This window comes from Barbus barbus (genome assembly GCF_936440315.1).
Source record: "Barbus barbus genome assembly, chromosome: 2".
Lineage (NCBI taxonomy): Eukaryota > Metazoa > Chordata > Actinopteri > Cypriniformes > Cyprinidae > Barbus > Barbus barbus.
The window spans coordinates 15,797,662-15,866,215 of record NC_136730.1 but is presented as its reverse complement, the minus strand read 5'-3'; the positions used below and the strand labels follow the sequence as shown (position 1 = coordinate 15,866,215).

The 68,554-nt window shown below is 37.5% G+C and overlaps 9 protein-coding genes across 15 annotated transcripts in view; 6 read left to right on the top strand and 3 right to left on the bottom strand.

The window, feature by feature from the left end:
* LOC306878454 (heat shock factor-binding protein 1-like) overlaps positions 1-618 on the bottom strand; it is a 2,532-nt gene extending 1,914 nt beyond the window's left edge. The window contains exon 1 of the mRNA XM_079430826.1: positions 416-618. Within this exon, the coding sequence (XP_079286952.1) occupies positions 416-460 (45 nt within the window). The 5' untranslated portion in view covers positions 461-618. The remainder of the gene's footprint in view (positions 1-415) is intronic.
* A 1,157-nt stretch (positions 619-1,775) lies between these two features.
* Positions 1,776-9,688, top strand: phf23b (PHD finger protein 23b). Of its 2 annotated transcripts, none has more exons than XM_079443315.1 (5): positions 1,776-2,268; positions 3,417-3,448; positions 3,532-3,624; positions 4,601-5,204; positions 8,597-9,688. In XM_079443315.1, the coding sequence occupies exons 1-5, from the start codon at positions 2,241-2,243 to the stop codon at positions 8,599-8,601; spliced, it is 762 nt and encodes a 253-aa protein (XP_079299441.1). In that variant the 5' UTR covers positions 1,776-2,240; the 3' UTR covers positions 8,602-9,688. The 2 variants fall into 2 exon arrangements, with proteins under 2 accessions (XP_079299441.1, XP_079299440.1); XM_079443314.1 differs by lacking the exon at positions 8,597-9,688 and adding an exon at positions 5,884-6,208.
* On the bottom strand, positions 7,527-24,124 carry LOC306886375 (uncharacterized protein). Of its 2 annotated transcripts, none has more exons than XM_079443425.1 (6): positions 24,018-24,114; positions 8,857-8,995; positions 8,582-8,680; positions 8,247-8,450; positions 7,941-8,004; positions 7,527-7,842 (listed from the first exon to the last, which is right to left on the bottom strand). In XM_079443425.1, the coding sequence occupies exons 3-6, from the start codon at positions 8,678-8,680 to the stop codon at positions 7,832-7,834; spliced, it is 378 nt and encodes a 125-aa protein (XP_079299551.1). In that variant the 5' UTR covers positions 8,857-8,995; positions 24,018-24,114; the 3' UTR covers positions 7,527-7,831. The 2 variants fall into 2 exon arrangements, with proteins under 2 accessions (XP_079299551.1, XP_079299550.1); XM_079443424.1 differs by having other exon boundaries at positions 7,528-7,842; positions 8,251-8,450; positions 24,018-24,124.
* On the top strand, positions 12,265-23,519 carry LOC306886326 (phospholipid scramblase 2-like). The gene is made up of 9 exons (XM_079443349.1): positions 12,265-12,508; positions 13,087-13,156; positions 17,028-17,237; positions 17,476-17,540; positions 18,831-18,873; positions 19,094-19,314; positions 20,536-20,697; positions 20,841-21,005; positions 21,703-23,519. Exons 2-9 carry the CDS (start codon positions 13,144-13,146, stop codon positions 21,760-21,762), a joined length of 939 nt encoding a protein of 312 aa, XP_079299475.1. The 5' UTR covers positions 12,265-12,508; positions 13,087-13,143; the 3' UTR covers positions 21,763-23,519.
* Positions 24,125-24,337: 213 nt separating the features above from the next.
* On the top strand, positions 24,338-29,814 carry LOC306886363 (phospholipid scramblase 1-like). The gene is made up of 8 exons (XM_079443398.1): positions 24,338-24,807; positions 25,404-25,525; positions 25,749-25,910; positions 26,065-26,208; positions 26,790-26,854; positions 28,179-28,337; positions 28,436-28,597; positions 28,836-29,814. Exons 3-8 carry the CDS (start codon positions 25,865-25,867, stop codon positions 28,890-28,892), a joined length of 633 nt encoding a protein of 210 aa, XP_079299524.1. The 5' UTR covers positions 24,338-24,807; positions 25,404-25,525; positions 25,749-25,864; the 3' UTR covers positions 28,893-29,814.
* A 2,161-nt stretch (positions 29,815-31,975) lies between these two features.
* Positions 31,976-41,368, bottom strand: tnk1 (tyrosine kinase, non-receptor, 1). Of its 5 annotated transcripts, none has more exons than XM_079443242.1 (15): positions 41,102-41,334; positions 38,372-38,416; positions 38,043-38,225; positions 37,806-37,876; positions 37,534-37,722; positions 37,268-37,420; positions 36,735-37,012; positions 36,456-36,582; positions 36,207-36,353; positions 35,627-35,721; positions 34,822-34,971; positions 34,642-34,706; positions 33,688-34,187; positions 32,612-32,707; positions 31,976-32,514 (listed from the first exon to the last, which is right to left on the bottom strand). In XM_079443242.1, exons 3-15 carry the CDS (start codon positions 38,200-38,202, stop codon positions 32,368-32,370), a joined length of 2,178 nt encoding a protein of 725 aa, XP_079299368.1. In that variant the 5' UTR covers positions 38,203-38,225; positions 38,372-38,416; positions 41,102-41,334; the 3' UTR covers positions 31,976-32,367. The 5 variants fall into 5 exon arrangements, with proteins under 5 accessions (XP_079299368.1, XP_079299367.1, XP_079299369.1 ...); XM_079443241.1 differs by having other exon boundaries at positions 37,268-37,417; XM_079443243.1 differs by lacking the exon at positions 38,372-38,416 and having other exon boundaries at positions 37,268-37,417; positions 41,102-41,368.
* A 2,479-nt stretch (positions 41,369-43,847) lies between these two features.
* On the top strand, positions 43,848-53,211 carry senp3b (SUMO specific peptidase 3b). The gene is made up of 11 exons (XM_079443292.1): positions 43,848-44,018; positions 44,603-45,340; positions 47,251-47,403; positions 48,769-48,880; positions 48,993-49,140; positions 50,229-50,276; positions 50,538-50,615; positions 51,014-51,151; positions 51,328-51,411; positions 51,528-51,578; positions 52,500-53,211. Exons 2-11 carry the CDS (start codon positions 44,641-44,643, stop codon positions 52,608-52,610), a joined length of 1,623 nt encoding a protein of 540 aa, XP_079299418.1. The 5' UTR covers positions 43,848-44,018; positions 44,603-44,640; the 3' UTR covers positions 52,611-53,211.
* Positions 53,212-53,733: 522 nt separating this feature from the next.
* eif4a1a (eukaryotic translation initiation factor 4A1A) lies at positions 53,734-59,078 on the top strand. Its single transcript, XM_079443307.1, has 11 exons — positions 53,734-53,772; positions 55,054-55,102; positions 55,558-55,690; positions 55,983-56,122; positions 56,524-56,692; positions 56,846-56,955; positions 57,339-57,482; positions 57,785-57,922; positions 58,003-58,092; positions 58,365-58,444; positions 58,547-59,078. Exons 1-11 carry the CDS (start codon positions 53,747-53,749, stop codon positions 58,689-58,691), a joined length of 1,224 nt encoding a protein of 407 aa, XP_079299433.1. The 5' UTR covers positions 53,734-53,746; the 3' UTR covers positions 58,692-59,078.
* Positions 59,079-63,708: 4,630 nt separating this feature from the next.
* Positions 63,709-66,976, top strand: LOC306886328 (transcription factor Sox-19b-like). Its single transcript, XM_079443363.1, has 2 exons — positions 63,709-64,669; positions 65,266-66,976. The coding sequence occupies exons 1-2, from the start codon at positions 64,041-64,043 to the stop codon at positions 65,501-65,503; spliced, it is 867 nt and encodes a 288-aa protein (XP_079299489.1). The 5' UTR covers positions 63,709-64,040; the 3' UTR covers positions 65,504-66,976.
* The last annotated feature ends 1,578 nt before the right edge of the window (positions 66,977-68,554 follow it).

Below are 68,554 nucleotides of genomic sequence, written 5' to 3'. Positions count from 1 at the left end.
GCGTGGGCCTCCCACACAGGAGTAAAAACAGCAGTATAAGGGCATGCTCCCCGCCCATGTGGAACTGAAACCATAGTAACAAGGGAAACCTCTCACCATCACGTAATCACACAAGATACCTAACAGTGAAATAAAGAAATCTACGTTGTATAACCTTCTGAAAATAAATTCCATCTACATTTTAATGCAATTTAACTATAGACTGATGAAGAAAGAAACCATTTGAAAATGCACTGAGAGTGATCTTTCAATACAACTTCACGACAGAACTATTAATGAATGATGGCTTACAACAGGCAAATCACAGCACTTCTCATTATAATTCACTTTGGCTGGTGAAGTGAGCGTGACTGAATACTAGGCGACTGTAAGTGCACGACCCAGTATTGTATCTCGATAAAAATCAAATACTCACCACAACAGTCAGGTCCTGAGATGTTTTAGGGTCCTTCTCAGACATATCTTCCTCAAAAACCCCTGCGTGCCTTCGCGTGCTCTTTATGCTTGTGTGATTAAAAGCCCTGTCAAGGCTGTACAGTACTGTCTGATGTATTCAAGGTGGAAACTGCCGTGGAAGCAGTAGCTGATTTCGTTGTTAAGGGGTTTGGTCAGTGAACTGAAATCAACAGAGCAGCTTCTGCTGATTTGATTGTGATCACTCTTATGTCCTAAAGGGGGCGCTCGATGGCTCAGAAGGGCAAGCCCCAGAGATTCAGAATCCCTGCAAGTCTAGCTGGCATTTACAACTGTATCAATATATAGAATTAATACAAATAAATATAAAAAACTTTTAAGAAAAATATAGATTATTTACAACTGTATCAATATATAGAATTAATACAAATAAAAAACTTTTAAGAAAAATATAGATAAAAAATAAATACATGTGATTAATGAAAGATTAAGTGATAAAAGAGGGGAACTGGTTTTAAATGCCACATAAATCTCAAAAATCAGTGCATAAATAGTGATTTAGCCTGACAATATAGGTAAAAATAAAATCCTGTTTTTTGTCCTTTGATAATATTTTATATTAGATTTCTAGAATAAATTCGGTTTTTAATATTTCAATAAAATACATTAAAATGATTATTAAATTAACCAAGACTTTATAGTTTCCTTGGCATTTCAGTAAATTAAGAAGAAAATGTATTTATGATTATTAGAAGTGTCACTATTTCTCAGCATTTGAGTCTTTTTTTTATGCTATTTAAAATATTTAAGACCTTTTATAGCCTTTTGACATTGTCAAATTTTAAAAAGTTTCCATATATTCTATATATAGCTAACTTGTACTACATATTTTCCAGATTTGAATTATTTTATTTACCAGTGTCGTCTGTGAACCAAATCTTCCTGAGCCGGCAAGTGCCCCCTTTCGAAGGTAAATGTTTATTTCGTGAAAAACAGCTTTGCCTTTCCACGGGCTTAGCTTTAATGATAATACTTCATTGGCAACCGAAATGACCAGGAAAGCTGCCTGTTTAACTACTGATCTTACATATTGATTGAAATGTCCAACGATCTGCGTAGAAAAATGAACGTTTATAAAAGTACTGTTATTTAAACGCAAGCCATAGGAATTGGAACAGATAAACTCAATTTCCCATGAACATAGTAGAACTACGACCAGCGCAGTGAATTATGGGTATTGTTGTTTATTCGTTATTGGATTCCGTGCCGTCTGTCAGCAAATCTACCTGTTTTTGAACTACATGTCCCATGAATCCCCGGAGAGAAAATTTTTACATCGCAACAGCATTTTGACCGCCAGGGGTTTCTGGAGTCAGTTGACATCGTCGACTCTAGTGAGGCGCGCCGCAGACGTAATTTTTGGGGAACTTCGGTCCTTTCCCCCCACTTCGTCGAAAAGGGATAATAGCGCGAATGTAGAGTTTATGTTACTAACATTCGTTGCAAAAACATGCTGGATCCCTGGTTTTATCATTGGTTCTTTTTTACTTGGTGGCCCGTTAGGTAATTTAATTGCCAGCTGGATTATTTTTGCAACGCTGCTTGCTGGTCAAAATTAAGTTGATTAATCTTTCCAGGGATTTAAGATCCAGCGATATTTCATTGGACCAGTTTGGAAAACGAAGTAAAATCGTCGTTTGAATCGTTCCGATGCCCAGCTAACTAGACTATAGCTAGTCAGCCGGGGCTTGCTGCGCCCAAGCCGGGCGAAGATTGACACTGCACGGTGTCACCCAACTGAAGAGGATCGAGTTTATTAGGCGACAATGCTTGACATAATGTCCGAACACCAAGGTAAGGAAAACTTAAAACTTTCAAATATTCAAACTTTAACCATGTTGTGATAGGCAACACCCATCATCATCATCGTTCAGTTTTAGCAGAGTCAGTTAGCCTGTTAGCAGCTTTAATCCTGCAGTAACTTTGCATACCCTTTATTTTAGCAGACTGATTTCACAAGTAAACCTGATTCAATGCCAGACACTTTGTAACGTGTGATTGTGTTAATGAAGCAGAGGACATTTTACTGACGAGCTGGTTCATAGGGATTAGCCGAGTTGCTATCTTGTGCAATGGAGTGAAATTACTCAAGTTGATTGTAGCCATTTGTTAAGCAGTAAGTATCCCATAAATGATTTAAAACTTGCCTGATATCCAAGCACTTCTTTCCGTTCAAATGATTTAATGGGTAGGTTTACACAAGCGCAGTTACGCCGCGTTGCGCATTTTGTCTTCGCTTAGTAAAACAGCCCGGTTTCAAATTAGTTGCCGCTATTAATCCCTTTAACCAGGTGCCAGAGGAATAGTTTTTATTTTTACATAGTTCGGTTGTTTCTCTGATACTGTAATGTCCTTTAGGGCGAAAATGTTGCCTTTTTAAGACCGGTCACTGCTTAGCGTGGTAACTTAGCATTTCCCTGCCTGACTGGAAGTTAACTCTTTGTTATGACGGGGTAACGTTAAATGCATTGCCGATGGTGTCTGTTCCCTCTCAACACTGATAGGTTTGGTCGTTGTAACTATATTATGCGCAACTATATATGTTTTTATAACTTGGGGAGTTCCCAAACCAGAAAAGTTGTCTTGGCGTGTTTCGACGTCGAGAGCAAGGTTAACGTTAAGCCACAAGGTGCTGCGTCCTCTCGCCTTTTTCCACTGCTTTAGTTATAGAGTTTGTCACTACATTAGTTTTCTTCACAATTAAAGTCTCTTAAATCGTGTGGATGTTTGGGTGTAAAATGGTGCCTTGCGCACTTGAATTTTACGCCTCAATCAACAGGGTGTCGCGAGGAATAGCACAGTTAGCGCGTTAGCTTACCGCCGAAAACGCACTTTTAACCAGGTCTGTAAAGAGTCGATTCCAAATGCAACGTTTTCTCGGTTAAACCTGTTATTAAGCAACGAATTAATGTTCTTTTCTCGCCTTTCTTTTTGCTGCATAGATTCATTACTGAAGTGCAAAGCAGAGACTCTGGTAAGTCAAACAAGGAAATAAGATTTCCATCCTAGAGATGGCAGTGCTTGTCCAAATTGCTAAAATACGATTTTCATGTCCAGCCATCAGAGAGAAGAAAGAGGACAGTGGAGGACTTCAACAAGTTTTGCAGTTTTGTTCTTGCATATGCTGGTTACATCCCTTCTCCAAAGGAGGTAAGAGTGGAGAATTGTTTCACATTTAGGTGTGGTTTCATGTACTAAAGCCCTGATTAACTGATTAATTGGGCGGTAGTTTTTAAAACCAGTATAAAAAAAAGTGCTGATGTTTTATGCTTTAATATATTCATACTTTAATCATGTGAATTTTTTATAATTTTAAAATATATCAAGTTTATTAAAAAAAACTGTGCCTCATCACACAATTTTATCATACAAATGATCAACTATTGTGGAGATTACGAGTCAGTGTAACCGACTTTATCTCTTAAGACGAGAACAAAGAAAGCACTAGTTTGTCAAATTATCAAAATGTTAATGCAGCCTCCTTACTGTTTTTCCCTGACACATTCACAATCATTGCTTCTGTGGTGCTTAAAATGAACGACTACTAGTTGACCAGAAAAGTCCTTAGTTGAGGGCAGCCCTGAAGTGTACATTTCACCTTGCTTTTGTCTTTTTAGTATATAACTAGTTTGGACTGTTTAAAACAAAGCAGGTTGTTCTGTGCACTTTTTTAAAACATCCAATTATTGTTGCTGATTTGTCCCAATAATCGATAGTTCCAAGAATTAGCTGTTGGTGCCAATAAGTTAAATTAGGTTTGTCCAAATAGGGAGACATCCAAAACGTGCAGTGTTTGAGGAATTTCAGGTCTGGCCAGTCCTGCTGCTTGAAGGCCACTGTCCTGCAGAATTTTGCTCCAATCGCAATTAAACACCTGAACCAAGGTAATCAAGCTCTTCAGCATTACTAGAATCTTCCCGGCAGGTATTTTGGGACAAGTTGGAGTAAAAATCTGCAGGATATTGGACCTCAGACACCCAAGGTTTAGCCTGTGCTGTCAGTGTATCTTCTACACTGAACATCTTTAGCCCTGCACTGGTCTCTTTTTCAACCTGTATTTGTAGATGTCAGTTGTTTTATGACCAAATACCATTTGATCCATCCAGATGTTTGTCTCTGTCCACAGGAAAGGCCATGGTCGCCAGCATCCTCCAGTTCTCCAAACAGCTCTGGTGCTTCAGGTGAAGGCAGCGTTTTAGGTGGAGCGAGTTCTAACATTGCTCCCAACTGGAGTCACGGCACGTCGGACTTGCACACTATCCACACGTTTGTTCGCAAGGCTCGTGCCAATAAGAGCCACAAGAGTATGCGGCGGCTGTCGTCGGACAGCACCCTGATGGACAAAATGTGTTTAAAAGACTCTTTCTATGAGGGCCAGGTGGCCAGCAAAGCTGAGCGCAAAAAGGACAAGAAGCTGAAGCGTCTTTCTCTCGGTTCAGGTGCTGGTGACAGCAGCAGCAGCGGTGGCGAGAAGCGTGCAAGGATCAAGCGCAGTAAAAACCCCAAACAGTCCAAAGCCCTTAAGAAGCTTAAGAGCTCGGCCCACAGCGAGACAGAGTCAGAGAATGGTCTCGGGCATGGAGAGGAGCGTTTGGACCAGGGAGCAGCAGCTGAGGGCAGACTGCAGGCCCAGGTGAAAGAGGAAAAGGAGGAAGCCACCAGAGAAGCAGATATGAGTTCCAGTGAGGGAGAGACTTGGATAGCGGATGAAGACATAATGGTGGAGTCAGGTGAGTTTATTAGGGACTGAGGAAGATTTAAATGGTTTGGAGATGCTCATAAATCATTGAAGGATTTTAATAGTGTTTTGTGGTGAAATACAACATCTCCAGATGTATTTTCAGCAGCCATTACTCTCCAGTCTTTAGTGTCACATGATCCTTCAGAAATCATTTTAATATGCTGATTTGGTGCTCAAGAAACATTTATTATTTTTATCAATGTTGAAAACAGTTTTTGCTGCTTTGAAGCATTATACACCCAATTCAAAAGTTTGGAGTAAATAGGATTAAAAAAAAAAAAATTAATACTTTTGTTCAGCAAGGATACATTAAATTGGCCAGAAGTGACAGTAAAAACATTTATAATGTTACAAAAGATTTAAATTTTAAATAAATGGTGTTTTATTTTAAAGTTCCTATTTATCAAGAATTCTAAAAAATGTATCATGATTTCTAAAAAAAAAAAAAAAAAAGAAGACAATTAAGCAATTAAAAAAAACTGTTCTAAACATTGATAACCCTTAATAATAGAGTGCCAGCTAATTAATTAAATAAAAAAACAAGTGTATGTACGTGTTTTTTTTTTTTTATATTTTTTATTTTATTAATTAGTCCCTAAATAATTTCATTAATGACTTACAATTTAATACAACTTTTTTAAATAATTAGTTGCATCTTTTCATTACAGGGGATGATTCGTGGGATTTGATCACCTGTTACTGCGGTAAACCATTTGCAGGACGGCCCATGATTGAATGTAGTCAGTGCAGCGTGTGGGTGCACCTCTCTTGCGCCAAAATTAAGAAGTCTAACGTGCCCGACATATTTAACTGCCACAAATGTAGAGACTCTCGACGGTCAAGTCATAAAAAAGACACTTAGATGAGGGTGATCATTCTCTCAAAGCTCTGAATGTTCTCAGTTCTCCAGTTTTTGTATCCAAAACCATTTTCAGTTTCAAAATACATTTTACCTCTCTTTCTAGTTACTCCTTACATGTTTTACAGTCAATAGTCTCCTTTACAGAGTTCACTGAAAAATAATGTTTGAACTGATCTCTTACCTCCCGAGTTGGTAATTGATTTTGGCTCATTTGTAACTGTTTCAGTGATGCTTAAACTATCCTTTGTCACATTTAAATTGTAATTTGTTTAAAATAAGCATTGCATATTTAGTAGCGGCACTATTTTTCTTTGTTGGAAAAGTTGGAGAACACAGCCACACTACATTTTCACAGATATATACTATATTGGTTACTTTGGTACCACAAGAGTCTATTTAAAAGTAAACTTTTATATATATATATATATATATATATATATATATATATATATATATATATAACACACTATTCAAAATACAGAAAAATATTGTTCTGATTTTGCCAAAGAGCTGCTGTGAGAGATTGTGTTGACATCGTTGTTACTAAAAATGTTATTTCTTAGTGAACTGTCCAGTTGATCTCTTTTCATTGGGATAGATGCCTTTGTTTGAAGACTAATAGATGTAATGTGTTTGTCTGAATGCCATTTCCTGTTGATGATCTTAAGACCATTTGAATTACAACCTCTTAATTGGAAATTTATGTCAGAAATCACACCCAAATGGACTTAACCAGTCAGCTAACATGTATTAGATGGTCAGATATAAAGAGCTATACAAGTCATTTAAGCAGGGAATCCTTTCAGTTGCAATTATTGATATCAAACCTGTCTTCTAATTCTACTGGTAATGTACAGTATGTTAACCCATGTACTTTGTCAAAGAAGCTATCAAAACTGTTTGGTCTTTAATTACTTGCACAACATAGTGTTCTTTTTTTTTTCTCAATGTGTTAAATTTTTGGAAGATTTCAGTTTAAGATGTGAAGGCTAGATTTAGCTTTGCTGAAGCTTTCCTTGAGTAGAATGGATGTAATTATTGTTTTCAAGAAATGTTTGGGGGTTTTAAACTCTGGTAAAGATTACTCATTTATGCTACGAGCTCTTTCTTTTAAATTAGTTTGGAGACTATTGTTTAGATTATTTTTTTTCCCCTTTCTGGTTTATTTGTGAAGCAAGGGAGACTGGAAATCCCCAAAAGCCAGACCTCTCTTGCTTCACGTTTCACTCTGTAAATATCACAGATTTTGAGAAGTGTACATATGTGAAAGTGAAGAGAAAAGCAAAGCAAAATGGTATATTTTTTTGCATCTGATATTGTTTTCTTTAACTACCTGGAGAAATAAAACTTTTCTTTATTGGGCTTAAAATGGCTTATTTTTCTAATCTAATTCTTGTGTTGAGATGCATCATGTTTTTGTGATTTAAAATAAGTTGAAAGAACAAGATTCAATTGTTTATCCATATCCATTTTATTTTGTGGCAACACCAGTACAGCGTCTGTCAGTTTGCACCCCACTAGATGGAGCTGGTAAGCTAATATTGGAAAACATAAATACTATAAATAAGTCACAGTTTATAAACCTGAGATGCAATGACTTAATAGAAACCAAAAGTTCAATAAAACAGTTTTCCAAAAGAAGAAGAAACCAAAAAAAGTGAAAAAGGACCAAAATTAAACCACATAAGAAGTCCTTATTAACGGTATATGTCATCTGTCATGCAGTTCACTTAGCATTGTATTCCTTAAAATCTTCAGGTTCCTCCTGAGGGGGAAAAAATGGTTTTAGTAGTAATAGGATATGCAATCCGTTTAATTCAAAGATATGTAGCCAGACCACTGTGGTTCTCTCTATGAAAATACCTTTCTGTTCCTGGAAGACAAGTGGGAGCTGCCAATGGGGTCCAGAGGAACAGTGATCCTCCTCCTATTCTGGGTAAAAAAAAAAAGTGAACTTGGGCTTCTACAAAGACCTAAGAGATCCATATTGAAGAAAATGGGAAATCTCTTTACAAATTGTAAAATATAAAAAAAAGAATTGTATGTGGTTAAATATAGCAATTACAATAAATAAATAAAAATATTGTATGAATTACTTTTTATTTAATAACTTGTATTTGAATAAATATATTTTTAATACAACAACAAAATAACAGTAAATATTCCTACTTGCCTCTTATCTTTGTTTTTGCGACGGTTGCTGTTTGCTGGTTGCACATTGATGTGTTCCATTGGGGAAAAGAAATCAGGAGTCTTGGCTGGATTGGGGTCCCAGTCCTGAGTCACTTCCCCTTCATTTCCTGGGAACAAGTCTGCCAGATCAGAGAGCTCATAGATGTGTGGTGAAATCTCCTGATCCGACCTGAAATTGCCCTGCAGGGAATCAGATGCTTTTTAATGTGACATTAAAGTGTGTTTAATGCAATGCTATATTAAAACTGTATATAAATGTATATTCTCCTAAGAAGAGAATTAACTCCGCATATAATTAATGTGATATTTACTCTTTTCACTCGTAGTCTGACTGGTATCAGGAAAGCACAAAGTTCATCCATCAAGAAGTAGACTACCAGAATAAGTAGCAAGCACCTGGAGCACATCATCTGAGGGCACAACGTGACATGATATTTAGAAAAATGATGACACAATTTTTTCTATTTAAAACATTTGCATGTATAAAGATAAACTAACAGCAATCAACTGATTAGAAATTGTAAAAACTTTTAGAAAATGTAGTAAATTCAGAATTGAATTAAAGTATATTATTTTTAATATTTACCTTTTGTTGAATTAGTCTGTCCTTTAGAAGTTTCTTCAGGAGTTGTTTGACAGTCCTGCCTTTTCTCCTTCTTGTGTGTGTTGCCTTGCTGTCCTCTTTGTCAAGTGCATGTGTGTTGTGGGTATTTGTAGACCTGAAGCTGGGGTGGGTTTATATAAGATGACAGAGAGATCATGGATAAAGTAAGTGTGTGTGTCTAGCATGACTTCACCCACCCTTCAAAAAGATTAGAACATGATTAAAGCATCATTTTGTTTGTTGTTAGAATGTTCTAGTTCAAACTCAGGTTAACAGGTTGACAATTTCTACATTGAGAATCTTACAAGGGAAGGACAAATCTGTATTTATAAAGACATGTCTTGGATAAAAATGATGTAAAATGTATGTATTGTCATGAATGCTACAAGGCTAGATGTTGTCATTTCCTATTTAAACAATTATGGAAATATATTCGATTGAGTGATTTCTAGGGATTCACTGGTTTTAAAATTCTGGCCAGTTCTAATAATCAATATTATTTACATTTTATGATAAAAAATAAATAAAATAATGACTGTTATAAAAATTCTACACTATATTGTCACGAGGAAATTAAAAATTAAACACTAAAAGTTCATTTAGGCATCACAAAATTATAATACACAATGAAAAATTGATATTTTCATTTTATAAATTTGTCAGTCATTACATTTAAGTCTTATTAAATTAGTTGAAAGTGTTCAGAAAAGTCACGTATATAAGGACAAATGAGCATATACAGGTAAACATATATCAACCAATATGGATAAAATAATACAATTTCTAATATAGGCTAATAAATGTTATGGTTCCCAAATATTGTGTACCTCTTGTGATTTTATTTCTTATTTTATGAGACATTTGATGCAAGCCTGTGCATTGTAACTAGCTGATATTGCACTCTGTGAATGTTCTGTCATTTGGAGACTGTGTGTGGCCTGTTCAGGTATCAGATAATCTCGTCTCGCCCAATTTCATAGTTTCAAAACATTGGATTCCCATCCACGTACACCAAAACGGTCTTTCTCTCTTTCTCATTAGGGATGTTCATAGTATTATCAGAGGAAAAACACACACATATAAGCAAGTTGGAAAAAAGCCGGAGCGGCCTCTGCGGATCGCCTACCAGCAGGCTGACACGTTTTCTCTTTTCCTCTTTTCCCTCCCTATCCTAATTATTGCTATTTCTGGCAACTGGGGCCACCAGACATAGACTAGCTGTTGACAGACAACCTATGGTGAAAATAAACTAGCCACCTTTACTAAACAAGGCTGGTGCAATCCGCCCAGATGTCTGTCAACAGAGACTGAGAACAAATCGTTGCCGCTGATTACTCTAATTAGTCTAAAGTGTGTGTGTGTGTGTGTGTGCTCCTTTCTGACAATCCCGCCTTCTCATTTCTGCCCTATAAGTACCCAGAATCTTCCTGAGTTCCAAATTTAGAACAATGAAATTCTAAAGAGTGCATTGCCAGCACAAATATAAGCCTTTTTGTACAATTGATCTGTTTTTTATTATTGTGTGTTTTTACTGTGTATAACAATTCTTATACAGTACCATTTTATCCAGTGTCTTGTAATCTATAGATCACAAATTCACAATGTGATTCATTAAATTCCAAATATATTTGTCTGGTTTACAGACTGCACTCGGTTTTTTCTTATGAATGCTGAGCTAAGTGTATGTTATTTATTTTATTTCAGTAACTACTGAGTCAGTATAACATTGCAGTCAACTAGTTATTGTACTAGTCAAGTGCCAATTTAAAATGCATAACATTATATCTGAACCACAGACATTACAGATAAAGTAAAGTCGTGACGTATTGTCAAGTATGGTGACCCATACTTGAAATTCACACACACACACACAGTGGTGCCCTGGGCAGTTGGGGGTTCGGTGCCTTGGGCACCTCAGTCGTGGTATTGAGGGTGGAGAGAGCGCTGGACATTCACTCCCCCCACCTACAATCCCTGCCGGCCGGGGACTCGAACCCGCAACCTTTCGATTACGAGTCCAATTCTCTAACCATTAGGCCACGCCGGCCGGGGACTCGAACCCGCAACCTTTCGATTACGAGTCCAATTGTCTAACCATTAGGCCACGACTTCCCCTAGATAGAAACTATGTTGTAAATCTGAGAGCAAGATTTCAAGAATTTGAGTCAAGCTGTTTTACTGCACAATTAGCAGTTTTACTGTGTTTAGCACTTTCTGGTGAATTTCTGTTTTGTAAGTTATTTCTTTACGTTCTTTTAATCTGCATTGCAGTCATCCACTTTATAGGTTGAATAGCATGTTGTTGAAGTAGCTACTTTCACCATGAAAACAATTATTTTGACTTATAGCTAACTAAGGAAATAAGCGACATCCTATACAGGCTGAAGTTCTCAAAAAAAAGTCCACATTTCACAAAATGTAGACAAGCTCAAATTGAACTACATTCTCTACATTTTTCAGTGAACATTCTTCATTCTTGTGTTATTAGGGAAGCGGAAATTCGGCACGCTTTTTATTATCAATAGTCAAATATCACTTGCTAAAATCAGTTTTAAAGGTTGCAGTAATTTCAGTTGTAAAGAGCAGCTTTGGTATGTGAATAGAAGGGATTTTCAATTTTACAATAGGCCACAAGGTGGTGCTATAACAAGCTTTAGAATTAAATTATTTAGAATAATTAAATAAAAATATAGTGTTTAAATAATTATTTACCTTACCGGGAAATGTGACCAATCACATGCTATTCTTGAGTCTTGGCAGATGCTTCATATAAGACATACACTTTATTTTACCAATACCTTAATGCTATAATTAACATGGATAATGAATAACATATTTCAGAGTCTGCTCAGTTGTGCCTCCTGTCGGCGCAGATACATGTTAAACCAAATATTTGTTACCAAAACCTCAATTTTCCACTTCTTGCCATGAGGATCAAAATATTTAGTAACCATATTTTGACCAGTAAACCATGACTTTGAGGATAGTGACTTTGTTTAGTGAATCATTATATTTTTCTATCGACAAGCCAACCGCAACAACATTTTCCATTCACACAAAACCCCTGTGAACCTTCTGATATTTCAGAGCAGATGGGAGGTGTTGCAAATGGCTATTTATGATCTTTTGGGTGTTTGTGGTTTTCACGAGTGGGCCTGTCAGGAAGTTTAAGCTATAGAGTAAAACATAGTGTTTTATCAAAGTTTGACACCCCTGCTATGGCTTAGGCTAAAAACAAATTACCAGTAAATAAATAATTTCCCCAAACTTCCCATTACTTTGTCGGTTACTGAACATCTCAAAAAAGCACAATAACATCCTCTCTTCTTTTTTTTTTTTATGTTAACCTGCTTAATAGAAGTCTTGTGGCTTCAGGTCTAATCGACAAGCGTCATATAAAAGGGGAGGAGATTCATAAAGAAAGCGAGGGCTTCATGTCTGTCTGGGCGTAGTGTAACGCTTTCTGTCTTTTTATACCAAAAATACAAAGCGAACGTTAAGGAAATTGTTGAAAACTTTCTTCTTTCCATACATCCGAACAATCACTGCAACAAGACGTGCTCTGTGGAGAATTTGTCGCCTAAGGCTTGTTTGAGGAGCGTATCAAACCTGCCTCCCAAGAGAGAGCCGAGATGTAAGTCAGAGTTTTCATGGTGGATTATTTCTTCCCCTTTTAGAAGTCTCGGATATATAAAGTATGTTTTAATACCGTTTTGCAGTATTTTTGTACACTGGATTGTTTTTATAATAGATAAACTGCGGAGAAAGTGGCCATCGTTATTGATTTAGTATAAGCAGAGTCTTTGTTCATTAAGCTTTTTTTTGTCAGCTTCTATTTCCTTTTCACTTTTATCTTCGCGAATCCTTGGCTATATTTGTTGTTGTTTTTGTGAACAAATGCTATCCCATAAAACCAGCACAATCTGATATGCCGTCTATATACCACACCCGCTTGACCTGACGTCAGAGTGTTATTGCTTCAGTATGTTTCTCGCCTAAAAAAACTGAGCAGTCCTTGAGTTAAGCGTCTGGCACGTATCCCGCCGACAGACTTCCTTTAATATCCGGCTGGGTTTGCATTTCCTTTAAAATGCTGCCTGAACATTTAAACATGGGTCTTTTCATTTGAAGTTGCACTTAAGTTCTTTTTGGACCTGTTCTGCTTGTTTCCAGCGCAAACATAACTTCCCCACATTGTCTTCCCCCATATAGTGATCGTGGTGCTGATAGGCAGAGGTTGGCTCTGAAAATCTCGGATCTGTCTTCAACATGTCTGGCCCAGGTAATGATTATCCGTTTTTCTTTTCCTTGAACTGCAATAGTGCATGTTTGTGGGTTTTTAGTTAAGGAACTGCACTACGTAATGTTAAACAGCTAGTGAGTTTTGCAATAGATGCCTACATTACCTACTTAGCCTAAGTGATGAAGTTTTCAGTCACTGTGCTGAAAACTATCTACACCGTCTATTTACATTTTTCCCCTCAAGTGAGATGCATGCAGTGTCATGCCTGTTGAAGTGAAGGTGTGTTTTGGTGGAAACTTAAATTTTCTCTAGAGGTCAGGAAAGGAATGCAGGAAGTGACGCCTACAACGTGGCAGTGTTCCACATTTTTAGGTTTTCACAGGCTATGCAGTTATAAGAGCTGAAAATTGTTCTATAGCACTGGTGTCAAACTCAATTCCTGGAGGGCCACAGCTCTGCACAGTTTAGCTCCAACCCTAATCAAACACACCTGATCCAGCTAATCAAGCTCTTTAGCATCACTAGAAACTTCCTAGCAGGTGTGATTTGGGGCTGGTTGGAGCTAAACTCTGCAGAGTTGTGGCCCTCCAGGAATTGAGTTTGAGACCACTGTTCTGTATAAACCTCTGTGTCTTTAGCTTTACCTGTCATTTTTGTTTCTGTACACCACATTTTGTCTGATCATACAAAGTGATCTCTGCAAATCAGTGATGTGTCTTTAGGGAAAGTCATAGCTCTAATTAAGTGTGTGTGTGTGTGTGTGTGTGTGTGATTTAGAGCAGATAATTGTGATCACAATTATCACTTTAGACCAGGGCTCCTCAAATCTTACCCTGGAGGTCAAATCTGCTGCAGAGTTTAGCTCCAACCCTGATCAAGCTCCCCTACCTGTGATTTTTCTAATGATCTTGAAGACTCTGATTAGGATACTCGGGTGTGTTTGATTCGGGTTAGAGCTGAACTCTGCAGGAATGGTCCAGATTTGAGGATCCCTGCTTTAGACTTTCTTACTATAAAATATTCCTAGTCCAATCCACACTGGACTGAATTTTGCTGCTGAACTGGCAGTCAAGTGATTCCTTAATGCCATTAGGACTAATAACACCATCTTTGGAGCAACTGTTTTCGTAACAAGCTGGGGAATTCAGGCTAGTATTTACCAAGCAGACTGACACAGTTTATGTTGAGTGGACTAGCAGCATTAATTATTTTGATACCGAAACTACAGATTTATGTATTCTGGTCATGTTCATGTGCAAGTCATTTATGTAATGCATTACTCAAGAAAAATAAATGTTACAAAAGGGCTTGTCTCATCCGTTGTCTTGGTTAATGATGGCTCAAACAATGTTTAGCACTGGAAAACTGGAATGGCAAGATGGTAGTGTTAAAAAAATACAATCACAAGACGTGAATGTCAATGGTTTTAATGAGGAAAGGTCCACAATTACGCAGCACTGCTATCCAGAAACTGGTTTGCTTTCAGAATGTATACATTTATGTCATGAAAGATTTCCTTGATCTGTTTCTAAATCCTTTGTAGGTACTTGCAGCATTTGTTACATGTTGTGCAGATTTTCTTATGAGTTACTACTCTAGACATTTACTGTTGTTAGAAAACGTTTGTGAACCATTTTAATTTGAGTGGAGTAGCGGATGTCTGCAAGTATCATGGCTAAGTTTTCATAGAGCAAGTCTGAATGGTAAATGACTGAATCTCTTTCCCAGCACTTAACCTAATTTTTTGAGCCACGGACACATGACCATGAACAGTTAGATAACATGATGGAAGCAGGATGCAATTCCATGAGGCAGGTCTTGAGAATCAAATTAGCAACGATTGAGAGCCTAGATTCAACATGAAACCACCAGGATTTTTTTTTTTTTTTTTTTTTTTTTAAACTTGCCTTTCAAACACAAGGGGGGGGGCTTACAATAATGAAACGTACGTTTCACAATGAACACTGAAGCCAAAACTTGTCACCAAACAACGCTCTTGCCGTTCATCGGTAATCGTCATGAATCGGTCAGGAGCAGTTTGGGGAAATTTTAACTACATATATTAAGTATTAGTTTTACTTTAAAAATAAATATAAACACCACTTTCTCCCCCCAAAGTAAAATGTCCCAAAGTGTTTTTCGAGGACCTCAAGCATGTTGATGCATGCACGGCAGGATCTTCTCTGCTGGCAATGAAAGGCACTGTTTCTGCACCTCATGTCTGTCAATCTTGAATGGACAACTTTTCTTTTTCTTTTTCTTTGCACTAATTTGTATTTTTGGTCTCCTCTATGTAGGATATATAATGTCTGATCGTGCCTGTATGATTGTGGAAGTAAAACATTTAATAAACTACACCCTTAATGCTGAAAATTTAAAGGAGTTTTACATGACAGTAGAAGAACATTTCTCTCAACAGCCCCATTATGTAGAGGACAGCAGATCTGGGACATCACAATATCTGTATGTCCCACTAATGGAATGGGCTGTGCCTGGACAATGCCTGGTTGAGGGGCCTTTGTGATGAGAGAGAGTTTCATTTCATTCAAACTCATGCCCATATTTTTTTTTTCTCAAAATGGCTGGTGAAAGATTTGAATCGCTCATATGAAGAGCCTTTTCATATGAAAATGGCAGTTTTGGATTGGTTCAATGGGAGGATTAAACCTGTATTAGGGCATGTTTACTAAGCTACACCTGCTGTCTTCACTCCTGAGGTACAATACCGTTCAAGTTTGTTTTTTGAAAAAAAGACTCAAAGCTGCATTTATTTGAGCAAAAACAAATTACAACGGCAACAAAGTGAAATTGTTTAATTTAAAAAAAAAAATTTATTCATGTCGTCATGGCAAACCTGAACAACCTGTACAACAAATAATTACTTGCTTTATTATATAATTTGAGGACGCAATACTTGTAACCACTATTGCTAACCCAGAAATTGAGGAACTCTTGACTTTTAAAAAAAAAATTGACTGATTTAATTAATATATTTTGATATAATAAATTGTTTTATCCAGCTATCCAGAAATTACGTATTTGACCTAATTGCTGACGCTCAGTTAATGCTTTATTTTCATATATCTGGTTGTTGCAGTTTAAAGAGCTGATGTGAAATAGAGAAGATGCTAAATATTTAAATACAATTGCACGCATTGTTCATGATGTCTGTAGATAATGACTGCAAATAGGCAATATTGTTACAATGAATTATTTATGACCCCTTCCGGTTATTGGTGGCTATATTTATACCTTTTTACATTTGGAATGCCTCGCATGTATGCTGGGATCTAAAATAGATCCGTCCCAAAAAACATAGGAGGCCTATGAACCATCTCTTATCTTAACAAGGTTTCCTTTACACACACAATTCTGGGTGTCTGTATTTATTGATTAAAAGAGAATAAATCAGTCAGTTGTTCCAGTCATTTCATTATGCATGCCTACTCCAGGTCATATCCCAGTGATGAGGCATGATGGAGGGATTCCCATTGACTGCTTGAATCGAACAATGCATTCCAAGTCATCAGAACTTTCTGCAGCATGTCAAAGAAAGCTGGCTTGCGTGAAGTAACAAAATACAGGCAGGGGGAAATCGACAGCAGAGTGGCTCAAAGACAATAAAATGTGGAGTTTCTGACTTCAAGAAAGAGCCAAACAAGCAAAGCATCCAAAAATACACACAAACCAAATAACTCAGTCTCTTCACAAAACATCCCCACAAATGCAGCAGACTTGCCTGTACCAAAATTGTAATTCAAACAAACTAGACAAAATGCCAAGACCAGATACAGTATGTTATGACTTGCACTTTGTTCCCTTCAGATTTATTTTTACAGCATTGCCTAATGTCTCATCAGTGTCAACTAAGATTATATATATTTTTTCATATTAAATGGTTTTATACCAGGCTACCCATCTCCACACCAGCCTCCTTATCCCATGCCCCAGCCAGGCGGACACTCCATGCCCCCCTATCCCATGGGAGGTTATGGAGAACCTGGCCATGCGGCCCCACCTGTTGGGTTCCAAGTAGGATACCAGCCAGTTCCAGATCAGCCAATCATGTATCCGCCTGGTCCAGTTAGTCCAGCATCTCACCAGGGGCAACCATATGGAGGTATACATGTCTAAATTTACACTTTATTACAAAAAATGCTGGTAGCATATAGCTGTAGCATAACGCCTATGAGCAATAGATGTTGAGAAAAGTGACCACACAGGCCAAAGATGAGTGAAATGAATAAAGGATTAATTCAATTCATTATTACAGTAAAAACAAATACAACATGTGTGTTGTTAGATAATGCATGCAAATGATGGTGTTACCTAATGATCTTCCTCCCAACCTTCTCTAGCACCTGTTCCTGCACCAGTTTCAGTGCCTGCTGGAGTACCACCTGGTCTGGAGTACCTCGTTCAGGTTGGTCATGTCTTTTGGTACATTCAAAGTCAGACTGTCAGAAAGTTGAATGCACATGGATTATTTGATTCCCTGCTGATTTTGTATGTTTCCCCACTCACAAAGAAATGATTTTAATCAGTCTATAATTTTAATGGTAGGTTTATTTGAACAGTGAGAGACAGAATAACAAAAAATCCAGAAAAACGCATTTAAAAAAAGTTAATTGATTTGCATTTTAATGAGTCAAATAAGTATTTGTTTCCCTATCGATCAGCAAGATTTCTGCCTCCCAGGTGTCTTTTATACAGGTAAGGAGCTGAGATTAGGAGCACTCTCTTAAAGGGAGTGCTCCTAATCTCAGCTCCTTACCTGTATAAAAGACAACCTGTCCACAGAAGTAATCAATCAACCAGATTGCAAACTCTCCACCATGGCCAAGACCAAAGAGCTGTCCAAGGATGTCAGGGACAAGATTGTAGACCTACACAAGGCTGGAATGGGCTACAAAACCATCGCCAAGCAACTTGGTGAGAAGGTGACAACAGCTGGTGCGATTATTCGCAAATGGAAGAAACCCCAAATAACCATCAATCTCCCTCGGTCTGGGGCTCCATGCAAGATCTCATCTCGTGGAGTTTCAACTGGGTGAAAGTTTTTTTGTGAGATGAGACCAAAATCGAGCTCTTTGGCATCAACTCAACTCGCCGTGTTTGGAGGAGGAATGCTGCAAGAACACCATCCCCACCGTCAAACATGGAGGTGGAAACATTATGCTTTGGGGTTGTTTTTCTGCCAAGGGGACAGGACAACTGCACCGCATCAAAGGAATGATGGACAGGGCCATGTACCATCACAAAATCCCTCCTGAGATGTGTGTAAACCTGGTGGCCAACTACAAGAGACATCTGACCTCTGTGATTGCCAACAAGGGTTTTGCCACCAAGTACTAAGTCATGTTTTGCGAAGGGGTCACGTATTTAACACATTAAAATGCAAATCAATTTATAACTTTTTTTTTTTTTTAAATCCAGAACAACATTTATTGTTGTTCTGCCTCTCACTGTTCAAATAAACCTACCATTAAAATTCTAGACTGATCATTTCTTGATCAGCTGTCAGCTGGCAAACGTACAAAATCAGTAGGAGAACAAATTATTTTTCTCCACTGTAAGTTGCATTCATGAAATATGATTATAACTCGCCTCGTAAATACAAACTTCTCAGGGAGAGTTGAATGCACCAGTTCTATTTACTTTATTTATTAGGGTGTTTATAAGTCTTGTGACTAGTATACTCTTTGCATTTCAGATTGATCAGATCCTTATTCATCAGAAAGTGGAGTTGTTAGAGGGTGAGTCGTCTTCTGTGTTATGTGCATGTGGTTGAAGCTGTTTACTCTATAATTTGAGCGCAGTAGATGCATTAAAGCAAAGCTTGTTTCATTTGATGTGTTCTTCATTTTAAGCCTGAGACAGTTATTCACTATTACTACTTTGCTACTTTGTTTAAACTAGTTACTCAAAGATGGCAAAACTTTTCCTCTTCCCTATATACTGTTTGGTCTTCTACAGCAATCATTGGCTTTGAGACCAACAACCAGTATGAGATCAAGAACAGCCTTGGTCAAAAGATCTACTCTGCTAAAGAAAAAAATGACTGCTGCACACGGAACTGCTGTGGTGCCCTGCGCAGCTTTGACATGAAGATCAAAGACAACGCCGATCGAGAGGTCATACGACTCATCCGACCTTTTCGTTGTGTCTCCTGTTGGTGCCCCTGCTGCCTGCAAGAGGTATAACAGACAGGTCCTATCAAAGCTCTGCATATAATTGTTAGTTATGTTAAGTCTCAAAAGCCCAAGTAGGGCTAGCTGCAGTCCACAACATCCAGGGGGCGTGGTTGGATCCACATCTAGGGAGTGGAGATTAGTAGGTTTAGGGGTGGAGATGGGGTGGGTTTAGGGGTCAGGGAGGTGGGAGGAGTTAGATCTGGATCCAACCACGCCCCCTGGATCTTGTAGGCTGCAGCGAGACGCCTCTCCAAAAGCCTAGCAAAATCATGCTATGGGACCTAATGTTTTGTTGATGAGATTCAGCTAGTGACTCATTTGTTGGACATGCTGTGTGACCTGACATGAACGTGTGTGACTTATGAGTTATAAATGGCATGCAGTCAATATGAACATACGACTCCATACTACTATGTCTTTTCAAATAGTCTTCGGTCAGAAATTGTGCGGTTTACTTTTTATTTTTGTTGCTGATTTTGAATGAATAACATTTTTACAGCATGGATGCAGTAAATTGAAATTACAGTAAAAACATTTCTAATGTAACAAGATTTCTATTTTAAAGAAATGATAACCCTTTACTTAAAGCCTGTATGTGTAATGAATTATAAAGGGTTATTAAAAGTTATAATGCATTATAATTATTCATGTGCGCTGTAATGCTGTATATCTTGTTGTAAATTATTATAACCGAATTTAAGATGCATAGTGTAACAATGAATTGATAAGTGTTATAATGTATTAACTGTGGCTACAATTGATTATACAATGCATTATAAGGTGAATTAAAAGGCATAATGCATTAAACTACTTTTATAACTTTAATGCATTATACATAAAGGCTTTAAGTAAAGGGATTACCATAAATGTTGTTCTTCTGAACTTTCTATGCATAAAAGAACATAGAAAAACCATTAAGCAGCACAACTGTTTACACAACATTTATAAGAAGAAATGTTTCTTGAGCTCCAAATCTGCCTATTAGAATGATTTCTGAAGATTGTGTGATATTAAAAACTGGAGTTATGCCTGCTGGAAATTCAGCTTTGCCTTCACAAGAATAAATTGTTTTAATTTATTCCATTGAACAGTAATTTAATACTGTTGAACATTAGTGTACTGTATGTATAGCTGCTATATCATAGCTGCTAGCATAGAAACCAATTTGGGCATTGCTGTACATTTTCTAATTTATGACTATAAATGGCAATATTTCACCTTAAGATGGAGGTACAGGCGCCCCCAGGAACGACTGTAGGATACGTGAAGCAGGACTGGCACCCATGTTATCCACAATTCTCCATCCAGGGGCCAAACAAGGAGACTGTAATGAAGCTCGAGGGGCCCTGCTTGGCATGTAACTGCTGTGGTGATGTGAACTTTGAGGTAACTTTTTAGAATTGGATTGTTGACATGTTGTTGCCTTGTTGATTTATAAAAATTCGTAGCTAAACCTTATACTCACACCAAGCAAAATCATTTGAAATTGTTTTGTGTTTCTAACCATAAATTTGTATTTCTCTCTGTAGCTCAAAGGCAAAGACGGTACTGGCAAACCTATCGGTCGAATCTGTAAGCAGTGGAGTGGCCTGTTGAAGGAAGTCTTTACTGACACTGACAACTTTGGCATCCAGTTCCCTATGGACATGGATGTTAAGATGAAGGCTGTACTTATGGGCGCTTGCTTCCTTATTGTGAGTATTAAGCTAATGACACTTTTAATTATCCACAATGGCCTGAGTGCTTCATAATGCCTTGGAGGACATTTACAGTACCACAGATCTTTAACCATTATGCAACCACAATCCATAAATTATCTCTCCTGGGATATGAGTGTGAAGCTAGCTTTCTACCACTGAGCTACTTTCTCTTTTTCCAGTTTGACCCTGGACCACAAAACCAGTCTTAAGTCGCTGGGGTATATTTGTAGCAATATCCAACAATACATTGTATGGGTCAAAATTATAGATTTTTCTTTCATGCCAGAAATCATTAGGATATTAAGTAAAAATCATGTTCCATGAAGAGATTTTGTAAATTTCATACCGTAAATATATCAACAATTATTACTAATTTTTGATTAGTAATGTGCATTGCTAAGGACTTCATTCAGACAACTTTAAAGACAATAGGTTAGGGCTAGTAGAATATGTTGACTAGATATGTACTTGCAAATTAGTCGGTAGAATGTCTGCTGGGGGACCATTAAAATAGTATTATAGCACTTAAAATAAAGCAGTCTGCTAATACTCTAATGACTGGTAGTTGAAATGTAGTTGCAAAGTGAATTATATTTAGTAGAATGTCTAAAGTGTTAAAATAAATTGTTTCCAAATATTGTAATGCACCAGAAATCTTTCTGTTCTGATCTTTTGTTCTTTCTTTTCATAGGATTTCATGTTCTTTGAAAAAGTGGGAGACACAAACCAGCGCAATACTGTATTCTCTTAGAGCTCCTGATAAGTTACTTTTTAAGTAACATTTTCTACTAACTCATCATCTTTCAAGTGATGAAATTCTCATATTTTGTGGACGACGTCTGGACTTTATTTCCTGCATTCTTAGGTAACCAAAACCATAGACAGCTGGCACTGCAGTAAAACCAAAGGACATGTTCAAGGTCATTTTGTAGTGTTCATGTGACCAACAAGGCGAGGTATCATGAGTAACTGTTCACTGGTGCCTTTTACAAAAATCATATACTATTGTAACAGTAATTTATAATTATAGGCTATCAACTAACATTTCTTTTAAATTTTTCTTTTTTGTTAGAAATAAAATGTAACCTGCAATCCTACGCATGTATTTTTAGACTTATTTCATGCATAGTTTTTTTTTTTTTTTTTCAGTCTTTCTGAAGGAAATTTGAATTTTATTGCACTAAATGCAAAGCATTTTAGTTAAAACATACAGATATTCCTACAGCCAAGTAATGCTTGATGGGGGTTACATGCAAGTTAATGACTCTGGCAGCAGCTGAAAAAAAGGAAAAACAAGCAAGTAGTTGCATGGTTTTCTGTGTGTATAGACCAGTGACTTCTAATGGGTAGAATGCCAATTTATTACTAATAGCTTTTTTTTTTTAAATGTGTATGTGTCTGAAGAATGATAATGTCAGCTTATAAAAGCCAGTCTCTCAGTCTCAATGAGTCTTAGGATGGTGTTAAATATTAATTATTTGCCAATTAAATCCGTGAGTAGCATGAAACGCATGGAAATTCAGGAAACGTAGTCCTATGAATACACTTTAATATTAATATTCCTGTCCTCAAAAAAATGTCAAATAGTCTGTCATTTATATACCGCATAAACTTTTTTTTTTTTTTGGTTGGTTATATAGAGACTGGCCTTGTATCAGTAAGAGAATATGCTGAATATATAACATTTATTAAAACATTTACATTTTGGTCACTGTATTTCAAATTTTGGCAATTTTCCTGCATTTATACGCTAGAAAATATTTAGGTTTTTTTTTTTTAGTTATAAAGTATATCTAGATATAAAGTTAAAATATATAGTTATGTTCCCTATCACTTGTACCACAAATAGACCACATGAACATCAATTTTGTACACATTAATTTTGCTAATCAAATATAACATCCCAGTAGCTAATTACTAATTCGTTTAACTTATAGTGTTACAATGCTCTCTGGTCTCCCCATTTATAATCAACATATATGTGTCTTGTGTATGTTTTTGTTTATTTCTATAGTATACAATATTATAACATAATAAATGTACAATATTATGTTGGTGGTTTGTGTGATTTATATTACTGCATCTAGGAAAAGATTTAAAAACACACTATACACATTGTTGCAAAAACCCCTAACATGTAGCCAAATAAAAGACTTCAGATGTAGGCTTAAGCTAAAATAACCATCATTTGTTATTTTACAAAGGCTAACCTAAAGAACTAGTCTCTGCCACACTTTTTATGCAAAATCATAAACAAAATCACTCCTTATGGCGTACCTAACACACACGTGCACAACGATTAGTGTTCACAATAGACAGTTCAACAACCCCTTTTTATAGCTATGTTTCATGTTTATTTTAACATGATTCACATTAAATCTTGTTTGGAAATGGCTAACAGCGACGTCAACAAGATGCACTTGTTTCTGTACAACCTGTTTACCAACATTACAACTGTTTTTCCGGGTTCATATTTCACAGAACTGTCACAAATAAAGGAGCAATTCGAAAAAGCACTAAGCCATTTTTTTTTTGGGTGTCCAATTTGACCAAAATAAGATTAGATCAGATCAAGATTTTGCAGCAACTCTTTATATAACCTTGCATAATAAATTACAAAAATGGCGACAGCCTGCAATGACAGACAGAGAGAAATTTTGTGGTGCTTTGTAGGTATTTTGTTAATCTCCTGGGTCACATTTTTATCTGCTAGGTAGTGTGAGGCAATAAAAGCTTTAAAAAAGTGGTACACCTATGTCAGGTTGTTAATTTAAATACAAGAAAAGGGGAGGAGATGCTATCAAAACAGAAACCGCAAATGCATGTAGGTATAACGGCACAAACACAGGTATCTGCACTCTGCATGTGTTAAACAGAAGAAAATCTCAACATATATCCGAACAATCATTCTAACACCAAGGAAGTTCTCTACAGAGCATTTCATTTGTGGAGCATCCCAAGGGGTAATACTTCGTTCAGAGTTTAGATAGGTAAGTGATCATTTACCTTTGGTCTTTGTAGTTGTTGGATCATGCTACTTCTATTTCTGACTTCATTTGGACACATTTTTGTGTGCAACTTCAATAAACTTCATTCTTTATTCATCATATTGTGGCGGGAGGAGCCAACGACAGACACAGTGGGCGTGGCGTCAAGCCTCGGAGAGGTTTTTATTAAACAATATAATCAACATAAAGTGTCCAGAGGGGGAAAAGTGTCCAAAATAAGCAGGGATCTGGTGTCCTCGTCGTGCTGCGGGGCTGTGTAGGAGGGCAGTGTTCAGGAGGGAAGGGGCGGAGTCCGGTGGCCGCACGCGCTCCCCTCTCGGGGCCGGGAGCGAGTGGCGGCGGCGTCTCTTGCGCGGCTTCGTCCATCTTCGGAAATCCCGGCGCTTCTGGGGGATTCGGCGGCCCGGCATCCTGGCCCGTCAGCCGCCTAACGGGTGCGGCAGTCCTCCTCGACGCTCCCTTCCTGGACCCACGAGGACACCAGCGTGCATGCACGGGGGAGAGACCGGTCTCCCGAGGAGAGGCGCGCTCGACGTTTAAACGGCGGCGGTGATGAGGCTCCATTCACGTCAGGTGCGCCTCATCACACGCCGCCAGCCCTGCGTGTTCAGCGCCCCTCCTCTCTCACACACCCACTCCCGTCGGGAGCCTGGTGAATGGCGGCGAATACGGGACGGGGTGGTGATGATGGACAGGGGGGAGGCAGCCGACTCGTCACAATATATTTTTCCTCCGTCACCATAGTGGCTGTACTGCTCCAACAAAGGTCTTCAACATGTCAGGAGCAGGTACTGAAGTTTTATTAGTTTAAATATAATAGTAATAATTTAAATTCTTTATTCTATTAAAATCAGTTTTACTATGCCAGTTTTTTCCTAGGTGATGCACACCCTACTATTAGGTGATTTATCTTGTATACCGATTTGCTTTGTTTGAATGCCCAAGACCATTTTGTCAATGAAAAAATTTAGATCAAGAATATGGAGGAACAGAATGCACAAGGACATGTTTGACCACATTCTGTAGAATGTTTCCAACAGGAGTGTTTTTTTTTTTTTTTTTGTCTGTTGCCTGTCTGTGTCTTAAGATTTCTTTTTTCCTTGTTTTCTTTGCTATATAAATGCATGACTGAATAGATATATATCACCTTTTAACCAACAAGTTCCACATTGAACAGAAAAAGCATTGATCCTTAAAGTAGGCCATGTGACAGCTCTGTGAACAGACCAAATTTAAGTGGTTATTCACTGAAAATCTTACCACCCATTTTGGCTTCTTTCACATTCTACACAGAGCAATCTACAATTGTACAGTGTAGATTGTAAACAGATTAATATTTGTTACTATACTAACTAGAACGTTTAAGGTTTTCACTCTCTCTAAGGTCCTGATCCGACGACTCCAACTGCTGGGCTTCAGCCAGAGAATCAACCACCTCCTGTTCAGCCCGTTGTGAATCAGTCTGTTCCAATTAATGCAGTGCCTTACATGATTCAGCCTATAAAGGTAAGCATACAATAAAGGTATATATCTGAGTGATGCATAACATTTAGATGTTCAAATGTTTAGCTAAAAGGCTCTGCTTTTCGATATAGACAATGAAAATTCATATTTTCAAATGTAATACATATCTCATCAATACAAATGCTGACAAAAATGTTATGTTACTATACTAACTTTAATCTTAGAACATTCAAGGTTTTCGCTTTAAATTTTTGTCTTAAACTAGGCTATCCAGTCCAAAGCTACCTTCCAAATGCCATACCTCAGACAGCAGGACCTGAACCGGTTCCTCCAGCCGTGGGGTTAGAGCCACAGAATCCACCACTTCCAGTTCAGACAATCATGACTCCGTCTAGTCCAAGTCCTCACCAGGTTCAGTCATATACAGGTAATAATAAAAATAAAAGTATTTGAGAAATTTGAAGTATTTGGATATTGAAATTATTTAAAAATGTTATTGTTGGTAAAACTAAGTATATTAAAACTAAAAATGTCATGGTTTTCACACATTGTTGATTATTGTCTTAAACTTGGCTATCTAGTCCAAATGCCTCAGCTAGGACAGCACATATCCGCTTATCCTGTGGGAGGTTATGGAGTACCTGGGCAGGTTCCTCCAGCTGCAGGGCTCCAGCCAGGCAATCATCCACCTCCAGTTCAGACAGTCATGAACCAGTCTAGTCCAGGTAATCCAGCACCTCACCAAATTCAATCATATGCTGGTTAAAAAAAATAATAAATGTGTATGTGAAGGATATATTTAGATGTTCGACTAAAACAATGGCCTTTTTCTCATATACAATAAAAGTTAACATTTTCAAATGCAGTTGGTCAAATAAGGACACAAATCAGTAAAATCAAAAACGTCCAAAACATTCTTTCAAATCCCATACCTCAGTCAGAAGTCATAGTTTCATTCAGTGAATCAAGCACCTCCAGTTCAGTTGGTCTTGATGCAGTCTGATCCAAGCAATCCAGCACCTCACCAGGCTCAGCCATATGCAGGCAAGCATAGAGTCTTATATAGTATTTATATGTGCCAATGTTACTTCTTTTAAAGTTGGAAGCAAATTAGGCTTAACAACAAATTTAATCAGTTATGAACAAGCTAAACAGCTCAATTTGTACTTCTCAAAACAGACTATTAAGTAAATATTTCCTGTGTACTTTGTTGAATAGTTTGGATGTACTTAATGAACATTAATGCTGTAAAGACAATGCAAGGCTAATGAAGATGTATCTCAATCCTCCTCACAAACATCTCCAGCACCTGCAGTTCCACCAGCAGTTCTACTTTTTGGAGTACCACCCGGTCTCGAGTACCTCACTCAGGTGGGCCTTATCTGTTTTGTTCTATCAATACATCTTTTTGGACTTGTCTTGTCTGGTTACAATCTGTTATTTTTTGTGCATTTCAGACCGACCAGATACTTATTCACCAAAACATAGTGTATTAAGAGTGAGTCGTCTTCTCTTAGTCCTTTCTTGTTTGTTTTTTATTAAGTATGTTAGTTAGAGCACTGCCAATGCTTGAAAGCATTTGTTAACACTCTAAAACATTGCATACTTTCACTATGTTTAAACCTAAGAGAGATTTTAATCGGACAAACTTTGATCATACTTGTCTACAGTATTAAGAGGCTTTGAGACTAACAACGAGTATGAGATCAAGAACAGCATCGGGCAAGAAGTCTACCATGCCAAAGAAGAGAGCGACTGCTTTATACGCAATTTCTTTGGTCCAGCACACGGTTTTAAAATGCATATTAAAGACAACATGGACCAAGAGGTCATTCAGTTGCACAGACCAATGCGCTGCTTCCCGCAAGAGGTAGAACAGACTTTATCAGTCTTATCAAGGCTAATACAGCAGCTAAATGAAAACTTTTTAACTCAAATGTTGAAAGAAGTTTCAACGTGGGGCTTCAGGCCAAAAACAAAGTGAATTTTTGTCCTAGAATGATTGACAATTAACAATTTACAGAATTGCTTATTAAAGATTTGCATAGTTTAGCTTTTATCAACAGTCACAACTATGTGCTGTAATGAAGGGATGTTCATAATCTACAACAAGAGGTTTACAAGGTTTAGTGGGGGATTGAGCTGCTCACAAGCGAGTTTGAAGCCGTTTAATTAATTTTTTTGGTAAAAAAAAACTTTGTAGATCCACATAATTTTCATTTTTTTCCGCCTAATTCTGCAGTCAAAGGTTGAGGATAGCAATTTGAAGGGGTAATTTCACACTATAAATAAGGATATGATTTAGTTGTTGAGTTTTGAAGGACATGGGATGGTGGTACGGGGGTTAAACAGATTTGGCATGAGATGGACAGTGCTCTATTTTTAGCTGTGTGTTTACATGCTTCTTAGGCACGTGTCTATCATGTGTCTATCACTATTTGAGTTAGATTCACAATTTAATATTCCATACTCTATATAACTTTTTGCAGTCACTCTTTAAATGTACACTTAAATTGGAGAGGATGTAGCATTCCTATTAAGAAATTTGGAAACTGCTATAAATTTCTATTCAGTGCTATTGAAGCACCTGTCACTCCAAAGTGCCTTATAAAAGAGGCTGTCTGCACATCTTTGCACATCTTTTGCCATACTTTCTTTTCTTGATTATTAATTGATGTGCATTTTCCACTCTCAGATTGAGGTGCAGGCTCCCCCTGGAGTAATCATAGGCTATGTGAAACAAGAGTGGTCCTTTTTACCAAAGTTCTCCATCCTGGGCCCCAATAATGAGGAACTACTGAAGATCCAGGGACCCTTCCTTCCATTCAAATGCTGTGGTGATGTAGACTTTGAGGTAACGTTTATTACAGCCAAGATGAGTTTAAAGGTGTTTTAGCATTTGATGTTAAGATTACATATATCTTTTGCACCACTAAGAAGGTCTGTCTTTAGGTAAAAGGCATTATTGGTGAACAGTCTGTTGGTCGAATCACAAAACAACAGAGTGGTTCATTGAAGGAATGCATCATTGATGCCAGCAACTTTTGTATCCAGTTCCCTCTGGACATGGATGTTAAAATGAAGGCTGTACTTTTGGGTGCTTGCCTCTTTATTGTGAGTATTAAGCCAATGATTTCAAATCACAGTGTATAGCTGTAAATATCGTATAGCCTACTAGGAAAGTTCATTCAGAGCTGATATTTTTAGCGGTTTTGAAAATTAGACTAGGCACTATATATTTTGAAATTGCATCAGTTAAGAAAATATCAACGGTATACAGTTGTATTAAAAATATATAATTATAGTAATGATTCTTGTTTGGACTGATCTCTCTGTCCTTTTCTTCTTACAGGACATCATGTTCTTTGACAAAGGTGCAAATTTATTTCTAAAATTATTGAAGTTATGAAATGCCTTTCTTTTTTTTTTTCTTTTTTTTTTAAGGGTGTCTAAATTTCTAAAGGGTTAATGTCTAAAGGGTTAATGGGGCAGTCGTGGCCTAATGGATAGAGGGTTGGACTTGTAACCTGAAGGTCATGGGTTCAAGTCCCATGTGCGGCAGGGATTGTAGGTCGGGGAGTGAATAACCAACACTCTCTCCACTCTCAATACCACGACTGAGGTGAGACCCTTGAGTAAGGCACCGAACCCCCAACTGCTCCCCGGGCGCCGCAGCATTGGCTGCCCGCTGCTCTGGGTGTTCATTACTATGTGTACACTTGGATGGGTTAAATGCAGACCACAAATTCCGAGTATGGGTCACCATACTTGGCCACACACCACTTCCCCTCCCCCTTAATAAGGACCTGGAACAAATCCAAGTTTTGAGTCTACAGATGATTTGATGGGTCTGCTTTCCATTTGAGGGAGTTTGCTTTTCAGAGAACTGCTTTTCTCTCTCCTCCCATAGAAGCAATAGTCATATGCAGGTGGTATGAGTGAGAGTGTGGTATGGTCTGAATGACAGTGTACATACTGATGTCATCATAGAGAAAAATGCAAAAGAGGCAGGCAACCTTTGTCAAGATGGAGAAACCTACACACATAACTGAACTCATGGAGCCTCATCTGGTCCTTAGAATGGAATATTCTGCAGTTCTACATTAATTTTTAGTGAATTTTAGTGCTTTCAGCACTCATGCACTGTCAGGAAAATATTGAACAATGTGTTTTTCATAACCTTGTTCCATAACCTCCAGCACAAATGAACCAGTTTCTGTTGTCACTCTTTTTTTAACTCACATAATCATATTTAGCTCTAGACAAAGCTGACAATCATATACTGCTACTGTGTGAATATAGTCAATTAAACTTTTTTTTTTATTTGTTGCTACTTCGTAGTTTCACATTCGTACGATTTCTTCTATCCAACAAGAAACTAAAATGTGTAGAAATGTGGGCTTATTTTAAAACGTATGTAACAATATTAGACCTGTTCAATATTTACTGTTACAAATTGGACTTTCACAACAAAATCACCAAGGAACTAAGGTTTTTTTCACAACTTGCTATGAACCATCATGAGAAACATAAGTTTTGAAGTGGCATCTCTTTTTAAATTAAGCTATAGGTAGCCTACTCTTTAAAAACAGGAAGTTTAGATTACAAAAAGTGTAGCCTTTTATGCCCACCAAAATGAAAGGATAAATGCACATTAAACCACGCAAGGACCAGTAGAATCATGTTAGACAGTCAAGGGCTATGTAAGAAGTCAACAAGATATGCTTGTTCTTGTCCAACCTGTTTACTTGCATTACAACCTCTTTACCAGATTTTGCAGTCTTAAAGGTTAAATGCAGTCTGTAAATTGGTGATGTTCTGGTAAAGTAAAAAATGTGACTAATAATATCCAAATTATCCAGGAAAATGGCACAAAAAAGTAAGAAAAAGAAAAGAACAAACTTGTCTGAACCAAATAAATTATGATTTAAATTTTTTTTAATAGTACTTAAAGTTATGTATTTTAGTTCTTAGAGCCCTCATGTTATGAAAAGACTGAAAGAAATAACTTCTGTGCATTCACTTTCGCTTTATTATTAGTATGCACCATTTTTTGATTTGGCTTCAACTTTTAGTCATCTGGTTCCACGATATTGATCATAATACTAAATACAGAGATCTAATCCTCACTGATGTGTATTGTATGTAACTGTAAATGTATGTAAATGTAACTGTTATCCCTTCATTGCATGAGCAGACAGATGTTCTGACAGCACAGCACCTTCACATCACAGAAAATACATTCTCTTGCTCCTATACTGTGAAATAAATAGTATTAAAATTAGAAAAGATTAAATATTTTAATCTAAGGAACAAAATAAATTGTACTTCAACAGACTAAACGCATAATAATAAAAAAAAATAAATGCACGTCCATATCTTTATTGATAAAATAGATGCTACAGGGAACAGACTACTTTTCATTAGAGACAAAATACTAAATTATACTGTATGTATATATTAAATATTGTCTTCCAGCCCAAAACCATCTTTCATATCCCACGCCTCACGAAGTGATGTAGTAGGCTATCTGGGCTGGGATGCTTCCCACGAAGTGTAATTTTACGAGAGAAGAATGGTTGCTGAACTGCTTTCCTTACGGTCTGGCTCAAAGAAACTGACATTTGTATGACAATGGCATACTTGGAATAACATGCTTCACTCTCAGACAAAAAGTGCAAAAGTCGTCACTAGGGTGGTAACTTTTCAAAAGGTGATTATATAATTTAGATACTAATACCTTTAAGGTACTAAAATACACCCTTGGGGTTAAATAAGGTATAAATGTGTAGGCTACCTTTAAAAGGGTACTGTCCCAATGACAGCTTTTGTACCTTTTTGTGAAAGTGCGGCATAGCCTTACAGTAATTTTTTGCTTTGTTTAATTTTTAAGGAATAATACTGCTATCAGGTCGAGTAGTCCTACATTGTGGTCTACAAGCACCTGGAATACAATATTGGCTCCATATCTTGTCTGCTCAAATGCCTCGGTCTGGTTTTGTTTTGAAGACAACCTTAAAAATGGTCCCACTATACAGACGACATATTGACAGGAGAATGTTCGCTACATTTGTAACTCATTGAAAGACTGCATTCTGTCAAACATGTGTGCAACTATGACACACTGTGGTTGTTTTGGTTACAGCAAAAGTTTAGTTTCACTCTCCTCCTCATTGGGTACTTTTCAGTTCTTTTCACTTGCATGTCCCATTAGAGTTGATACAACTTCACAGGACATTTATTTGCACAGGTTTAGCTTTAAAACGGCATAAACCGTATTGATAAGTTTATGAACACGTTTTCATCGCAATGCATATGTAAGCATTTTACGTGTCCCTTTTTTTGTTGTTGCAATAAATATACTCATTTGTACCTTAAACATTGTTACCTGGAGTCAATATGTACATTTTTTAGTGGAAACTGAGACATGCTATTTTCCATAACCTGTTGTGTTTTAAATTCTAATAATGTAAGAAAATCACAAAAAAAAAAAAAAATGCATGATTTTCTTTATTAAACATACAAATATTTATAACACTTTGTATTTACAAATTCATCATATACATTAACACAGTTTTACTGAATTTAACATTTAAAATTGAAACCTAATTTATATACAAACTAACAATAGTCACAATGGCAACTGGAATGTCATTCCGCATTTAATATGAATGATTATACTGTGTTTCCAAACAAATAACTGATATCACAAATTTATTAATTAAGCACATAATACAGAGTCACTATAGATAGTTTCACATTGGAGGTGGATGGAAACTTCAGAGTGAGAAAAATATTTTGACCTCTTGACAATTCATCGATATCACAAAAACATGAAATCCTCAATAATTATGAACCATCTTACGAGTTAACATTGTCTTGCATTAAACTCTTTCTCCTCTTCTGTCCAGTCCAGTTCTGTCTTGTCGGATGATGTAACGTCCTGCCAGCTTCAGGTCCCAGTTGTAGCGGGCAAGGATTTTTTGACATTCCTCACGAGAGTACTGAGTCATGTAATACAGCTGGTCTGTCTGATGATGTAAAGGAAACAAAAGAATAAGTACAAGTAATGCCATGAATTAACTGAAATGATTTACACTGAATAAACAAGGGTTAATTCTCTACTACCTTAAGCTGCTGCTCCGCCCGTACAGGATTCCAGTCATTGCGATACATAGCTTTCTGAACCTGCTCAATGGTCACTCCATGTACCGCCTCCTGAACCTGATGACCAATCAGCATTTAACATATCAGCAACAGCATTAGAGGAACTGTATTATTAAAAATTTTTTATAAAATACTATAATTGTGAAATATTATTGCAATTTAAATTAACACTTTTCTATTTTATTATGTTTTAAAATGTAATTTATTCCTGCGATAGCAAAGCTGAATTTTAAGCAGACATCACTTCACTCTTCAGTATCACATAATCGTTTATAAATCATTCTAATATGCTGATCTGGTGCTCAATAATCATTTCTTATAATTATTATCAATATTGAAAACAGTTGTGCTGCTTAATATTTTTGTGGAAACATTTTTATTTGATAAAGAGGAAGTTTAAAAGAATGTATTTGAATTAAAAGTATTTTGTAACAAATATCTTTTCAAGGAGTGTAGTGATATATTGTGTCAATATGTAGCAATACAATAATTCAACAATATGCATCATGGATGGTGATATAATGAATGTTTGGACAGATTTAATTTAGCATCACATATGTTGATGGTGCATCAAGTATGGTAAACCCGGAGGGTCACATTTAAGCTTCCACAAAGAATAAATAATAAAAAATACATAAAAAATAAAATACATAATTTAATAATATGTAATATTTAAAACTTTTTAAATGTATGCAGTCAGGGACAGAGTGCAGGCATAGGTGTCTAACATAATTCTGCATTTTTAACTAAGCAGAATTATGAATATTGGTATTCATTAGAGAATATTGCTATTCATTCCTTATGTAATACCAAATTGAATAATAATTTTAATTAACAGTACTTTTTAACTGTTTATCATAAGTCTATCTATTCAATAATACATTTTAGTGAGTAAGTGTTAAAGTATAGCCAGATCAGTATCATGTATCAAACTGAATTGTGAAATGCGTGTGTGTCAGTCTATTCTACTGTTATAAGTACTGAAAACACTTTTTCAAGACAAAGCAAAGTTGTTGGATCTGAGGAAATCTGCATACTTGCGCTATGACTGCTTCCTTGTCAACTTGTGGCGGATACCTCTCCTTTGCCTTCTCCCGCTCTCTTTCTTTCTCTTGCTCTTTGTCTTTCTCCTTTTCTTTCTCAGGGCCATCATCTAATTGAGGGCTTGACTTGGCCAAATGTGCCATCCTGGCTAGGTTGCTATTCGCTAAACACAGTTGCTGTGGTTGGAACTGGAACTGCAGCTGTGAATGAGTTTGAGGGGCCCAGCCCGCTGGGTTTACTGGTCTCCGATCCTGGATCATCATCTGGGGTTTGCTGCATTTGAAGCCAGTGTTTGGTGGGCTGATGCATTTGAAGCTGGGGGGTGGTGGCCGTGCAGGTGGGATGACAATAGCATCACTAAACCTGCGTGGATCTTGCATTAAATTGGGTTGCATGAGTCTGCGTGGGTCGGCTCTCTGAGCTGCATTCCCACCAGGACCTTGACCTTTGTCCTGTGGATCACCAAGGACAGACTCCAGACTCTTTGAGATGCCTGAAGATTGAGAATAAGACACAGAATGTGACTGGATACGCTATCACATGGTCCTCCGGAAATCATTCTAAAATGCTTATTTGGTGCTCATGAAACATTTATTATTATTATTATTATTATTATCATCATCATCATCATCATCATCATGTTGTGCTACTTCAGTTGTTTGTGGAAATCATGATTTTTATTAGGATTCAGGATTCTTTGATAAATAGAAAGTTCATTTGAAACAGAAATCTTCTGTATCAATATAAAATCTTCACAGTCACGTGATCAATTTAATGCATCCCTTAAGAATTAAAAATCATGCTTTTTAAAGAAATCCCGTTGACCTAACTTTCGAATGTTAGTGTATGTGTACAAGACAATAACCTCTTTTATAGTAAATTCAGGCCTTGAATAATACTCAAATGATAATGTATGAAGTCTGTTACAGTATATTTTAAGTTCTAACCTGCCATTTTCTTCAGATTGGAGCCTTCCTTCTCTCTTGTTAATGGAATCCTCCAACGTCTGGAGCTGAAAAGTATACCGAAAATGGCAAAAGTCACACAAACGGTCTAATCAGAGTGACAACTGTTTAGTGAATTCAAAGCTTATGGTTTATAACTTAATTAAAAAAAAAGTCACTCACTCATCTATTCTGCCTTTAACAGGGGAAGAGATCAGAGCCGGACCAGACGCAGGAACTGCTGCTGTGAGAGCTGGGGCAGCCAGTGAGGGGGGAAACCAGCCAATACTTAGAGTTCTCTGGTTTTGGCCCTTCCATTCACACATTTCCAGTCTACAATAAAAACACAAGAGCATAAAAATACAGAAATCAAAGGGCAGTCATTTTTATCGTTTCTGAGGATCACCACAAAGCCCTATTTAGCATCTCTACTTTTTACTTTAGAAATAAATTTAGATGGATAATCTACACCACCTTTCCATTTTTGACAACTTTTGGTCTGTGTGCTCTAAATTTGTGCTCAAATTCAGTCTATTGTTAAATCTATATTCAATCTGCTATTGCATATTAAACATGTTAATTATTTGAATTCTATAAAATGTCACTAAAGTTTATGTAAATCTAGGCAAAGTAATTTGTACCATGTCAATCTGAATCTGTTCTTTAATTTTTTTTGTCCAAGCGTGGTTTGCATAAGCATATGACAAAACTGAGGTAGGCTGAGCTATGAATTGAATGCTACTAAGTCAAGGTTAATTACCCACAACCTTTAACAGAGTGAGTCAGCATAGATTTATTGGCATGACTGATAACAACTTTTAACACTGCCAAGGGTATAAGGAAACTGTCAATATAAAAAATTACTAAGTTAAAATCAATAAAAGTAAATGAAAATAATGGAAGAAATAGAAGAAAGAAAAAACGACTTGAAATGAAATGACATTTTTTTAATGACTTTTTCTTGATTGCCCTCAAACCCCTGTCTTACCCATGATATATTACAGTCACTAGATCATTCGCCTGTAGAGAGAGTTTTCTGAGCTCTGCGAAGTCTTTCACTGCTCGAACCTCCATAGGCTGAGCCTGAAAAAATACATTAAAAAGAAAGAGAGAGGAATGTGAGAAAAAAAAATTTGATTCAGTGTGTATCATTCATTAATTATAGTACACCGTGTTAAGACTGGGGGAAATGCTCCTGGTTTTAGATGAGCTTTTTTGTAATATCTATAGCACAAGAGGTACAATTTTATAATGCTTTTGAAAGAATTTTCTTATGATCTTATTTGATCAAAAATACAGTAAAACAGCAATTTTGTTGATTACAATATAAAATAACTTTTTTGTATTTTAATATATGTAAAATGTAATGTATTCCTATAATGGCAAAGCTGAATTTTCAGCACCCATTACTCCAGTCAGAACACGATCATTCAGAAATCACTGTAATATGCTGATTTGGTGCTCAAGAAACATTTCTTGTTGAAAAAAAAAGTCTTAGTGACCCCAAACTTAAATGCTATTATAGTGAATATAGTGAGATTAATTAGAGGCAGAGCTTTAAAACTGACCTCTGCTACTATGGTGGTGAGCTGAGAGAAGGTCGGTCGGTCAGCAGGACTGCAGGCCCAACATTTACGCATCACAGAATACAACTCCTGCGGACAGTCTGAAGGCCTATCCAACCGCTCACCTTCCCGCTCAACACGATAGAAGATCTATAAAAACATGTCACTTAGTCATCAAACGAAATAGTGCCTATTACAGCTGCAGTTCATAAACTGAACACAGCATTTTTTGCATCAAACCAACATATGTACCTGTCTGCCAGACAGCCCCAACCAGGGCTCCTCACAGTAAGTGAACATTTCCCACAATGTGACACCAAACATCCAGACATCTGAAGCATGAGAGAAAGTACCCACACGTAAACTCTCAGGAGCACACCTATAGAAAGTAAGAAAAAGACTGGAATTACTATCATAATCACTATTAACCTTTCTTCATTAAACTCATTCTTTCTAGAACTTCTGGATTTCTGGAATGGTACTCAGAATTCAGAAAGAGCTCTTTCTGTTTCTTCAAATCCAGCTTCTCACCATGCGAAGGGGATGCGTTTGTGTGCTGTCATGATATAGTGGTCCCTGTCCGGATCCAAGCCTCTCATCAGTCCAAAGTCTCCAATCTTCACTAGTTCTCTAGAAGCCAAGAGCACATTCCGGGCAGCGAGATCTCTGTGGATGAAGTGTCTGGACTCTAGGTACTCCATACCTGCAGCAATCTGTGTGCTGAAGAGCCAGAGTCGTGAAAGAGGATATTCTCCCTGTCGTAGACGCAGAGTGTCGTATAAAGAGCCAAGGGGAGCCAGCTCCGTTACCTGATAAAAAGAAAGTTTAATTATGTAATTGTGTTACTAAATATTAACTTCTTGTTTATTAAACTGGGTTATAAAAGCAGTTATATCACACTCACAATCATGTTTTTGGTCTGAATATCAGCGAGACTGATACTCATTTAATGAACCATGAAACAAATATGAAAAGGGAATAGTTCATTTGTATTTCTATACATAAAAATACCAAGAATCAATTATAAGTAAACAATATGATCTTACAAAAAAAGTTAAAATTACCATTTTAAGAGGATGAGTAAGGACAACACCATACAGATGTATAATGTTAGGGTGGTCCAGAGACTGCATGGTCGAAACTTCCTGGAGGAATTCGGTCACCACATCTCCATATCTGGATCCGCCACCCCTCAAGGTTTTCACTGCTACAGGCTTCTTAAAACAGGGAAACAAGACTGTTAGTGTAGTTTTTATTCCTATTCCTAGTATTTAAGCTTCTTGATGGACAAAAAAAGAACACATACTTATATTTGGTGTAAAGCACTCACCACACGTCCAGTCGGTGTTTGCCATTCTGCTTTTCTAACTACCCCAAAGGAACCTGAGCCTAGCCTGTCCCCAAAGATCAGTTCACTGTCCTGGATTAGACAAGGGAGTGCTCTTCCTGGTTCTGGCCCCTGGCCTGACCCAGCACCATTAAACTGCTCACTTCCCTCTGGGGTACGACCATTGAAAAGCTAGTAGAAAATATAGACAGTGATGATCATAGGTAGGCTAAGCGAATTAATAAAAAGAGGGGGTATGTAAAGATGTAAAATACCTTAACCATCCATGACCGTGGTCGCATGTTGGTTTTGTAACATCTGACAGCTTCCCATAATCGTCGCTGTCCTGTTGACAAACCACCAAAAAGAGCAATAAATACAAAGACGTACTTATACACAAACCATAATAAAGGCACTAAATGATTATATTCACCACTGCAAGCCTTTAAGTACACAAAGGAAATCAAACAAAATAACTTGCATCTTCAAATAAAAAACTTTACAAGACAAACCTGGTATGCTAATGCCAATCTGTTCAAGATCTGCTTCTTTAACATAGTTCAGGTGCTCAATACGCGTCACATTGAGTCCATCTCGCATCCGTATGTAGAATCTCTCTAGCTGCACACTAGCAAGGAGCTGGTACAGCCACTGAGTGTCATGATCCATCATTATTACACTGTCACACAGAAACTCTGAGAGACAAAGAGAGCAATGAGATGAGATCAGAAGACATTCATTGTTTTTCCAATATGGTCATTTTTAATTTTGATAGAAACAATCTCTGTACAGCTAGAGTATTGTATCTTTTCTGAATAGACCCAACAAGGCTGTTCCTTACAATTCGAGGCCTCGCTGGGTTGCTATGATGCCCGCTGCGAATTTGCTGGAAGCCAATGAGAAATCGAACAATAAGAGACCAGAGCTGTGTTGAGAAAGCCCTCTTAAAGTGCATGGCACTCAAAATACTTAATTTTTTTACTTTATTCAGTTTAGATGTACAGGGAGAGTGCACATAATTGTTTTATAAATTGGCTGTTTAGCTGTTAGAGATCATTTTATCTGTAGTTCAACTGCACATATTACCAACTGCATAAAAAATAACTAAATGTTTATATTTTCACTACAAGTAAAAATACAGAAATGAATACACATGCTAACAAATAGTCTAAAAGTCAAGGAAGCAGTGGAGTTTATAAACCAGACAAACCACTTTTTTCAGTGGATGCCAGTGAGGAGAGAGGTATGTGGCCAACCACTTCAGACATGTTTGTGTAAAAGAGAATGATTTACCTGCTCAGCATGATTAAACTCATAAAGCAATTATGCTATGAATGACCACTGAATACCTCTCTGAAGAATTCTAACTTGTTTGCAGTGGCAAGGAAATCCCCTTTTAACAGTTTCATACTGCATACACAAGTATGCAAAACAAGGTTTGGTAAGTTATGTTCAGAACAGAATTGATTTTTTGCCTGCCGAGCACTGTGTCATTGCCTTCACAGGGTACAAAGAGACCATTAGAAACTCTCTGCACTCTTGTGTTTACAGAACCATGACAACATAAAGACCAACTCAGACACATGACCTTTTAGTGAATAATCAGCCAGTTTGGCTCAGAAGAGACCGCTCTAAAACTATGGGGGCTTGTCTGAGCAGGTAACCTGAGAGGATCAAAATAAGATTCTCCAAGACTACACACCCAAAGTCCACACCCCAAATGGCAAGAGAAAATGTAGACTCTGTGAGAAACTCGAGGCTCTAAAGTTTAATAGACAACGTGTGCTCTAAACCAGATCTTACATTTGTAATAACTACAGGATTACTCCACTGAGTTGTTAATCACAGTTTGAGCAAATGTTTTATTTTAGTCAAAAATATCTTCAGAAGATTACAGAGCAGGTCATTTTTAGTTCTAACAAGGGTAACACTTTATTTAAAGCATCCTTGTTACACGTTACACATGTCCTTACTATTATAATAACAATTAATTATGCATAATTATATGCAAGTAACACTAAACCAAACCCTAATCCTAACCCTAACCCTATAGTAAGTACATGTAGTTAATTAATATTACTCGGTACTTAAATGTATAATTACAGGGTAAAGAAAACCTTAAAATAAAATGTAACCCAAACAGGCTGCAACTTTCAGGCTGGTTTTCCTCAAGCTGGCTTGTTTGATAGAGCTGTGCTTCTGTCAACATTTGATAATCTCCTCTGAAACCGAGTGTGAACTGATAGATCACACAGTTTCTACAGCATTATTGTAATCAAATACGTTTCAAACCTTTTGAAAGTCTTAAAAGCAGAAAACAGTGTCCTTTCACAAAGAGTTATAAAAGGTGTGTACACCCAGTGTATAGAAACAAATGACAGCTTCTGTTTGTTTGTCATGTTTTGTCAAAAGGCGTGACTTTATTCCTTCATGTATAAGTAATGTTAGAAATAACGACCGGGTAGTTAGTCACAAACAATATGCGGGTCATTACTACACTTTCCTAATTAACGGCACAGTATTAATTATTATATCACCGTTTTTTGAGAGATTTGTTAGTGTATAAGGCTGCCTGACCACTTAATATTTAGAATAAGTGTTAGGACAAAACATGTAAAATTATTTAATTGTCATTATTTTTTTCAAAGCAGCAAATAACAGTATGGTACCTCTTCATTTCAACGTCATGTAAAATAGTCAACAAATATGAAAAATAGCCTTACACTGAATCTACTCACAGATACTGACAGATAATACAGTAGGAAAACTGTAAAAGTCTAGTCTATATATGAAGAGTGTGGTTCCAAAACGCTATAAATACATTTTTATTAATTTGAGTAAAAATGTGTCTTCTTTACCAAGAAAGTGGCAAGATGAAAACCACTATTTTCTGTTTCAAACTTTCACATAGCATCTTTAGGTTATAATAACATTAAAAATTCAAATCCAGATTTTGATTTTCAAATATTTAGTATAAAAACTCACCTTTTTTTCCCAAAATGCAATAAATGCAATATTTTTTTTTCCATTTTTCTTCCAAATGCACTAAATCCATTGAATCAATATAAAATATTTTTTTTCATATTGAAAATACACAAAGTAAGTTGATCCACATATGACAGCCTCTATACTAATCTTATATGCACTGGACAAAAAATATATTCAATCAGTCTTTGCCATGTTATATTCGTTTAGTTGACTAGCGTTTATCGCGTTTTGGAACCAACTCTTCACATATAGCTATACTGGAAAATATAGGATTTTTTTTATAAAGGAAAGCCTTTAATGAAGTTTCTGAAAGCAAACTTACTATTGGTTTCACATTGTGCTATAAATCATGACAGCAGATAAGGACGATTTAGATACCTGGACCCAGGTGAGCACCAAAGCGGAAATGACGCTTTAAAAAAATTCCATGGTTAATCGTTACTTTTGATCAACCATCCCTTTTGTTTAGACTCTTACACACTTTGGATTAATATATCGTTTATTTCAAGACATAATTAACTTTCCTTGGCAGAATAAGGATGCTAACTTACTTGCAGTAAACAAAAGCTGATAAGTTACTTACAAATAAACGCTCGATGTTTTTTTCCGCAGTCGAATCACTTTCTTCAGCAAGTAAGTTAGTCAACTGCACTCCAGGAGTAAGATGTCCATTATAAACCGTTCATTTTCTGTGAGTGTCACTGAAACAGTTTATTATAATCCGCCGTGCTAGAATATAGAAGATGGTTTAAATAATCCGTCTATCGTTAATCTGCAGGTCATGAGTAGTTTACTGAAGGCAGGTGTTTTATAGTCTGCGTCTGACGTCCAAAGCATTCAGTCTGAGTTCTTCCTCACTCCGCCTCCTCCGCCCTAAACACCAACATTTCCCCTCACCACCGAGATCTGCAGAGTAAAAGAGGGCGTTTCTGAATTTGTGGGTGTTTTCAAACTGCTGGGAGTTTCTCAATCATACAAACAAAATGATCCCCCTTACCTAACCCCACCCCTAAACCTACCATCACTATGACGTCAGCCAATCAGGACACATGGTCTAAAAACGCCCCGATCTGGTAACTCCCATTACTTTGCTGCAGAGACCTATACTTGTCACCACCTGCTGGATTTCTGCCCTTTATTACATCATACTGTTGTTTTTCCTCCCCAGTTTTGACAGTCATGTAGATTTTGATGTTTATCTTCTTTTTTATATTTTTTATATGTTTATCTTCCCATCATATTGTTTATCCCCCCCCACCCCATTGTTTACCATGCTGAGCTCAAGCTACTTTTTTCTTTTCAAAAAGCTACTACATCCCTATAACCCTATATATTATTTGTATTCCCCATCATAAACATAAAATATTAATGTCTACTCTTTATAATGTATAATCCAAACAATGTGTCTATTTGTATCTGCAACTGAATTTAAATTCAATTATCTAAGTGGATAATATTGTGGTTTTCCTTTTTATTCTTTTTTTTTATACATTTTACTAAATAAATGATTATATTTTAAATGTGGAGTGATGTAGGTTAAAGGTTATATTCCAAAGCAGCCTTGTGTTTAGCTTTACAGGAAACATGACCTTCTTTTCTTGTTATTGGTTTAAAAAATCGGAAATAGCTACAGGATGTCAACAATTATTTAATGACAGATGATGGGTGTGAAAGGACGCTTATAAATATTGTGTTAGTACACTCAATGTAAAGGAACCTCATGAATTACATAGCCCTGCATCATTAGAAGCTCTTTAAAACAGAGACTGTTTTCCCCAGTGCCACTTTCAGTCATGACTTTCTGATCCTGTCTTTCCAGTTTGACTGGATATTTATAGACTTTCTTCTTCTCACAAAGACACACACGCAAATGCTCATGTGAAATCATGTATTAGATTACCCTTAGTCAAAATTACCCTTTGGGTAAAAAGTGCTTTTATTAACATCTCACTTCCTGGTTCTGTCTTTACTCTACCTTAAGTAACAATTGAAATACCATGGGTTGGACATGGTAACTTTACCAGTAGAGTAGTGATGATTCTCTTTTATTGTTATGTTTTTGTGATCTACAAAATGTGCAAATATGACCTACTGGATTGCAAAAAACATGAATTACCTTATAATCTTTTAATGGTGAACATATAAAAAAGCATGTTACTAAGTACATCAGGGATTCATTTGATGAACAAAATATCTAAGAGGGTTTGGTAACAGTATCCCCTGTAGGCTATTGTTTTAGGTGATTTTAATCATATGGAATTTAAACAAGCTGCATTGCATGGGAACATGCTTATTAAGCACTATACATATTACCATTAACCAAATATGTATTGTCCGTGAGCAGTAATTTTATTTGAAAATAAAACAAATACACAAATAAGTGGAATTCACAGTAGTGAACCATATAAATATAATATGAAATGTTTAACTGCTGAGTTCTGAGAAATCCCATCAACTGTGAATATGTTGAGCCAACTGTGAGCTGCAAAGGAAACGCCTCATCATATAGTCCTAACTAGTGCAATATTTTTCTAGAGCAAAGTTCTTCCTTCCCATCATATTGTGACTCAGGCCTAGAAATATGCAGCCTGTAATTAACCATAGTGTTTAATGTCAGACTTGAAACAGATACTGACAGCACAGAAAAAGGTCAAAAACGAGTAGAGACAAGAGAACATACCATATTTTAAATGAGACTGACATCACATGAAAATCACATTTTTAATCTACTATATATTTCACTAAATAATAGATACTTGATTTAGAAAAAAACGAATTAATAGTTTTTATACGTTTCCTAACATTATAACACAGCCTTTTTCTCATTATTTATTTATTTTTTATAGCTCATTAGCAGTTTAACCCCCCTTTTACATTTACAGCTCATTCTTCTTTTGCTACTTCAGAATCAGAACCAGAATCAGAAAGAGCTTTATTGCCAAGTGTGTTTGCACACACAAGGAATTTGTCTTGGTGTTAGGAGCTTCCAGTACAGAAAGTACAAACATAGTGCAGACAACATATAATTAAGGTGATAAAGAACACTAATGAAGAGAATATACAATAATTAAGGATAACAATAGTAATAAAAATAAAAATATACAGAAAAGAGACATGACCATAGACAGAACTGTGAATGTGCATGTGTCCTATGTACAGATGAACTGTACTTTTGTACTTGATGTACTTTTGTACTTTTGCTTCATCACACGATTTGATCCAATATTAGTATGTTAATATGTAGGAATTATCTTCGTTTGGGTATTAATTTTAATGCGTTATTATTTTGTCAGTAGCGCCATTACGCGAGGCCAATGATGTCATCAGTTGCGCGCAGCGTTGCTGTTTATGCTTTCGTGCAAAGAGCGCGACTGTATTCATTGATTGAGGTGGAAATCCTCGTAATGCACAATTTGGTTTATTTGCAAATTCGTGGAAAATAAAGGCGAAGCTGCCGTGTGTGCTATTGTCTTACACTGGTATAAAACTGCACGTAAAAGGTGAGTGATATGTGAGCACAATTGACGAGACTGTGGACAGCTGTTAGCTCGGCAGCTAATTAGCAAATTTACACATGCCAGAAAACGAAAAATACCAAAGCAACCCTGAATTATAACGTCAACCGTTATTGCAAAACACACGAAACGTGTATTGTTTTTAGATGTGGAATTGATTTTGAAAGGCTTCGTGGATTTGAAGCTGTATGAGACATGTTTACTTAGTCGTTGATACTAGCGTTTTGCAATTGCCCATGAATATATCTGCAAATTTCATGAATCATGTTTGGTTATTAAATTACTTTGAGATGCATACGGTCAAATAACGCTAATACCAGCTTTCTGTGTAAACTGTTCTGCTCCTATGTATTTAATTATTTAAAATTAGAGTAAATAATAGCAGTATTTAAAATATGCTATTGTATCTAACGTTATTTAAAATGTCAAGGTAGCTAACATCTGCTTCCCTTTGCCAATCACCATATAACTGACAGATAGCAGGTCTTGTATAAGTAACACATCTGTATTATACTAATTACCTGCCTGCAGAAATAAAATTCAGGGCACCCTAATTCTCACTCTTGCAGGCGGCGAGCTGGCGCAGGTAGCAGGTTGCCAGTGGACTATGAGAGATAGCGGTGGAAGCCTGGCCCAGAACCGCTGGCAAGGGGAACTCTCCTTGACTGTGAGCCAGGAAGCCAGCAGTGTTGGGGGCATGGGAGGAGTTCTAATGGATCCAAACTCCCCTCCCAATGCCACAAGTCCTATTCACCTCAAACTAGGTCACAAGGAGCAAGTCTGGACTGGAGAGTACATAGAACCAGTAGAGGTTGACGAAGAAGCTGGATTTGACGAGAATGAAGAAGATATGGAAGAAGAAGAACAAGATGAGGAAGAGATCGATTCTGAATGTGATCCATGGGAGGAAAAAGATGAAGTGGAAGACTGGCAAATGCCATTTGAATCACAATCACAAGCCATGCTCGCTAATAATTATCGGCAGCAGGTGTCCTCGCATAAAGGCGAGGCCAAATTCCAAGCCAGAGACTTTCCTGAGCACCCCTTCCAGATTCGGCTTCATGGACTTAGACAGCAAAGGCTGAAGCGATGGCAAAGACTACGGTCTAGTGCTACATTACGCAACCGGCTTGTGCAGAATTGGAAAACGTGGAGACAGCGGGCCCAGTGGGTCAGCACCTTAGGGTATCGACGGGCAAGGAGGTGGCGCCAGTATAGCCTTTATACCAGCAAGAGACGGGATGAGCAGGAATGTGACACCATGGGCTCATCACAAACAAGTCTGGAGACAAGTGGAAGAGAAATAGGTGAGACTTTTCCTTTTCTTGTTAAACTGAAATGTTTTCAATCTGGGGAATGGAGACCACAAGGGAAAGTACTAAGAGAAAAACAGTGTAAAATATGTTTTATATATACAGTGCCTTGCAAATGTATTCATACCCCTTAATTTTTTTCACGTTTTATGTTGCTGCCTTTTGTTAACTGCTTTAAATTAGTTTTTCTTTCTACATAAGTCTACACTCCATGCATCATATTGACAAAGCAAAAACAGAATTGTCACAACTTTGTAAATTAATTCCAAATAAAAAAACTGAAATAAGTTCATTGCATAAGTATTCATACCCTTAACTAAATATTTAGCTGAAGCACCTTTACAGCCTCAAGCCTTTTTTGTTTGATGCGACAAGCTTTGCTCATCAGCATTTGGCAATTATCTGCTATTCTTCTCGTCACCTCTTCCACTCTCAAGCTCTGTCAGGTTGGATGTGGGCAGACACACAATTTCAGGTTTCTCCAGAAATATTTGATTGGGTTCAAGCTCAGGCTCTGTCTGGGCCACTCAAGGACATTCACAGACTTGTCTATGAGCCACTCTTGCTGTGTGTTTAGGTCCATTGTCCTGTTGGAAGGTAAACCTTCTGCCCGTCTGAGGTTCTGAATGCTCTGGACTGGGTTTTCATTAAGGCTATCTCTATATTTTGGTGCATTGAGCTTTTCTTCTACTCTGATGAGTCCCACAGTCCCTGCCACTGAAAAACAGCCCCATAGCATGAGGTTGCTACCAGCACACTTTACTTTTGAGATGGTACTCTGCATGTGATGAGCAGAGCCTGCTTTCCTTCAAACATGATGCTTGGAATTGAGGTTCATCAAACCAGGGACTCTCGTTTCTCACAATCTGAGTGTCCTTTAGGTGCTTTTTTGCCAATTCTAAGTGTGTTTTCATGTGTCTACACTGAAGAGAGGATTGAGTCTTGCCACACTGCCATAAAGCCCAGATTGATGGAGTGTTGCAGTGATGTTTGTCCTTCTGTAGATTTCTCCTATCTGCATATACGATCATGGAGCTCAACTAGAGTGACCATCAGGTTCTTGGTCACCACACTAACCAAAGCCCTTCTCCATCAGTTGCTCAGTTTTGCCAGGAGGAATATTCCTGGTTGTTTCAAACTTCTTCCATTAAGGGTAACAGAGACTACGTTCTTCTGTGACCCTTCAATGAAGCAGAATTTTTTTCTGAACTCTTCCCTAGATGTGTGGCTTGACGTGAACCTCTTTCTGAGCTCTACAGACTGTTCTTTTGACCCCACGGCTTGGTTTTTGCTCTGATATGCATTATCAGCTGTTGGACCATTTATTAAGACGTGTGCCTTTCCAAATCATACCCATTCAATTGAATTTGCCACAGGTTACCTTCACTCAAAGTCTAGTAACACCTACAAGCAATATGAATGCTCCTGAGCTAAATTCAAACAGTCCCAGATAAGGGTATGAGTACTTATGCAATGGAATCATTTGTTTTTTTATTTTTAATACATTTTCAAAGATGTTAAAAACCTTTTTTTTTGCTTTATCATTATAGTGTATGTAGTGTAGATTGATGTGGAAAAAAGTAATTTAAAGCAGTTTAACATAAGGCAGCAACATAAATGTGAAAAAAAGAAGGGGTATGAATACTTTTGCAAGGCACTGTATATGAAACTAGATATATTTGATTTAAATGAATGATTGATTGTTTGATTAAAATAATAGAAATTATATTTAAAATACATCAGTACTGTAGTGAGTATAAATAAAAATGTACTAATCTAACATAATAGAAATTCATTATTTCCGGAGGGGGTCCCTTGCACGCAGTTGAAAACCACTGATTTTTAAAGTAAATAGAATTACAGTCAAAACTGCATTACATTACATGTTTGTTCTCTCTCCACAGAAAAACAATTCTCTGATTTCAATGGTTATCATGGGGATTCTCAGTCAAGTTCAACAGTCAGTGGGGGTCAGGAATATCTTTCTATGCCTTTGAAGCCCACCACTCAGAGGATGGAGATGACCCTTACAGAGGAACACAGGTCTTATGTGCAAGGTAGTACTCTTGTTCTCTAAAAGCTGCATGAACATATATCCTATCTTATTGTCTCTTGGGTTATGATATGGAAGTATGTCCAATGATAATGTAGATCTTTAGATCTCACCAAGATTGCAGTCTAAAATGGATGTTACTTAAGCTATTGACATAAAACTGGCATTAAGAAGATTTTTTAAGGGGTCATATTATGCTTTTTTTAAAGATCATTATTTGGTGTAAAAGAATATGTTGACATGCTTTAATGTTCAAAAAACACATTATTTTTCAAATACTGTACATTATTGTAGGTCCTTTATGCCCTGCCTCTCTCAAACGCTTCCTTTTCTACAAAGTCCCTCCTTCCAACAAGCGCAGTCTGCTCTGATTGGCCAACTGGCACATTGCATTGTGATTGGCCGAACACCACAAGCACTCATCGGAAATGTAACGCCTCCTTTCCATAATCGCGAGCTTCAGCTTTCAAAATAAAAGTAAAGACAGTTAATAATATCCTTAGTTTTACCATCAGTTCAAGCCCGAGGGGAACAGAGTCGCGTGACAGACACAGTGATGATGCTCGTATGTGTTTGCACACAAGACAGCCGTGATTAAGACAGCTGACTCCTCTGTGATTTGACCCTCTCTCTCTCTCTCACTCACACGTGCGTGTGCACACACACTCACACACACAATGCGCAAAACTCCGCATTTGAACAGTCAATAGCAAATACTTCAACTAATAACAAAACATACTTGCAGAAGCGCCAGATTGTCATAAAGTCAGAATTATCTCCTCTCCTAGGTTCACGAAACGGTCGTCCATAAGATGTGTTGTGATAACATCTGGGTTGTGCTGTTCTGTTGTAAGTAATCTTAATGATTCCTAAATGCATCTACTTTCGGAAGGCCAAATAAAGTGCTTTTGCTTTTGCATAGAAACACACTGCATCTCGCTGATGGCTGCATCAACACTACTGCGGTTACTGAAACCACGTCTTATCTCTTTGCGTGAACATTTGGGCGGCATTACGCAAATATTTCCACATCGTGACGTAGACGTGGGGGGCGTGTTTGAATGAGCCATTTTAGGGGGGCGTGGCAGAGTCTTAACTTTTATAAAGAATATCTCTTTGGTTTTGAGACTTTAGTCTTTGCAGCTTCAGGGATCTTATCTATGCACAATCAGCTTATAACACTCCAAAGAGAAAGGAAAACTTGAAATCACATCATATGACCCCTTTTAGAGCTTTTTTTGATTTCCAAATCATCCAGACTGCCTGTAAATAGACAAATTAATTTTCTCACATAATTTGGTCTTTAAATGGATGACACGTTCTAAACTTTGGTGGTTTTACCTCATGCATGCATATATTTATTTCTCAGGTCTTCTTGATGAGTACCTTCAAAAGTATGGAAGTCTAATTCCTGTACATTCAGATGATCTTGTTGAGGAACTGAAGGGCATCTTCAATGAGGAATTCTCTCAGCCCCACAGGTCTCACACATGCACAACCTCAAATACAAATATATATATATATGTCTTTGTGCATGCATACATACATCTTTGGAAGGTACTAAAGTTTTTTTCCTATACCATGTGCCCACAGGAAAGTTATGGTGCAACATTTAATTCAGTCCTACCAGAGATCACCAGGGACTGCCATGGTGAAAGGGTTTCGGGTGAATTACAAGCGTCATGTTCTGACAATGGATGATCTGAGCACCCTCTATGGACAGAATTGGCTCAATGACCAGGTGAGATTTGAGTTATAAATGCACAGCACTATTTTTCACAATTCTGCTTTTCTCTGTCCTACTTAATGCACGCTTTGTAAGGTCCACACATTTGGCCCAAAGAAGGTATCCAATGGTGGATGAAGGTTTCCTGCGTGTTCGGTCTTTTCAATGCGCAAAGTTCTTTATTTAAATTAAACTCTAATCTGACTCCATTTTATCATTTAATCTGACTCCATTTTATTATGACCTCGTATTTAGCTTGAAATACAAATTGATTGCTTGTCTATTTCTCTGATATTTGATTATTCTAGTTAACTCTTGACTTTATATTCACTCGTTCATTCGGTTGCTCATGTAGCTAACAAGGATACAACGTAATCTACTAGAGTCAATAATTACAGAGTAAAACAGAATAAGGTCAAATGTAACAATTTATTATCAGTCAGGTAAATACTGTATGTGCTATGTCAATTACATAGCCAATTCAAAGAGATCAAATCATAACAATATGCATACCTGACTTTCTAGAAATAGCTACATAGTGTGAAGTATTGAGACACACCTTTTGCCACATTTCCTTAAGTACTTCAGATCAAGACCAATACCCCCCGAGGTGGAGACAGGAACTAACAATTGTAATTTGCAATTTAATCAAGTCGAGTTAGCACCTTTTGGGACAGAAGGTAATTTGCATGAAAACCACTGGGAACTGACCCACCCTCTACAGTATGCAAAATATCTCTGAACTCTTAGGATCTGTATTACCTTTTAGTTTACTTCTTGTAAGAATGAGACCGTTGTACCAGTCGCCCTGAGACAATTCAAATGATACCAAACATGACTGCAAATATCACTTGCATTAATGTAGAACATTACATTCTACTATTGACCATTCTGAGTGAGCTAAGTGAAGGGTGGGTGAGGGGAAGGAAGGGGATGAAAAGGAACTGATGCATATGTGAGAGAGGCATTTTCTCTCAGTGGGATATGGAGACAGATGTCTGTATGTTAATGCACTGTGTGTGTGTTGTCCATCTCAGGAGTTCAAAGTGTCTGAGGTTCTGTAATTCTTACACACGCATTGTTCTTTGATCTGATTTCTTAAGGTCATGAACATGTATGGAGACCTTGTGATGGATTCAGTGCCTGAAAAGGTGATTATTTTTAGGTTTTTCACATTTTTCCTATGTATTTCTCCTATTGTCATTTTAGTTAACCTGCCCCTAGTTCAATCTTAGTAAAAAAGGTTGTGAAATACAAATGTATCCTGTTATGTTCAGTAATATGTAAGAAGTGAATATTTTTTAGTAGTAGTAGTTCGGTTTTATCATTGTTGTTGATTTTCAGGGAAAGTTAATTTGTATTCAGTTGTGTGTTTAGTGCTTTGTTATATCTAATGTTATCACCATTTTCAGGTGCACTTTTTTAACAGTTTCTTTTATGACAAGTTGAAGACCAAAGGCTATGATGGAGTGAAACGGTGGACAAAGAATGTAAGAAAACTGTAAACCTCTTATTTGATTTGATGTATACTACTGTTTAAGAGGCATCATTTAATATATTTTAAAACTTAACTTGTTGACTTGAGGGCAAAGCTGCTTAATATTTTTGTGGAAATTGTAATTTTTTAGGATTCAGGATTCTTTGATGAAGGTTCATAAGAACAGCATTTATTTGCAATATATTATGAATGTCTTTCTTTTACTTTTACAATTACTGACCCCATACTTTTGAAGTGTATCATCTTATTATTTGCATAACATGATCATGTATGATCTTATTGCATTACATAATCATGTACTGTCTAATGGTACATACATTCTTAGTGGTAATCCTTAAAGCAAATCAGCAGAATTTTCTTGATCCTTTTATTTATACAAACATATTTCAGGTGGACATCTTCCAGAAGGATCTGTTGTTGATTCCTATTCATTTAGAAGTGCACTGGTCACTGATCTCGGTTGATATTAAACAGCGCTCCATCACATACTTCGATTCTCAGCGAACCCTTAATCGCCGTTGCCCCAAGGTAAAAGCCCTACAAAAAATTTGTGTTTTCTGTACAGTCAAAATCTTCTCCACAAGCTATGAAATTTCTTTGAAATTGTGTGTAATGTCTAAAACATTATAATAAATAATGCATTCTTAACCTTTGTTTTTATGTTTGTAATTTATCTCAGCTAAGTGACATTTTTCTCTCCACAGCATATTTTTAAATACCTGCAGGCAGAAGCCATGATAAAAGAGAAGAGAGGTTTTCTCACAGGGTGGAAAGGCTTTTTTAAAATGGTGAGGCAGTCATTAAAGTGACTGTTACCATAAATTGCTACTTGACCTTTTTGTAATGTCTAATGCTGTTCAGTTGTTTAAATGACAATTAATAGAGCCTCTCTTTTTTGTTACAGAATGTTGGCAGACAGAATAATGACAGTGACTGTGGTGCATTTGTCCTGCAGGTATGTATATACAACATCTTCATTCTGAAGTTTTATGAGTGGTTGATGAGATTCAGATTAACTGACACAGTATTGTACATTTTATAGCTGTTTATCCAGAGGAGAAACCATTAAAGTTTTATTTCACCCAAAAATAAAAATTAGCCTGTGTTTTACTCTCCCTCCAGGCATCCTAGGTGTATATGACTTTCTTCTTTCAGACGCATCTAATCAGAGTTATATTAAAAATTGTCCTGACACTTCTAAGCTCTATCATTGCAGTGGGCGGGTGTTTCTATTCAACAGTCCAAAACACGTTGATTAAAGCGCACACATCCATAATAAAACGTGCCTCACACAGCTCCAGGGGGTGAATAAAGGCCTCCTGTATTGAATTCACGAGTTTTTGTATGAAAAATATACATATTTCAAACATAATAAACACTTTTCTCTCGCTTGCGCTATCTGTCGTACACGGAAGCCGTTCCGGCGGATGACGTAGGATGTATGCGTCACACGTGTGCCTCTGAGATATGCTAGTCTCGCAAGTTTGTTTACTCTAGCAAAGGAAGCAAAGTTTCCTTACTTTAGCAAAGTAAAACCAGTATCCTCTTGGCTTATCCTCCTTTATTTGATGCGTTTTGGACTGTTGAACAGAAACACCCGCCCACTGCAATGATAGAGCTTAGAAGTGCCAGGACAGTTTTTAATAAAACTCCGATCGGATTCGTCTGAGAGAAAAAAGTTACATGCACCTAGGATGGCTTGAGGGTGAGTAAATAACAGGCTAATTTTCATTTTTGGGTGAACTAACCCTTTAAGCTCTTTTAAAAACCACAAGAAATGTGTCAGAACATATGTTGTTTGAGATGTCTTTTCCTCAGTTACACACACAAGATTTACCTCTTATTTCTCTTTTTATTTTCTCCACCTCCATTTTAGTATTGCAAGTGTCTCGCATTGGGTCAGCCCTTCAGCTTCAGTCAGCAGGACATGCCCAAGCTGAGGAGACTTATGTACAAAGAACTGTGTCATTGCAAGCTCTCACTGTGATATTTCTGTAAAGACTGCACAGCCAGAGGAGAAAAAGATACATTTGTTAAAAAGCCTGAGAGACTTCACACTGAGGATATTTCATCCTCGCTCACTTTTTTCATTTTGTATAACCTTTTTGTTTGTTTTCATACTGGAGCCCAACATCTTGATTGAGAGATCTGAGGTGATTAACGTTTGACAGCCTGTCTTGTCCTTGTGACATTCTACCTAAATGGAACACTGTTTTCTGATTTTTTTTCTGCGTATAAAGATGTTGCAAAACTCCTGATCTGAAATGTTGGCATGAGAGTAACTGTGCTCTAATGCAAGTGACAAATCATGTCTGCAGTTTTGTTCTTAATAAATCGTCTTAAGAAAATAATGATCTGTGTACACATCAGAACACTTAAATTATTATTTTGTTAGTCACATTGCAATTAATGATGACATGAAATGGCCGGGATTTATTATGAAAGGTTACTGAATTAACATGTCTGTGATCTAGTTATGCTGTGTCACCCTTATTCAAACTGGAAATAATACCAGTAAGCTGCTTTTTCCTCAAAGCATATTTATATGGACTATTAAATCACCCACTAGTAAACACCAGCTGTGAATCATAAATGACTCCCTTGCAACAATTATGTACAGGAAAACAGCTCTTGGGCAATAAGGGAAGGGTTATCTCTGACTATTTTCTGGAAGTTGATCACATTAGTATTTGACAGAGTAACAGTTTTTTTTTTGTTATTCAAATACTGTTAGCAACAGTTCAAAAGCAAACGACAAATGGAAGGAGCAAACGGGAACACAAAATGATGTAAATTTAAAAAAGAAATATTAATTGTTATGAAATAAGTTCCTTTACTATTTAAAATACTGGTCGTTTTTAAAAGGTAAATTCCGAAAAAACAAAAACAAACGTCAAGCTTAAAGAAAAGGCAAATTTGTGGTTTAACTTCGAGCTAGGATTTTTTCGTGACGTCTTCAAGCAGGCACTTATATAGGGCGGTATAAATCGTTTCTGGACCAATGGGAAGTCACGGTGGGCGGGAGTATAATCTGATTGCTCGGGACGATGTCCAATCAATGAGCTTTGGTTGTCGTCACGGTTTAAGTATTTGCGCGTTTCCGCCAGTCTCCAGTTCTTTGTAATGATGTCGTCTGAACATGAAGATAGGTAAGGAAACGTGCTCGAAGAAATTTTTGCCCAGTTTGTGTTAATGATGTCCGTTTACTTGAAATGTTCAGTTAGTATCACTGATTTCACGTGATTTGTTTGAGAATATTGAATATTTGTCTTTCATATGCGATTGGAAAGCTAGCATTATCAGCCGGTTTGGTACGTTCCTTCTCTCTCGGTTCCCGCCTCGTTGAAATGTTTCAGAAAAGCATGGTTTTACCAGGTAACGTTAGTGTTAGTACCAGTCGTTTTATTTCTACGTTATATCCGTGAAGTCCGTTGAAAAGTATTTTAAAAGGGGTTTTTAACGTCTATTCGATGTTCCGTTCGAATGCCGGTTCTTGTGACGCAACGTGTCTCACGCGCTCTTTCAGTTCCTCGTGTGACCGGCGCGTCCATGCGGCACATGGTCGCTCCCTTCTCCCCATTTTCAACCGGTTGCCTACCTTTTTAAGCTTTATTGTAATGTACTTTACGTAAAAATTAAGTGTCTGGTGCCATATAATATTAAATCTGTGCTTTGTTAGATGTAGGCCTAAAAATGGGGAAATATGTAGGGCACGTGGCCTATCTTGGGCGAGACAATAGGGTGGTCTGGCAGTGTAGGCCCAAGGCCTATCATATATGCCTCGTTTATAATTAAAATGTATATAAATCATAGACGAACAATTATTTTTGTTTGTTTGTTTTTTCTTTTACGAAAAAGTGAAACGGTTCCGTCGGTGAAAAGATTACTAGTATACTTTGTCTAGAAATAAATGGCGTCGTATATGGGTATAATAATATTACTAAATTGACGCACGAGTTAGTTTTATATTGCATTTTATAAGGACCTCCATTTAAATGATCGATTGTTACCGACGCATTAACGCATTTAGTGGAGCCACGTTGGTAATGGCGCTGAGCGAAAATGGCTGCCTGGTCATTTTACGAGGTTACGATGGCTGTGTCTTAAAGAAAACTAACGCTGTTTTATAAGTATTACAAATTATTAAAATGAAAATAGTCATCGAAACCGGTGTGAATACCCGGTCATTTAGACACTTAACAATAGATTATTACAAGTAATTTATAGCATGTCTGGCTGTAGGTAATCCCCCTATGCTGTAAGGGACTTGGTAACTCAAATATTGGTTTAGAATCCACTCAATCTATGTTTAGTTTTACGTTTATGAAAATGTGCCCCTTTGAGTTTTTTTTTTTTTTCTCTTTGGCTCACAAATGAATGTGAAATTAATTTTACATAAAAGCTATACTAATTACAGCCTCTCATTTCAGACCCAGAGATGATGGCCCTGAGGGGATGGAGCCAGATGGAATCATTGAGGTTCGTGACTCTTAAAAGCCGTTTCACCTACAGTTGTCTTTTTTATTTTTTTTATTTATATATATATATATATTTTATTTTTTTATTATAAACCGGTAAGAACTGATTCAAGTTTGTTGCAATTTGTGTAGTCTCTTTTCCTTTGAGAAAAGTGTAGCAGACTGTTCCAAAAAAAAAAAAAAGTGTGACAAACACTTCAGTTTTATGAGCATGTCCCCTTTCATTGGGCAAGGCTGTGTCTGTCAATGGCACAAAGTCTTACATCAGTTAGGGGCAAAGCAAATCAGGGCCATATTCATCCCAGTCAGCTCAAGACAGTGAGAAAAGACTGTTTCATGGTATGGACACAGATACCTGTCAATGCCTTTTTTTTTATTATATTCATAGGGAATGTCAGAGTCTCTCTCTGGATGGATATAGATAGTGTTTAATGCTTATTTCTTTCTTTTTTACAGAGCAACTGGAAGGAGATTGTTGATAGTTTTGATGATATGAACCTGCGAGAGGCTCTTCTCAGAGGAATCTATGCTTATGGTTTTGAGAAACCTTCCGCCATTCAGCAGAGGGCAATTCTCCCTTGTATCAAGGGTATGTAAAACTTAATTGGTCTGGCTGTGTTTTTGTCATTTAATACTGTAATATAGGACCCATTTATTCACGTCCTTATTAATTGGGCAAGGTGGTGTCTGTCAGTGACACTGACCTATATCAAGTAAGGGCAAATGAAATGAAGCCCATATTCATCCCAGTCAACTCAATGCAGTGAGGCATAGACTGTTTCATGGTATGGGCACAAGCTGCCTTGGTACTGTAACATAACAGTGAAACTCCATGTGATTGAATAGGCATTTGTTAATATTCAGCTTTTTTTTGCCTGTAGGGTATGATGTCATCGCACAGGCTCAGTCTGGCACAGGAAAGACCGCCACCTTTGCTATCTCCATCCTGCAGCAGATTGATATTGAGCTGAAGGCTACACAAGCTATGGTGCTGGCTCCTACCAGAGAGCTTGCCCAACAGGTGAGAACTGTTACTCATTCAGGTTTGTTATAGCACTCTGTTATACAGTTTGTCTCTTCCTTTGAGGAAAGTGTAGCAGATTATTCCAAAAAGAAAGTGTGGTGAACACTTCAGCTTTATAAGCATGTCCCCTTTCACTGGGCAAGGCGGTGTCTGTCAGTGACACAAAGTCTTATATCTGTTAGGGGCAGAGAAAATAAAGGCCATATTCATCTCAGTCAGCTCAACCCAGTGAGAAAAGACTGTTTCATGGTATGGGCACAGATACTTGTCAGAAACCTCTTAAGATGCTTTGCGTCATTTTGCAATGACTTGTGAGCACAGGTGTTTTTTCAGATCCAGTTAAAGTTAAATGGATTTGATCTTTTAGCTATTGCTAAAATGTCTTTTGTCTTCCTCAGATTCAGAAGGTGGTGCTGGCTCTTGGAGACTACATGGGGGGAACCTGCCATGCCTGCATTGGTGGCACCAATGTCCGTAATGACGTTCAGAAGCTCCAGGCTGATGTGCCCCACATAGTGGTTGGAACCCCTGGCCGTGTGTTTGACATGCTCAACCGCAGATATCTTTGTAAGTGCGGATGACAATCATTTGTTTCAGTGGACTGTCTTATGAGACTTGTATTGGAATTCTCAACTACCTGTGTTGTTGGCTAAATGAGTTTAATACCCTTCTGTATGCCAATGGCTTGGAAATGACTTCGTTGTTTATTTTCTTTTTCAGCTCCCAAATACATAAAGATGTTTGCGCTGGATGAGGCAGATGAAATGTTAAGCCGTGGTTTCAAAGATCAGATCTATGAGATCTTTCAGAAGTTGTCCACAGATACTCAGGTGAACTTATTTTTTGGTTTGATTTTTCTTTGTGCCCACACCAAAGTTCTTCTCCGACCAGCTTTGTGTGCTGTGATGGAATCATAAACTTTGGTAGAGTAATGTAGCTGCTTTCCACATTGATTGGGCTCATGGGTCCCTTTTCATTACTATTATGCAGCTTACATTTTAAATCCTAAGTAGTTTTCATTTGCTGTACGTTTAATTTCTAAATGGCTGAAAGTAGTAAATCATCTCTTTGTCTTGGTCAAATTTACTCCAGTCAGCCAAGATGATCACAATGACTGTAAATTTAAATTTTTCATGTTATAGGCATCAGGTTGCGGTTAGTGTTGACTCATTTTGTAAGCTATAACTTATGCATTTTTATTTTTTTTTCCCAGGTGATTCTTTTGTCTGCCACCATGCCTCAGGAGGTGCTGGAGGTGACCACAAAATTCATGAGAGAGCCTATTCGTATCCTAGTTAAGAAGGAAGAGCTGACCCTTGAGGGTATCCGGCAGTTCTACATCAATGTTGAGAAAGAGGTGAGTGGAGAATTTAGGGTTGAGAGAGGAGCATTTGTATCTCAAAGTTATCCAAATTGTTGTGCAAAGTTGCAGTCATTTGTTACTAAAGTTGTAATGCTGTTTTGTGATGATCCCCATGCGTGTCAACTGATCCCAGACTTCCTGCAGTGCTGTGTGTCTGATAAGCGTTTTGCTTAACTGTGCATTTGAGCCTGTAGGACTCTGGGAACATGATCTTAACTTTAATCTGAAAACAGCACCACCCAGTGGCAGAGCTGAGTTGTTGTTTTTTGGTTTGGTAAGATCTCTCTGTCTTTCAGGAGTGGAAGTTGGACACATTGTGTGATCTTTACGAAACCCTGACCATCACACAGGCTGTAATTTTCATCAACACCCGTCGAAAGGTGGACTGGTTGACTGAGAAAATGCATGCAAGGGACTTTACTGTTTCTGCACTGGTGAGTGACAGTCACATGATTAGTCACATGATTAATTATACATGTACATGTTTTATGAACTTTATGCACTGTCTTCATAGCACGGTGACATGGAGCAGAAAGAGAGGGACGTCATCATGAAAGAGTTCCGCTCTGGCTCCAGCCGAGTCCTCATCACTACTGACCTGCTGGTAAGCTACTTCTCACCTTCACTCTCAGTTCTGAGATGTCACACCAAGGATACCTCTTCCACCAGCATTCAGTGCTGTGATGGGTATCAATGTCTTTGGGAGACTATTCTAACTGCTCTTCACAGTGCCTGGGCCCCCAAGTCCCTTAACACAACTATAAAGCAGTTGACATTCACACGCAAAATCTGAGCTTTTAAATATCTTTAGATTGTTAGTTGACTGCTCTTGTTCTTAAATCTGTAAGTGGACTAAAGCGTCTGAAATGCTTTCAGGCAAGAGGCATTGATGTGCAACAGGTTTCCCTGGTTATCAACTATGACCTTCCAACCAACAGGGAAAACTATATCCACCGGTAAGTCGGAGCACTTTTTTTTTTTTTTTTTTTTTTTTTTTTTTTTTGGTCTGATTTGTTCGATTCTGGCTGTTGTGTAATAACAGTGCTTTATTTGTATAGAATTGGACGTGGTGGCCGTTTTGGCAGAAAGGGCGTCGCTATCAACATGATCACTGAAGATGACAAGCGTACACTCCGAGACATTGAGACCTTCTACAATACAACCGTGGAGGAAATGCCCATGAACGTTGCTGATCTTATCTAAGACCCCAGCCTTTTCTTTTTTTTTTTTTTTTTTTCTCTTCCCTCCTTTAGTCTCATTCCAACCCACATCCCTTTTCACGCAACTCCCTCACAAATCAAGTACTGTTAATTCTGAGGGTGTGCTTTTTCATAAATCCAGTGTGTCTGTCACATCACTCAATTATTCAGAATGAATGCTCAATATTCCTAAGGCTCATTTAATCTTGTCCTTTGAGTGCTGCCATCTACTGGTTAAGAGGAGGCATTGTAGGGCTTATTTGCATGTATGGTGTAAATGTTAATGCACTGACTGGCATATGGATTGAAGACATGCCCTGCTTTTCTTGAGTGTTGGTTTAACCATTTTTGAGATGTGACTGTTTACATTGGATTTTTTTTTTTTTTTTTTTGTACAAAAAAACGGGGCGAAGGATGTAAAATACAGAATTATTCATGTTTTATATGGGGGACTTGGACTCTTATTCCAAATCTTCATCTTTATTTTCCTTTTACAGAAGCATGAGTGCTGTAAGTTCTGCTTGAGGGGGGAAAAAAAAAAAAATGCTTCAGTCCAAAAGGAAGCTGGATTTGTGCGAGCAAACCAGATTGTAAAGTTGCAAAATGTGGTCGTCATTTTCTCCTGGTCCAAATGTTCTGTTACATCTCTGTGTTGTCCTGTGTGCGTGGTTGTAGCTTTTTTTTTTTTTTTTTGTAAATAGGCTTTACTCTGGCAGGATGGGTGGCTGAAGGCATTAGAAATTAATTTGGCATGATTGGTATGGCAGGTTAACGACCCACTGTTGTATTGCCTCAGATTTTCTCTGCATCATAGTCCTATCGAGGAGAGTTGCTCCTACAACCTACCTCACCAAACTGTGTTGGATGGGTCTAAATATGTACAGGACCAAACTGCAGTAGTAGAGCATATAGAGATCATTGTCTTCGTATTGTTCAAATGCCTGTCTTTTGTTGGGTGGGTTTGGATGTGGGGTTTACATTGGTCAGTGCTATTTTTTTAAACAAATTTATTACAAATGTGATAATTATTAACCTTTTTGAGACAGAAGCCATGTATTAAAATCTTTTCTACATTGGACTCTGTATAGTATTTATTTTAATGGTCTGAAATAAAGGTATTTCCCATTTTTAACATGCTAAGCTGACTTTTACTCGTTCATTGGGTTTAATTTAGACTAGCTTCATATTGCAATACGAGTATGTGAGCTCTCAAAGCATGTTTGTGGTTCCACTTTTTTTTTTTTTTTTTTTTCTTTCAACATTTCAATCCTTCAAATGATGTTTGATCAGATGTAGGGTTAGATGGTAGACATGGATGTTCAGTAACAGCCGCACAAGTTTTATCTGGATTGGATCTGTAATAAGGATGATGGGAGTTACTATTGCGTCACTTGCTCACCGGTGCATTCTCTGCAGTGAATGGTAGCCTCAGAATGAATCCAAACAGCTGATTTAAAACCATCACATATAATCTACAACTAATGTCTTGTAAAGTGAAATGTGTTGAAGAAACTAAGATTGAATAAATGTTCAGCAAATATTCATATTGCGGTCAGCTATACTTTTACATAGTTTTAACGTAAACTTGTGATGCATGTTTGTCAGTCATAAAACTGTAAGATTTGTCAGTACTAATAAACTGAATGTTTCAGATACACAATAACCAGGTTTAAATATTTATCAATAAATCTAATTCAATTGTATGAACTAATTGATTCTTGCTTGCTCCACAGCCAGCCATGTTTTAACAGTTAAATTCAATTTTCATGATGTGTGGTGATGGCTAGGGAATTTGTATGAATATATTTGAAAATAATATGTAAATACATTCAAACATATGCAAATACTTAATATACTATGCCATAATTGATTCTTCTGTTGTGTATAGTTTCAAAGCTAAAAAGGGTTGTTTTTTTTGGATACCTGGATGACACTTGAAAATCAGTGCTAACTGGTCACAACTAGTGACAGAATGACCACCTTGTGTTACGATGTTATATTAGCAGAATTATTTGCGCTTTGTTCAGTAAGTAAATGCTACGTTATTTTATAATTATGCTCAATCCGGTGTCCATTTTACTATGAAGAGCTCCTGAGAGAAGCACCTCTCGAACCAAGAGCCTAGAAATAGCCAGTTCTGAGCGCGTCCACAGGAGGGCAGATCTGTACACCATCTGTATCCACAGCAGGGAAAGCAGCTTTCAGCTGTGCCACAAACCCAGGATGCATACCAATCAGACTGGACCTGTCATTCTAGCACATGAGGATGTATTAGGAAATGTTCTATTCACCAATAGTTATCCAAACTCTCAGAAGGCCTGTGTCATTTCAATTCCACGGCTGCAACTTTTGATCACTTCAGTGAGATCGCTCCACCAACATCCCCTGACATAATGCGTGGGCCCTCATTCACCTGTCCATCACGCAAACACTATGTTAATTCCCGCATCGTGTACCCCTGTCCCACGTCCCCTTCATTCAATTCATTGTACCAATCCCCTCTCTTTCCTGCCCTTTTATACCCACAGTCTTCTTTTCTGACATTCTTCCTCCTATCACAGCCCTCTGTCGGAGGCATAACAACCTCTCCGAGGGCCATACACCTTATGAGAAATTTTATGTGTGATTATGTGTGCTCAGTGTAGGTGGCCCGCCGAACACTTTCACTGTCTGCATGGTAACCCCCCTGCCACTTCCCCCTCTCCCCCTGCTGGGCACATGATTGTGGGCTCAGGGATTATGCAAGCAGGAGGCTTGTAAAGGGCCTGCCAGGGTCTTTCTGTGCAGTGACGGATGGCTAGGAGACTGAAGCCTCCATTTACATAAGAAGGGAGAGAATAGAGGCCCCATTCACTCGGTCTGTCAGGGAGGACTCAGGGACAAACTCCACTCTCTCCAAGTTGCCCTCTCTCTCTTTTCTTCTTTATCTTTGCCATTCTCCCTTCTCCTCAAGCTTTTCCTCATCCGTCCTCCTTTCTTCAGGCCATTGTAATTTATTGTGAACTCAGTCTCTTCATTTTAAGGCCACTTAATTTTTTGTTCTTTTAGTCTATTGGGTTTCCTAATTCAAATCAAAATGTCATATTTGCCCCAATGAATTACATAGCGTTTAGATTTTCATTGTTCACACATTAAAACAACTCAGAAAAGGTATTAATACACTATAGTATAAACTTAAACGGATATTTCCAACGTCTGAGTCCAAACATTTTTAAAACAACAAAAACTATAAAAACCATATCAATAGAATGTTATTAAAATATGCTCTATCTCTGTAAATATTTTATTATTTACAAGTATGAAAATATTAACAATTCATATTTTGTCATTGCAAGGGGTGATAATTAAATTTACTTTACTATTTCAAAATAAATAATTTCTCAGTAAAGTTCCTGTCAAATATTTAATCAGGATCCTCATTTGTTTCTAACGAAATGACTTTCTTATTCTAATGAACCAAATGTTCTTGGAATATTCTGATGATGAACCTTTTTGGAATTTATCATTTATATTTCAGAAATTATAACAATTAATGTTAAATGATAATTTATCAAATTAATGTAGAATTTATTAAACATATCTAATATATATCAAATTAATGAAATTATTACAAATATATAATTTATGTAATCAATATATAATTAATTTAATATATTAGAATTTTAGTTAAAACTAAATTCATATTTTAAACACTGCATCCATAAACACTATGGGAATTATTGTAATTAAAAAATAGTTGCTTGTACATTAGAAAACTAAAGATTATTTCATTTTAAAATGTGCAATTCGGGAAAGAACACAACGGAAGAACAAATAAGCAAAAATAGTCTAGACGCAGTATTTATTTAGTTCAGTCAAAGAGCGCATGTTGATTCTCCCTTACAGGTTGATTCAGGTAGCCGTGTTTGAGCAGCTTAGAGCCCAGATGAATGGGTGGTTATCTTTTGTGTGTGCTTTGGAAAAACAATTGTGTTGTAACTTGTTTTGGACATACATATTCAAACCCATGAAAACACTGTTTTTAAAAAGCACCACAATAGTCAGAGAGGCATGTGAAGCACATGTGTATGCAAACATGAGGGCTTTGAACGACCTGTGCTTGTGAGTAGGGGCCACACTTAACATTTCTGAGAAATTCTCTGAGCTGTCTTGGTGCTGTCACAAACCAAGTGGGACAAAGAAAGAGGAAGGCAGAATGAGTTGAACACTCTCCATAAGAGGTTTTCCGTTTGTCCAAAATGTTTTTTTTGGATATGGCTATATAAGAATAAAGCCCCACAATTTGTGGTTTGATTGGCATAAAGGCATAACTGTCAGTCACGAACAGAGGCCGCTCACATGGTTCACAAAGCACCTGCAAATTTACAAGCACTCACACCTGTGTCTACAAAAAAGAGAAAGAAACAACGTAAAGCTTTTCTCAAGCAATTGCAAACACTGAAAATCCCACACCTATAGAAAGTCACGTCATAAATTGTCATCAAAAGGCAGTAATGGCACATTGCTCTATGAGGACTTGAAAACAAGTATCTAATTATATACCATAAAATGTCACATAAATTCACCCTGAAAACATACAAAGCTCACACAAGATTCAAACCAAATTACTTAAAACACCTTATGTAATAACTAATAAGACAATAATACACTATAATACACTTTTAACTAGTAACCTTTGTTTTGCACTGCTAGTTTTTACTAACATTTCTCAGGTCAGTCTTTTTCCCAGGACCCCAGGCTGACAGGGTCCTGAACACACAGAAAGTGTAAAGGTGTAAAGTCAAACTAATTAAGTCACAGAAAGTGATTCAAAGAAAGCAGGTCCGAAATAACACAACATTTCTTTTAAAAGTTGGGTCATTTTAAAGTGTACTAAAATGTTCCTTCTAAAATATGCACTAATTACTGGTAAGAGATAATTAGTATTTCTCTCTTTGCGTGCCGCTTACCTCAAGTAAAATACCACACCCCTTCAATTGTTTTGCAAATGAGCAAAGGCTTGCGTTGAGCGCTGATTGGTCAGACGTGAAATACAATTGGTTCAACGTGGACTATTGCGGCTCAACAAGTGGCTTGTGGATAGAGTTGAACAGAGTTTAGACAGACAAACAGCTGTGATTGAAACGCTTTTCGCGCCCTTTTTTTTACTCTATTTTGTCTGAAAAACTTGTTCTAAATGTTTTGATTCATCGTGCAGTTCTTTTCTCACTGCTGCATTTCATTTGGCCAGGCAATCCCGGCTGTAAAGAGACTTCACCTGCGCCGGATTTGTTTGACCTGATTAGATTCGCTTGGGCAATTTTAATTGGCTGCGTTACGCGTTGAGCGATTGAAACTCAAAGTGTGTAGTAGCATGATGTACAGCATGATGGAGCATGAACTGAAGACCACGGGTCAACATCATCCCCACCAGACCAGTCCAGGGATGTCTCCTCCGGTCAGCGGGGTTGGAAATGCGCACCACGGATCAAAAACCTCTTGTCCACCCGGCGGGGACCCCATGGACAAAGTGAAGCGTCCCATGAATGCGTTTATGGTGTGGTCCCGGGGTCAGCGGAGGAAGATGGCACAGGAGAACCCCAAAATGCACAACTCTGAGATAAGCAAACGCCTCGGAGCGGAATGGAAACTTTTAATGGACACCGAGAAGCGGCCGTTCATCGATGAGGCCAAACGTTTGCGGGCCGTTCACATGAAGGAATACCCCGACTACAAATACAAACCTCGGCGCAAGACCAAAGCCCTCATGAAGAAGGACAACCCCGTCGGTAAATATCCTTTCACAGCCGGCAACCTGTTGGCATCAGCCGTGGCACATGGACATGGCGGGAGCCCGAGAATGGACGGCTATGGCTGGGGTCACGCAGGTGGTTATATGGGAATGCAGGGTGAAGCACTCGGATACCCGCAACAACTGCACCGATATGACCTGTCTGCTCTCCAGTACCCGCCGGCACAGACCTACATGAACGGCTCTTACAGGTTTGTTTTTGTCTATAAATGTATTCATTTAGGTATTCTTAAATTTTTAGTGTGGCTTGAGTTGTGTGGGGCAAACGCGCGCAGAAATTCATGTTAACCGGTTCGGATTTTATTATGCGCAACTTTGAGATGAGTTGAAAAAACAAACATTTGTGAACAATTTTACATCGTTCTCTTTAAATGGTTTCCTCAAACAAAATATTTAATAGAAATTATAGTACGTAAAAGTACTTCTATTTAGTTTGCACTTTCACACGTGAGGTTTTTGTGCTTAACTTGCCACTTAAATTGATCCTCAAAAACGCACGCCTATTCAGCACGTGTCCTATAGATTTTATATCGTTATAAACGCGCATTTAGGCTATTCATGATTTGCCTATATATTAACTTTAATCATATCCTTACATTTATTTTCTATTTGCCAATAAGTTTTGTCTCCACAACTAAGCTGGCTTAACCTGTATAGACCTGTTATTTGCTTGTCAGCATTACTGGGAGCAAATGCAGAGGCGTTTTATGTGTGGAAAGATAGATTCTCCGTGCTACTGCTGTCTGTCTGATTTCCTGATTTTGTCCCTTTTTTTTTTTTTCCACAGCCCAATGTCATATAGTGGCAGCCCTCAGCAGCCCAGTCCAGTGATGTCTATGGTTAAACCAGAACCCCTATCCCATTCGCCTACTGGAGTACCAAACCACCACCGTGGGGCTTTCCAAGGGGAAATGATTAGCATGTATATTCCAGGTGGTGATACCAGCGACACCTCAAACCAGAGGGCCTACTCTGGTGTCCAACAGCACTATCTTGGTGGAACTGTTCCCCTCACTCATATCTGAAGTTTAGGGAATGCTCCCTGAATTCCTATTAGTTGGACCCTTATTGGGACCGTAGTGCCACACACAGACTGTTTGGAATGAACACTTCTGATTGTTTACTACCACCTCGCTTTTTTTAATGATCTGAAGTTGTCTGTTGAACCTGTATAGAAAATTTAGCCGTTTCAGTCTCATGTTTTCTGTCTTTGCAGCTATCACATTTTGACCAGGTGCAACTTCTCATTACGTTAAGGTTAAATCAGCTTATTTCTCCATTCCATATTCTAGCACAGCCACCCTCTTTGTTCCTAAATAGATAATAGATTTTTTTAAAAATTGTTAGTGTTCTTTTGTGCTCTGTGCAATGTTTAGAACATGCATTGTTCATGTAGCAGTGGGCAATCATGATCCAAAATCTAATTGGTGTACAAAACAGGGCAGCATATTGGGAACTCCAAAAAACAGGTCAGCGACTAATGACTGCCATGACCAGTGATGGACATGCCATGTGACCTTGAGGAGTGTAAATTTTAATTTGTATGCCCAGACCGGCTCAGCACATGGAATAACTGTGGTGGGTGAAGTTGACCTAAGTGTCTCTTTAAATCTGGTTATTGATTATATAGTAAAGTGTTTTGGAAAATCTCAGGGCTTTTTTCAAATGAATAGCAAGAAATGACAGTATAGATCAGATGTAACATTGCCTCATCTAATTAGAAGTCCTTGCAACTATTACCCAAATTGTAATGGAGAGAAGTAATTTGGTCACTGTCTGCTTTGTTTTCCTACTTTAAATAATGGCTGTAAATTCATATGTACCATACCAGTGTGCATGTAATATGTTTGAACTTTTTTTTTTTTTTTTTTTTTTTGTAGTAAGGAAATTGCACTCCTGTAAATGGCCAAGTTTAGGCATATTTACAGATTGCTAAATGTTTGTCATCTAGCATTCTGGCATTTCCCTGTTATGGGTCAAACTTGAATGCACTGATCTTTGCTATCAGTCAATGCACTTCGTTAGACTAGGAGGTTATAGACATCGCCTGGTCTTTCTCATTCTACCACAGCATTAAGTCTGCTTTTGCCATTACAGTATGGTTGAGTTCAGTGGACCTGACTGAATTTTTTTTTTTTTTTTGCCCCCACAGTGACCTGGTCCTTTTTCAACAAAATGCAAAGTTATGTCAAGGTCTTGATTTGTTTTGAACTGCGTAGGCCTTGTCAAATATGTAAGTCAGTCTGACTCATTGTTGCCACAAAGCTCAGTCAGTTATGTTAGTTACTAATGTTTTGGTTAATTAAATGGTGATTTAAGCACAATGAAAAAAGTTTACATTGCCATTGAAGTGAGTTTGCAGCTTCCTGTTAATTTTTGTTTTTTTAAATGGTTTTAACTTTGGTTGTAAATACCTTTTTGTACAGTGTATATTTCTTGTTTTGTTTTCCTGGCTCTTATAAGGGCCGTTTTTGCAGAATAAATGACCATACAATATCTAGTCTCTAGTTTTGATTTTTGAAATCTTTGTGACTTGAAGTGTTTTTGCAATTTCCAAGCTGCATGCTACCAGAATTGTGTACCCATTATGCCAGTCTTTTTGGACCTTCATCATGTGACTATAGTTTTGTTACCAGTACCATTAGTGGACAAAGGAATTACTGTTTGCAGTCAGCCATGGTCCATTTAATGTTAGTGAAAGTGTCTGATAATAACGACCAAGATTAGTATTTGTGATGTCAGCATGCTGGTCTCTTGAGAGGTGATCTGCTTCATGTAAAATAAAACCATTTGTATTGCAACTAATATTATTTAATTTGCAACTTAAAATACATTTATCAGGCCCAAATCCTCAGTGTTGCCTTCCTAATTTCATGTAGTGACTGCATATTTATTTTGTTTTTGTTAAATATTACACCATTTCATGTAGACTAAGTCTTTTTAGCCAAATGAGGAAAAAAATGTGTGCACCTTTAAATTTACATAAACATTTTTTTAATTATAGGTTTGTGTCCTAAAAGTTTGAGGAGAGGGTTATATATAAAGAAAACAGCCAGAAAGTAACGATTTAAGTACGAAATCATTAACTTTCACGGTCTACCTCAGAATAACCCTCTCTCTGCAGATTGAACACTGGTTGTTGTCTCGGTCGTAATTGGCCGTTTCGGAGGCACATTGTCCTTTGCTTTTGAGCTCGCAGGTGTACGGAGTAAGCCACTGAATCCGGAGAGGCTCCCTTGGACCACTTTGTTCTCGCTTCTCGCTTCCAGCTGTGCGGAAAATTAGCGTTGCCGTCGTTTCTCCCCGTTTTCTCCTCGGGGTTAACCCCCTCACCTCCTAATGTCATTCTCATGAAAATGTAAGAGCTCGCTGCGGCTAATCGGAGGGGACTTTACATTTACCCTCATAACAGTTCAGGCGTGTTTACAAGTTAGATGAAGTAAATCATTATACATGATCAATTTTTAAAAACGTTTAAAGGAAGAAAATTAAGCCCACTTTGTTAGGCGTATCGTCAGACGACTTGTTGCGACTGTGTTTGGGGGGTTAAGAGGGCGACTGTGGGTGTTGAGAAGGGTGGGGGTGCTGGATGCTCCGCTGAGAAACATACAGTCACTTAGCAACGACCACCGAGGCTTCAACAAACTGTTACCATGGTAAATTGTTGGGTTGCCAGTTTGCATTCGATGTCAAGGAATTGACTGAATGTGCACGATATCTTTGGAATGTTTTAACTGATTAATTTGCTAAGTCGCTATTATTATTATTATTAAAAAAAGTTTTAAATCAGTTGACAGCTATTTCGTCATAAACCCGGAAACGAGATTAATGGTTGCTATGGAAACGAGGGGGGGTAATATTTACATGCATTCCGAGGGAGCCGCTCCCCTCCTGCACGCACACATGCACAGCATTCACTTCCCAACAGGTGAAATAAAAAGTGATAATATGAAGAACCTGGTGATTATGGGTATGAAATGACAAATTTACTCTAAAAAATGTATTTAATTTCAATAATGCAAAGGAAATACAGTGTATATATGTAGCGTTCACACAGTTACGTTTTTGTAAACAGT

Bases quoted from the DNA above. Each gene is read 5' to 3' on its own strand.
- LOC306886363 (XM_079443398.1), top strand. From the start codon at position 25,865: ATGACTCCGTCTAGTCCAAGTCCTCACCAGGTTCAGTCATATACAG. The intron at 28,338-28,435 runs GTAACGTTTATT...GTCTGTCTTTAG, and splicing joins GTGGTGATGTAGACTTTGAG to GTAAAAGGCATTATTGGTGA. The intron at 28,598-28,835 runs GTGAGTATTAAG...TTCTTCTTACAG, and splicing joins TGGGTGCTTGCCTCTTTATT to GACATCATGTTCTTTGACAA.
- senp3b (XM_079443292.1), top strand. From the start codon at position 44,641: ATGAGAGATAGCGGTGGAAGCCTGGCCCAGAACCGCTGGCAAGGGGAA. The intron at 48,881-48,992 runs GTCTCACACATG...ATGTGCCCACAG, and splicing joins GAATTCTCTCAGCCCCACAG to GAAAGTTATGGTGCAACATT. The intron at 51,579-52,499 runs GTATGTATATAC...CCTCCATTTTAG, and splicing joins GTGGTGCATTTGTCCTGCAG to TATTGCAAGTGTCTCGCATT.
- LOC306886375 (XM_079443424.1), bottom strand. From the start codon at position 8,680: ATGATGTGCTCCAGGTGCTTGCTACTTATTCTGGTAGTCTACTTCTTG. The intron at 8,005-8,250 runs GCAAGTAGGAAT...TACCCAGAATAG, and splicing joins CGCAAAAACAAAGATAAGAG to GAGGAGGATCACTGTTCCTC. The intron at 7,843-7,940 runs GTATTTTCATAG...TTTCCCCCTCAG, and splicing joins TGTCTTCCAGGAACAGAAAG to GAGGAACCTGAAGATTTTAA.
- tnk1 (XM_079443240.1), bottom strand. From the start codon at position 38,202: ATGATGGATCATGACACTCAGTGGCTGTACCAGCTCCTTGCTAGTGTG. The intron at 37,877-38,042 runs GTTTGTCTTGTA...GTTTGTCAACAG, and splicing joins GATTGGCATTAGCATACCAG to GACAGCGACGATTATGGGAA. The intron at 34,707-34,821 runs GTGAGTGACTTT...TATACTTTTCAG, and splicing joins GTTAAAGGCAGAATAGATGA to CTCCAGACGTTGGAGGATTC.
- eif4a1a (XM_079443307.1), top strand. From the start codon at position 53,747: ATGATGTCGTCTGAACATGAAGATAG. The intron at 55,691-55,982 runs GTATGTAAAACT...TTTTGCCTGTAG, and splicing joins AATTCTCCCTTGTATCAAGG to GGTATGATGTCATCGCACAG. The intron at 56,956-57,338 runs GTGAACTTATTT...TTTTTTTCCCAG, and splicing joins AGTTGTCCACAGATACTCAG to GTGATTCTTTTGTCTGCCAC.
- phf23b (XM_079443314.1), top strand. From the start codon at position 2,241: ATGCTTGACATAATGTCCGAACACCAAG. The intron at 2,269-3,416 runs GTAAGGAAAACT...TTTGCTGCATAG, and splicing joins CATAATGTCCGAACACCAAG to ATTCATTACTGAAGTGCAAA. The intron at 5,205-5,883 runs GTGAGTTTATTA...TTTTCATTACAG, and splicing joins AGACATAATGGTGGAGTCAG to GGGATGATTCGTGGGATTTG.
- LOC306886328 (XM_079443363.1), top strand. From the start codon at position 64,041: ATGATGTACAGCATGATGGAGCATGAACTGAAGACCACGGGTCAACAT. The intron at 64,670-65,265 runs GTTTGTTTTTGT...TTTTTTCCACAG, and splicing joins TACATGAACGGCTCTTACAG to CCCAATGTCATATAGTGGCA.
- LOC306886326 (XM_079443349.1), top strand. The intron at 17,541-18,830 runs GTTGGTCATGTC...TTTGCATTTCAG, and splicing joins GTCTGGAGTACCTCGTTCAG to ATTGATCAGATCCTTATTCA. The intron at 21,006-21,702 runs GTGAGTATTAAG...TTCTTTTCATAG, and splicing joins TGGGCGCTTGCTTCCTTATT to GATTTCATGTTCTTTGAAAA.